Genomic DNA, 72,089 nt, shown 5'->3' with positions numbered 1-72,089 from the left:
TAATGGAGCAAGCGTTCCAATTCAGCATCTTGAGGGACCTACGATCCATACTGGATGACGAACGAGGTCAGCACTTCAATCTGCTGGGTCTTGGTTTTGCATCCACGCAGTGCAGCGGACATCTGTTTGAAAATATTGAGGAGTTCGGTTGAGGTGTAAAGATCATTACCATTTTCCTCAACTGCTGGTTCTTGGGTTGGTCTTGGCTCCTGGCTGAAGCCCGGTGGTGACGGTCTCGGCTCCTGACTGGAACCCGGCCGCGGTTGATTCATCTCAGCTCTCTTCCTGGGATCCAACGGCAACGGTGCCAAGTTCGGGACCTGGCGTCGCGGTTGAAGAGGTGGAAAGTTTTGCTCCACCAGGGCTGGAGGAGTTCTACGACGCTGAGGCTGATTCTTCGTCGATGCTTGCTGCCGAATTTTCACGAACTCAGCTCTCTTGGGGCACTTTCGGTCGGTTGACGAGTGCTCACCGTTGCAGTTGAGGCACTTCACCAGCGAATCTTGGATGCACTGGGATGTGATGTGCGCATCGGTACCACATTTGGCGCAACGACGCTTTAGGTGGCAGTTCTTACCTCCGTGTCCGAAACCCAGGCAGTTGAAGCATTGTGTGACGTCACGGTGCACTGGTCGGTATCGCTCCCACGACACGATAATGTTGAAAACCGCTCGGATTGCCTTCAGCTCAGGAAGCGTCGTCGATCCCTTAGCCAAATGCAGCAGGTAGAGCTGGTCACGGTACTTGATGTCTTTGTTGCGTCGGCTCATTTTGTGCACGGCCAACACATCCAGTTTCAAAACTTTTAGCTCGGCAGCTAATTCCTCCACTGGCATGTCGTACAGACCTCTGACGACGATTTTGTACGGCTTATCCATGGCGACATCATGGGTAAAGTACTCCGCCTCGTTTTCGGTCAAGTAATCCTTGACCAGTTGATAGTGCTGCCTGGATTGCACCAGCACTTTAAATCCGTCCTGACACAGACGAATGTTGCCTTGGACTTTCCCAGACTTGATGAGTTCAACCAGCCCCGCTCGAAAGTCGATCGTTGCTGCTGATTGCCGCACATAAAAAGGAGGCAGTTTCTCCTTTCGCTGTTTCACTTCATTCTCCTTTGCTTTCGCTACCTGGTCCTCGTCAGGCAGTCCAGCAAACTTGTTGTTCTTCAATAGCTGCTCCTCGTGCGACGAAGAGTTCTCCTCCTCCTCATCCATCGGTACAGTACCGTCGCTCTTTTTCGTCTTTTTGCTGTTCGATGTCACTTCCAAAAGCACCTTCCTCTTGGAAATCCCCGGTTTTTGGCCATCAGTTGAGGCCTCAACCTTCCTTTTGGAAATTCCCACTTTTTTGCCTGCTTGAGCCGCAGGTAGGGCGATATTGCCGGCGTTTTGCGCCGGGACGCGACGAGTCATGTTGAATCAGACAACCTTCTCCAACGAATGCTCGGATAACAATGAGATGTGTTTTCATCTAATTTTCATTGAACTTTCAATATGATTTTTCGACAATATTTCAAGCATTTATTGATATTGCAAGTGTTCATTTACAAGCTTTTGCCATAATCTTCTTATTCTATAGATAGATGAGTCCAAAAACCTTAAAAAGTATTTTTGATTGAATTTTCTGCAAAAAGCATTGTCGGGGCAAAAATACACCGCTCCTATTTAAAAACTAGTGTCAGCTAGTGGAAACTGCTTCAACACGGTGCATTTTGCCCGTTGTTGTGATGCATTTTGCCCCATTGTTGTAGTGCATATTGCTCCAATGATGGGCATATTGCCCCGCATCGTTGTTTGAGATGGATCAAAAACTTTTTTAGAAATTTGTTATTTTTGTACAATTTTGAGGTTTTTAAAGACTTTTTTTCACATGGATTACGAAAATTTAAGAGTTGTTTTATAACATCGTACAAAATTTTATCTCACAGTAATGCTGATATGGATGAGAAATCACAGTTTTCCCTTAGGGCCTCAGGGGGTGCTTATTACCCTAGGATGTAACAAAAATGAATTTTTGGCGGGCATTCATTGGTTTGGTCCGGTGGGCATACTAAGCCCAAATCCAAAATATGAGTTTGATTGGACGTAACAGAAGCTGGCGCTCCGCCCTTCAATTTTAAATGGGATTTAACCCGTAAAAAAGTTTTTTTTTTCAAAAATGTCACTTTTTGAGGCATTTTGGCCACTGAAGCGTTTATTTTCAACATCATTGGTGTGTAGGCCAGATCCTTGCGCATCTTTTGGTAAATATAACATTGAAATTTGGAGCCCCCGGAGCTCGGTACAGACCTACAAAGTTTGGCATTTTTTAGAAAAATCGGCCTCGGCAAAATCAAATGGCGTCTAGGGCAGGAGGCCAGGTCTGATTTTTCTAAAGCAGAGGTGGGCTGGAACTAATGTTGGGGTAAGTAAAAAACAGTAAACATTTTTTTCATAAAATTTATTTTAATAGGTTAATTTGTAAACAAACGTAATAGGTAAACAAATACATAAACAAGTGTTGCAAATAAGATTCAAATAACTTGATTTTAAGAAAGAAATACAAATATTACTTTCAAAGATGTGTTTATTTGATTAACCTTTATTTTGTTTAGGACAAAATTGTATTGTAATTGTTTTTGTCGATTAAAATTGAATTCCCTGACATCAATAAATAAAAAAAAATCTAAATTTCGTCGTTGCAAGTTTTTATTCAAGTTTAAAAAATCAACGAGACAAGATAAAATTTATTAAACCGAAATTTGGATTCAAAACTTCTCTACGAAAAAACAGTGTTTGCGTTGTTGTGCACCTTTATTCAAATATTTTACAAAACATTTCAAAATTATTTTAAAGACATGAAATTTCATAAAAAAAAGGTGTTTACAAATATATATCTGATTCGTCATTCTTAAAATTTCTTAGAATTATTGAAGATTATGAAAAAATGCTATTTGATTTCTTGACTTCTTTAGATTGTTTTTTATTTTTTTAATATTTGCAGCGATTTTTATTTTCGATTAATTTGCATTGTTTAAGCTTTTTCCCAGCAAAACTTTATCATTGAAAAGTTGCTCTGGAGAAAATGATCATAAATCAAAATGCTAAAAAAAAAACAATTGAATTAGAAATAAAAACAGCCAAAACTTTAAGAAAATAGAATTCAGTGTCATTTGCAGTCTTTTTGCATATTTTTCAAGTTTAATAATTAATTCTGATAACATCAATATTTAAATGGTAAGAATTAAATTCAAACATAAAGAATGTTTAGATGTGAAATAAAATCATTTCAAAAAATATAAAGGTATAATCCTAACAAAAGTTGAATTGGCAACATTGTATGTCAAAAGCAAAATAAACAAATAAATGTTTTGTTATAATATCTGAAAAATTGACCTCAAGATATTTTTTATATTTAGACACTCAATTTATTTATTGAATATTTTATGAAGGGCTGGTCATAGAAACTATTTTGAAAAGCCGTCGCGGGCCGGATGAAATGGCTTCACGGGCCGGACGTTGGGCAGGCCTGGTCTAGGGCGTCGTAAGGCGCGACGCATATCTTTTTTGCCGGGGACGATTTTTCGAGAAAATGCCAAACTTTGAAGGTCTGTACCGAGCTCCAGGGTGCTCCAAATTTCAATGTTATATATATCAAAAGATGCGCAAGGATCTGGCCTACACGCCAATGATTTTGAAAATAAACGCTTCAGTGGCCAAAATGCCTCAAAAAGTGAAATTTTTGAAAAAATCTTTTTTACGGGTTAAATCCCATTTAAAATTGAAGGGCGGAGCGCCAGCTCCTGTTACGTTCAATCAAGCTCATATTTAGGATTTGGGCTTAGTATGCCCACCGGAACAAACCCTTGAATGTCCGCCAAAAAGTCCTTTTTGTTACACTCTAATATTACCCCCTCTCCCCTATATAACCTACACTACGAGAATCATAACGTATCTTGACGACGTATTAGTGTGGTTCAAATGTTATGTCCTCGTAGGGCTAAATATACGAGTGAACTGACCATAAATTCCTGATAAGAACTTGATTGGTTTAAATTTCGTGTTTCTTAGTAAGCTTAGTTACACTCCTATGAAAATGGACGTAACCAAAAAAAACGAAACACCCTAATCCGCATGCATCATAGGTTCTACTGAAAGCTTAGTACCGAAGCTAGCAATTTTTCTGTCATCCTCGAAAACAAGATTTCGTGTATTTTTTCTGTCGGCTGCCAGCAAGAAATCCCATTTGTGAAACAGGATATCGAAGGCACCGATAGAGAAAAGTGGTTCTTCACATGAGTTGCTTCTACGCCTCGTTGCACATTTTTCAGTGTGGGCCGGGTAGTTTTGACGAGATTCACTTTCTTGCTAGCCACCCGTAAGTTCATTACGCACGTGCAGCCTTTTGAGACACGCAAATTTGTGATCAAATCGTTTCTCAACAGCATTGGAATTTTGGCACGCTTCACTAAATTATTTTCCTTTTAGTTGGGTTCAAGTTAGTTTTTTAAGTTAAAAACAAACGCATCAAACAGGACAACCATGGGTGGTCTCTCATGCTCATGCTCATGCTTAAAAACAAACGCATCAAACAGTAACATTTGTGGTGCGAAAAACCTCAAACTACAAGGAAATAATCCTTTGCAAGAACTTATTTTTTTAAGGATATTCTTTTCAGAACAACTTTTAACAACACAGCTGAGCATACTTTTATCGATTTAATTCGTTAATGCTTCTCCCGACGAGTGCCGTCTGGGAATAGTTAGCAAAGTCATAATGATGGCGGCCTTGAGATAATGAAGTTTCCGTGGCGGCAGGTCGAAATAATGGACCGTTCCTGCCAGTGGTGAACCACAACGCGCACAGGTGCAATGCCGGCCATTGTCGGCATACTTTTGCGCTGCTAACGATGCCATTTTTGTGGCAAAACTTTTAATTCAATCTGACCAAAGATATGGCAAAAACATTTCGAAATAAACTCTATCTTAGCATCTCGGGGCCATGAAGTAGGTTCTCTTTGAGGAGCTGGTGTTTTGAAGCAATTCAAACAGTACTCAGCTTTTCAGAACATTTTTGTTTTACACAAGTAAAAGCTCGATCCCAAATTTACGCAACATTTTTTTTTCTTTTTCGTTTTTGTGGAAGGTAAAAGCCTACAAACAAACAACAAGATTTTAACCGAACAGTTTTAATATATTACAAAGTTTATGATTTTAAGGTTCCTCGTATTGAATTCAATTTAACGAATCGAAACGAAAATGAATCAGCTTGTGCTGGTTGTTCCCTTTTTGAAGCCACTGATAGAATTTTTGGTCGAAATCAAATGTGTTTCAAAATTTATATAATTTTGTGATACAATCATTGACGTCCATAACTTTGAAAGGAATGGGATAATCGTTACCAAAAGGAATCAGCATGTGTAGGGCACTATTCTAAACTACTTGTAGAAGGAATTTTGTTAAAATATTGATAGCGACGCAAAATTTGTATCTTTGTACTCAAAAATCATGGCAATGATGAAAGTGAAGACTTAAACGCAATTTGCAATTATGTACTTACAATTTGTTGATTCCAGAGAAGCCATTCAACTTGCCAAATCCACTGATTGTCGGCGACAATCACACAATAGTTCGTGCATATCTACCTGGCATGGATTAGTCCATACAAAACATTCCTTCTGTTTGTTCCACCGTCTGCGATTTTACAAAGCGTTCGTTTTTTTTATACTTTGGGCACATTTGTGATACGTAGTACATTTTTTACTTTCAAAACACACGTGTGACACGTACTTTTCAGATTTTTATTTACATTGTTTACTTATCTTTAACTGGTGTAATAAAATTAGTCGAAATTGATAGCGTTTGTTAAGCGATAGTATACGAACCGGTTGCTTCAAAAAGTTTAACTGTATCACTCATAGTTCTAAGAATAGTTACCAAGAAACTTTAAACTGATTTTCTCTAGAAGTACTAAATAGGGGATGGTGTCGCTATTTTTAGAGCACATTTTCCCCTTTTTCTCCATGAACCGGCTCCGTGGCTTAATGGTTACGCCTTCTGCCTCACAAGCAGAAGGTTCAGGGATCAAATCCCGGTCGGTACCTTTGAAATTTGGAATCAGGAATTTGAACTTTGAATATGAACAAAAACGAAAATTAATCAGGTGGGATTCGAACTCACGCCTTTGGATTGGTGGTCTGGGACGCTAAGCAGTCGGCCATCAGAAGGTTTACACTCTAGCAGTGAAATGATCCGTAGTGTTGAAACATGTTATCTTCTCATATTAAATACGCGCTGATCCCTGATTTGCCTGACGGGATTGGAAGTCTAAATATAGATCGAGTTTCCCTCAGATGCTTGCTTCTATGTTTAGGCGGGGCCGAACAATGCCCAGCGACCTCGGAATTGGACCGCAAGGAGCTTCTGTCATTCTGAAACGGGTCGTTGGAAGCAGCGCGAGGGCTATCACCACCTAATACCCGGGACTGAGATAAGTTGTATCAGCATTCGGCATATACAAAGTCTGATACAAATTATACTTTCCCATAATATCGCTACCGGTTAGCGGGTATTGGATTGGACCACACACACACACACACATTTTCCCCTTTTTCTCCATCGAAACCAACTACTTTATCGACTTCATTTTTCTGGGCGAGATAGGACGCCGTCTATTTTTAGACTAGGACTCAGCACCTTTCCTCTCTTGCACTAAACAAACCAGATGGCAGCACGATGTAACGCCACGTCCCTATGGACGTTTTCACAAGATAGCAAACAAGCGTTGAACATACGTGAGGATTTTTTTTTCTCAAGATTAGACCTAATCTCTACTCATACTTGTTCTAGTTATGGAACCTTAAAAAAATCAAAATTCGTTTAAATACACTAAAAATAATCCATTTGTTTTTAAAGTAACTTCACTCAATCGACCAAAGTTGTGGGGAAGAAATACCTCACTTTCAAGTTTCTTCAGTGTTGCTAGAGCTAATAACACAAGAAATCGACATTCTCAACAAAGAACGTCAGTCAACAAGTCCAATTAATCCTGGCATGGGTCATCGAGTTCTCTTTGCCCAACTGCGCCTGCTACCAAATGTTAAATCAGAGAGGCAAAAAATCAAATCTCTCCACCAAACACAAAATTAGACCCAACTCAAAGGAAAGAATCGATCTCGATATCCGCAGGATCCTGGGTGTAGAGACCGTGCGCGTAGCTTTCCTTTCCTTTCACTTTTCTAACTTTGTTTGCCCTTTTTTCCAACTCTCAGTTCAGTACGCTTTCGCGTTTCCCATAACGCTTGAACAATTCTTAAATGATTTGTTGATTCCAGTTTTCCGCTTTGTGGCTAACTTTCAGTGGGTACTCCGCCAGATGCTTTTCTCGTACATTTTTGCTCCTTCCCCGCATGAGGAATGATGGAATCTAGGTCGAGTACTGGAAGCTACTCTTCTAATACGGTGTGGAAGTGCGCATGAAGCGTTCGATTTTATTGTTTTTCCTTTTTCCTGTCGTCCGGAAGTACCCAACAAAACAGCTAATGAAGTGTTAAGCAGTTGCGGTTACAGCACATTACTTAAGGACGTTCTTAGTGCCACTTGAACGTACCACAAAACTTTAATTAAGAGGATTCTCAGTAGAAAATTATTAGGAATCATCACACGCCCATCTGGATATTTCTCATAGTATCACTTTCCCCTTATCAGCAACAGTCTCAAATATCTTCAACAGATTTCTCTTCACTTCTATACATCAAAGGCCAACACCAACTGTCCAGTGAAAGTTTCGTTCGGTAAACTTTACCCTTTTATGGTTCAAACTACAAACCATTCCTCGACCACGAGTAAACTAAAGTTTGGTGACAAGATTAAATCAATATCCCGGGTTTCCGGGTGAGCTAATTTCCCAAGACCAAACTGATGGTGATAATGCTATGTGATGAATGTTTACCCAGGCTGTTTAAATTAAAATCAAACTTCAAATACCAATCTCTGTGGTTCTGCGAGAATGTGAGCGTTCTTTTATTACGTAACGCAGTTAGAGGGGGTGTCGGAGTCTGTTACGAAATGTTACGGAAATTGGGGGAGGGGAGATTGATGAAAAACTCTGTTACGTAACGAAAATGTTTCATATAAGCACTCATACAAAATTGCAAAAAGACTCGATGTTACGCGTTACAGGGGGGGTAGCTCATCTGTTACGATTTGTTACGATAGGGGGGATAGGGGTAAAAAAACCCAAAAATTACGTTACGTGTTACGTAATAAAAGAACGCTCCCAATTTTGAAGACTTCTGCCTGTTCTAGCTAGATGCACACTAATGATCCTTCCCAACATTTATGCGAGAAAAGTACACACTGAGTTATTGAAGGTTACTGTCGAAAGGAGATTTTCTTCCTCTGAGGACACCGTGAGTGATTTTACTTGTTCGCGTCCAACCATCCCCTTTTGGCCCTTCATACGGCAGTAATTTGAAGATGCTCCCTTTAAGTCTGAGCCACTGTAATTCTAGGTCATCCTTGTGGCTCTGTTGGTTATCACATCAAATTAAATCAAATCTATTCATCGATATGTGGAATGACAATCATGTTTTTCTCCTGTTTTGACATCGATAACATTACAAAAAAACATGTAACAGATTTACGAACATGAAATCTCGTAGTTTTCGATTACACCAGCGATTCTCAACCTTCTTCTAGGCCGGTACCCCCTGCCATGTAAATCAAATAGGCCCGGTACCCCCATTGAGAATCGCTGGATTACACGATTGCAAATTTTATACAACGAATCTTGACCTTATGTTTTTTCCAACGTAAAGTCGTAAACATATCAGATCAGCCTTATACATTCAAACTTTATGACCGATTTTCTATGCTGCTTGTAGATTTGCCAATACCAAATTATGGGATGCATCAGCTTTCCATGAACTTCTACGTACAGTGTGAGTGTGAAAGTGCGTAAAAGTGTACTAGTGTTCCTGTGTGTAAATTTTCAACCACCAGCTGTTTGTTGAACTGTGTGACGGCAATAACATCACTTTCACGCCTGTCAGTGACAAACGATAACACAATTTCACCATGTCCCAACAGTTTAATTAAACCGTATACCTCGGATTATAATCCGGTGGAAGCCGCGAAAAGCACACACACACACACACACACAATTTCACTCACGACTTTGGTGATGTTACATTGCGGCTTGCGTGCTTATTGGAGTGTAACAGAGCAGTGGTTGGGAACGACGCAGCTCTCTAATTATCGCTATATTGTCTGACAAAAGGAACATTGTTCAAAGCATCAGTGGCTTCCTACAGGATATGGAAAATTGATTCGATGTCTTAATAAAGGCTAATTGAGTTGGTTAAGATTTGGAGGCAACGTTGCCAGATTATTTTATGGGAAATCTGTATTTTCTTAAAAATAAATCTGTATTTTATCTGTATCATGCCAAATTCGAAGCTATAGAAGATTTTTTTTAGACTTTTCACAACAGATTTAAGAGCGAGTCCACGAGCAAAGCATACCCATCTCGCATCAACCTCACCAATCTGCCTGAAATTTTCAGGGGTTGTTTGTACATATAAAAATAGCATCTGGCCAAAATATGAGCACTCTAGGTCAACGGGAAGTGGGGCAAATCGGGACACAAAGTTTAAAGGTTCAAAAACGTCAAAAATCTTAAAAAGGCTATAACTTTGACAAAATTCAATTCAATTTCAAAATTCAAAATGCATCTGAAAGGGCTTAAAAAATGCAACAAAATGCAGGATAGAGCATCCCGATTGTTCAAATCTAAAGGGAGTTATTGGCATTTTAGTGAAAAAATAGCATAATTTCCAAACTCAAATAAAAAAGTGTTCCATCCAGATATCAACTCGGTTCGACCTGCAGCTTGTAGGGGACATCTGGGACTACCAACTGAGACTGAGAACGCTTTGGGTAAGGCAGTTTAACATATTAAATAGACACTTTTACTTTTAGTGAAGTTTTTGGTTGTAAATTTTTGCTCGGGGGACCTCTTAGGTCCCATTTTCTGGTGATAATTTTATCATATTCCTGTTCCTGAGACAATTTCACAATAGAAACATACATAAAAATGTATATTTTGATCCATTTTAACCCTTTAAAAAATAAAAGTTAAAAAAAATATGAAGCTGCATTTTTCTGGTGTCATCTAGTATCCTTGGAAACGAGCTTGATTTTCAGTAAATGTGAATCGAAGACTTTTTTATAACTTTTATTTTTTAAAGGGTTAAAATGGATCAAAATATACATTTTTATGTATGTTTCTATTATGAAATTGTCTCAGGAACAGGAATATGATAAAATTATCACCAGAAAATGGGACCTAAGAGGTCCCCCGAGCAAAAATTTACAACCAAAAACTTCACTAAAAGTAAAAGTGTCTATTTAATATGTTAAACTGCCTTACCCAAAGCGTTCTCAGTCTCAGATGGTAGTCCCAGATGTCCCCTACAAGCTGCAGGTCGAACCGAGTTGATATCTGGATGGAACACTTTTTTATTTGAGTTTGGAAATTATGCTATTTTTCCACTAAAATGCCAATAACTCCCTTTAGATTTGAACAATCGGGATGCTCTATCCTGCATTTTGTTGCATTTTTTAAGCCCTTTCAGATGCATTTTGAATTTTGAAATTTAATTGAATTTTGTCAAAGTTATAGCTTTTTTAAGATTTTTTACGTTTTTGAACCTTTAAACTTTGTGTCCCGATTTGCCCTACTTCCCGTTGACCTAGAGTGCTCATATTTTGGCCAGATGCTATTTTTATATGTACAAACAACCTCTGAAAATGTCAGGCAGATTGGTGAGGTCCAAACGACGTCCCATACAAAGGGGTATGCCCTGTTCGTGGACTCGCTCTTAAGCTTTTTAATCATTTTAAAGCATAATTCAATTACTAAATTGTTGAAATTTTCGAATTAAAGCATTTTTAAAAAATCTGTATATACAGATTTTTGTGATTTCTGGGATCAAAAAATCTGTATAATACAGATTTATCTGTATATCTGGCATGGCTGTTTGGAGGTACCGTCAACCTGGGCGAATTGGAACTGTAGTCTGAATTGTGACAGCTGTTTTAGAGCACTTAAAAGTATAAAATTTGGAAATCATTCTAAAATATTTATACTTTTTTTTTAATTCATAACTTATTTTTATTAGGTTCTCATAGGTGCTGCGACCAGGTTAGAACCGAGGAATATCAAAACGTTGTGCTTAATACTACTTATGTTTGAAACAGCTATCACACAATATGTCCGATTCGACCCAAATGACAGTAGAATGAAACCAGATTAAGCCTTGGTTGATGATTAAGTCATAATTTAAAAAATAATATGGTTCAGGTAAATTAGGAAAACAAAATAAAAGGCGTGCAAAATAAACAACAAACAGGTGAAGAAGGGAAGCGTGACTGGGCAAGGTTTTTGTGATTTCTTTTCTCCCCCAAACCCTGGGGCCAAGTTGAGAAACAATCTTCTGTGCCAATGAACACACCAGCTACAAAATTGAGTGGGGAACAACTTCAGCCCACCCAACTCATTATGCAAGAAATCTTAACTTTCATCGGAAAAAAGGCAAACCAATTTGCAGAAAAAATCAAACTTTCTCTCTAGCCTACAACACCAAGAGAGATGGTGGAAACAAAATATTGTTCATTTACATTTAACTTCAAATAATCAACAAGGTGATTGATCCTGAAACGTTGGTGAAAGTTGGTTATCAATTAGTATTTCCAAAACAATATTTAAAAATATTCAACCAAGCTCAATTGAAACGACACGTCACAAATGGAAGACAAAAACATTCAAATCGTGAAAACCCAGCTTCATTAACCATCCAAACCACCAGAGGCTAAAAGTAGCCAAAGCCAATTTGACCCTTTGTAATATCATTAACCCTTGTTTCCAATTAGGACCCAAAAGGCAGTTGGTTGAAGTGCTAAAACGACGTAGGGCTGAAGCACCATAATGCAACTTCCAACAGGATAAAAAAAATGCTCGAGGATATCGCAATTTGCCGCAGTGAAAAGGGTTCGTTCGTTCTGATTATCAGTTGAGCAAGGTGATATTTAATTTGTAAAGCTAGAAAAAGTGTCATCGGAATTTGTGCGATTTCTCGATTCATTTGTGGTTGTAACAGACGATTTTTGGATAATGTTGAGGCATCACAAACAAAAGCGCTTTAAGGTGAAGCCGTTGAACATTTTCAAAGAAAATCGATCGTCACTCTAAAATGCTCTGTATTTCATTCAATTGAACGAATTTCTGCACCCAAATGAATCAGCATGTGCCGGTTGTTCCCTACTTGAAGCCACTGAAGGATTTTTTGCTCTTGACCAATGTTGATTTTCCTAACTTCTCAGGAAGATTAAATTACCAAAAAGTTTCAACACGTGCAGGGTACTATTGAAAACAATCTATAGAAAGAATTTGGTGAAAATATTGTCAAAAAATCAAACCATCCACATTAACGACCCCCGGGTCTTTTGTGGTCTCTATTGCAAGTTTCTGCTCGAACCTAGGAGTCCGAAGGCTTGAATGGGGAGAGCACCCAAACCTCTTTTTACTCCAAGGAACCTTCCACCCCAGTGTTTGGACTGACGACCTTTGGATTGCGAGTCCAACCGCCGCCAGCGATTCCACCGGAGTAGGCTTGGTTTGGTGTGTTGTTTGTTCTTATGGCATGGAGACGACTCCTACACCTCGAATGACTTAACGGCCTAACAACCAAGGCCGGGACCGACATTTTACTTCCTCATCCGATGGAAGGTTGGAGCAGATGGGAATCGAACCCAGAATCATCCGCTTACAAAGCGGACAGCGTAACCATTCGGCCACGCACTGCTCCCGAAAATATTGTATTCGAAGCAAAATTTATACGGGTATAAGAAGCACTCGCGAATAGAGTATAAGATTATCATGTTTACAGAATAAATCAAAATTTTATTGAGAAATTTAAAAAAAAAACACACTAAAAACTCTACTCTTCTTTTTTTTGAAGATTTTTTTTCCACGTTTAGGAGGTAATTTTGAGCAACCTCAAACCCTTAGCTTCTAACTATTTGCATTATTTTGTATGATTTAAGAGAGCTTCTTTCAAATGCTTTTTAAAGATCAAAAATTATTAAAACTACCTATGACATCTTAAGCCATTGCAAATCATTTTAAAAATGTCATAAAATCATAGTTTTTTATTATTATTATTGATTGAAAACCCCGTTTGACTTCAAGCACAGGTAAGAGCATAAACTTTAAACATATTCGCATCAGCCTTATTTGGTAGGATGAATGAGCAGATCTTGAATGTTTGACCAGCACACCCAACAACTGAAAAGTAATCCTGCTAAGTTATTCAGGAAATCAAGCAATTATGTGATTTGCACAAAATTAGGTTACATTTCCTATCAACAGCCAACGAAGCCTAATTGTCCTAATGGGAAAAACCATACATCGTAATCATTATCGACACACGCACGAACGCCAATGCCCACCAACCAAATAGTGCCGGAAATGCAAGCTGCGGTTGAATGAAAATTAGTCCAATTAAAGATACACTCGTATATATTTTTTACGCAATTTCGTCTGTTTAATTCGATTACAGGATGTGGTTAGAGCACATTGTTCGAAACCGGAATTTGCCAAGCCGAAATAATCATCCACGTTGTACCTTTTTTGCGTGGGAAAATGGACGGCTCAAGTGCGTTACAAATTTGTCCAATAGAACCAAAAACGGCATACAGAGAGGGTGCCACCCTTCCTTTTGGAGGCATCGTCGGATCGGTACGGAACAACAACTGTAATAAAGAGAAACTGTTATGGGTATCATAAATCGTGACAGTAAACGTGCCAAGTTTTGGAGCCAGAGCTTCCACGTCATTTGTGGGTGACGTTGATTGGATTTGGTTTCGTTTGTGCCAGACTGGTGAAACCATTCTGGAATGCCACCACACCACAATATAGCAGGTTAGGAATATGTTCTCATTGGGGAAGCTCTGATTTTTTTTCTCTAGCTACCCTTTTGGCATTTCTGTTCAATACTATTTGTTTTCAAGATATTTGGATTTAATTGTTCATTTAAACTTCTAGTTTCAGGGATAAAACAAATAGAACATATTGTTTGGTTACCATAATCACATATTCGTTGAAGTTTTTGAAAAATTGTCCATACAAAAAAATCTTTTTTTGTATGGAGCGTGGACAATCGCCATACCCTCCCCCCCCCTAAAGTGTCAACGTCGTTTATGGATGGTCCCTGAACGCCATTTCCCCGAACGCATTAAACTCAACCCCCGGTGGTTGGTCACTTCTCGTTTGACACTTTTTTAGTTTGTACCCCGTTGGTTGGTCAAAGTCAAACTAAAAAGTGACGAACTGTCACTTTTTACACGGCGCTCACGCACACTATCAAAACAAACATTTGGTAGTATGTGTGAACTCCATGTAAAAGGGGTGTCAAACTAAAAAGTGACCCCGAACGTTTGACAACAAATGGTGTCAAACCATCGGGGTTTGAGTGTATATTGAATGTTTCACCCTTTTGAAATGATAGTCTTGATTTAAAAATTTGAAAATATTGTTTTTTTTTTGTTTTATTATAAAGACTTTACACCATTGTGTTCATCTCTTCAAGGTGGATAGTGAAAGAGTAAAGATTACAGAGTTTAAAATCACTTGTCTGGCTATATTTCAATAAATGTTACTATGCCTTTTTCCTAACGATTTCTGTCTATGTTTCAAATATTTAGCGGAATATTTAGAGAGTGAATTATCAAGTTCTTCAAGTTTATCTTCGTCCTCTTCTTCCAGGGATTTAGAAGATATCTCACAACACTTTGTCTTATAATATTTTGCTTTTATAACATCTTCGTCTTCTTCATCTGTTTCTTCTGCAGCCATCTCTCTTCGTTTTGTTGTTAATTCGTCATCCGTGTCCAAATAAGCGCTTCCGGGTTTTGCGAGTGTGCTTAGAAAGCACGGTCTCGAATCCATCGTTGTCTTCTTCGTCAACATCACTTGTTTGCATTGCATATACACTCATCCCTCATATTCGGAACAGTTTACAGATCGGCCAATGTTCAACAAATCATATAAAATCGATAATTGAACATAATGAATTGCTTTTACCTTCATGAGAAAGCTTTTCTTGCGATCTTTCGATTGATGTATAGACCGGCTGTACATTTTTACGTTTTATATCAAGTTTTCAAAGAAAAACATTGAACCTTGAAATCCACAAATTCGGAACACTTTTTTCTTACGATGTAAACAAACTTTTTATTCTCTCCAGGAGTACGTATTTTTTACAAAATAATGACTTCGCACTCCGAAACCAATAAAACTCATGCTTAGTAATGTTTTATAAATGGTCTGATAACTTTTTTGTGAAAATATCAGTTAAATACAGGTGTTCCATAATTGTGGGAGGCACAATAACATCCCACGATCATGGAACAGGCAATTTGGAGGCAGTGTTTTGCTGATCTGGATAAAATAGTCTTGAAATGAAGTTTTTTGTTCAAAAAGTACTACTTTTACTAGTGAAATAGCAAGAAAATGTCCAAATAAAGGCCTTAAAAATAGCAGGGTCGGCAGAAAAGTTGCATTTTGCATTCTATTGACAAATTACCACAAAAGTGTTCCGAATTTGTGGGTGTTCCGAATATGTGGGATGACTGTATGTCAGGTTCAAAGTTGTTGCTATTACTGCTGCTGCTGCTTGGCTCAGGTTCAATCGGTGGTGTACTGCTTTTTTGGATCACCTTTTTACTCGAATCCGCACATTTTTTGTTCTTTGCTTTGAGTTTGCAAAGCGATTTTTTGCCTATAATCGATATGATTTTTTGAAAAAAGTGCTTTTTGCGAAAATCGACGAAATTGCCATTTTTCGAACCACCCTACAACGTAGGTCACCCTAATGGGCATACACAAAAATACGGGTTTAATTATTTCGGCCAAGGATCCCCCAGAAAAATTTTGAGCCCGATCGGTGAACTTTTTTTCGAATCATGCTGTTTTCGTGGGGAATTGCTGTATAATATTCCTATCCTTCCAAATACAATAAATATTGTTACAGACTATTTTTATATATTCTCAAAGCAAATACTTTTAATCAACAAAAACTTGAAATAAAATTTGTACCAGCCTTATGTAGGGTAACAGAATCTTACTCCAACGTGCCTATAATGTTGCCATATCAGCACTTTGACATACAATTACAGCTCATTGAAAGCGTTTTCGCATTCGCATTCGCATTCGCATTCGCATGGAGATGGTGATCTTAGCGGGTTGCAGACTGGATTTCGTCATGTATGTGTGATAATTGTCCAGCCCAGGTTGCTTAGAAATTGATTAGAGGGAATTAAAACCAATTCTACCAGAACAGGACAGGTAGCACCATGAAAGCCATCCATTGCCGGCCGCTCCCATCTCCACCATTCACCGGGAGAGGAATAAGGATTAGGAGCACGGGAAGTGTTGATGCTGAACTTACTTAGAAAAAGGTAGCGTAACCGCAGGCTCTTTTTCCCAAATTTATTGTGGAACTTGATCAAACTGACCATTTGATCAAATTTAATCGAATTTAAACAACAAGGATGCGTAAATGTCGCGTGGAGTTGGTAGTTGTGATGGGTAAAGGTCTGGGATTCGCCCTAAGCAAGCGATACGACCATTGGCATAAATGAAGTTAACTGTTAGATTTTTATTCTCAAGGCAAGCAATCGGATGCTGCTGTTGAGACAATTCCCGTTTAGATTAACCCTTTCAAGCCTGATGGGTCATATATGACCCAAAAATGAAAATTTTCAAAATTAGCCTATAATTTTCGTATGGTCTTAAGAATCATTTTCCCATCACTAGATTAAAAAATATTTTTTTGAAAATTCAGGCTCGAAAGGGTTAAGTGAGGTTTATTATTTTAACAGGATTGAAAATTTATTCTCAAAGCAAGCAGTCGGATGCTGCTGCTGAGAAAGTGTTATTATTATTTCAGTGTATTTTATATTTTAATCCCGACGCGAATATTTGTTTGAGATCTAATCTTAGACAGCCGGCTGTGGAAAGATAAGATCCATGTGCCTAAATTTCAATCATCATTTATTCCAATACAATTCATTTTTACGTTGACGGAAGCGGCTCTGCTGTGAGCAAAATTAATAAAAAAGGGACCATCCATAAACCACGTGGACACTTTAGGGGAAAGGGGGTAGGAGGGTTTCTGGCGAATGTCCACACTCCATACAGAAAAAGTTTTATTTATTATTGAAAATTTACCACGAGGGGGGGGGGGGGAAGGCGGTGATGAGGGGTTTGAGATTTAAAAAAAAAGTGTTCACGTGGTTCATGGATTGTCCCAAACCGAAAACTAACGTGTGTTAACTGCTGGAAAATGTGCATTAGCAAAACGACAACGACCACAGCATTTTTTGAATGAATCATCCAGCACTTTACTCTCTTAACCAAGCCACCCTTCCACCTCAAGCCCACCAGAGCAGCTGAAAAGAGAACAAAAAAGAACGCTCTCACCCGATGCATCAGCGACGTCCTCGAGTCCAACTGTAGACGAAAGCTTTCAAACTCTCACAGAGAGCCGCCGGGCCGGCCCCGCTCAGCAGCTCTTCACACCAACAAATTGCACAGCCTCTCCTCATTTTTGCTTGCCAGAGCAAATGCTCTTTTTCTGCAGCACACACACACTATCCGTTTCGTCGATTTTTCTTCATCTCTGTAAATGTCATCTCACGGCCAACCTTTCGCAAGCTACTCGAACTAATACTCTCACCAAACATAAATCTCTCAAACTGTGCTTCTCTTCGTCGATTTTTCTTTCTTCTGCTTGCCTCCTGTCAAATATGGCTGAACAATTTGTACCAAAACAACACAATTTAAATCGCGACAAAACTGATCCTAACACCTATTATCACTGATATTCTACATTTCCCGTGTGACTCTCTTCACTAACAAACGAATAAAACCACTTTTGCCGCGAATACGCCAATTTTCCGCCGAAAATACGCGAAGATACCGGGAGCATCACACAAACGCGTCATGCTCTTTTCCCTAGGGGGAAGAGCGCCTCATATTGTTTGGTTACCATAATCGCATATTCGTTGAAGTTTTTGAAAAATTGTCCATACAAAAAAATCTTTTTTTGTATGGAGCGTGGACAATCGCCATACCCTCCCCCCCCCTAAAGTGTCAACGTCGTTTATGGATGGTCCCTGAACGCCATTTCCCCGAACGCATTAAACTCAACCCCCGGTGGTTGGTCACTTCTCGTTTGACACTTTTTTAGTTTGTACCCCGTTGGTTGGTCAAAGTCAAACTAAAAAGTGACGAACTGTCACTTTTTACACGGCGCTCACGCACACTATCAAAACAAACATTTGGTAGTATGTGTGAACTCCATGTAAAAGGGGTGTCAAACTAAAAAGTGACCCCGAACGTTTGACAACAAATGGTGTCAAACCATCGGGGTTTGAGTGTATATTGAATGTTTCACCCTTTTGAAATGATAGTCTTGATTTAAAAATTTGAAAATATTGTTTTTTTTTTGTTTTATTATAAAGACTTTACACCATTGTGTTCATCTCTTCAAGGTGGATAGTGAAAGAGTAAAGATTACAGAGTTTAAAATCACTTGTCTGGCTATATTTCAATAAATGTTACTATGCCTTTTTCCTAACGATTTCTGTCTATGTTTCAAATATTTAGCGGAATATTTAGAGAGTGAATTATCAAGTTCTTCAAGTTTATCTTCGTCCTCTTCTTCCAGGGATTTAGAAGATATCTCACAACACTTTGTCTTATAATATTTTGCTTTTATAACATCTTCGTCTTCTTCATCTGTTTCTTCTGCAGCCATCTCTCTTCGTTTTGTTGTTAATTCGTCATCCGTGTCCAAATAAGCGCTTCCGGGTTTTGCGAGTGTGCTTAGAAAGCACGGTCTCGAATCCATCGTTGTCTTCTTCGTCAACATCACTTGTTTGCATTGCATATACACTCATCCCTCATATTCGGAACAGTTTACAGATCGGCCAATGTTCAACAAATCATATAAAATCGATAATTGAACATAATGAATTGCTTTTACCTTCATGAGAAAGCTTTTCTTGCGATCTTTCGATTGATGTATAGACCGGCTGTACATTTTTACGTTTTATATCAAGTTTTCAAAGAAAAACATTGACCCTTGAAATCCACAAATTCGGAACACTTTTTTCTTACGATGTAAACAAACTTTTTATTCTCTCCAGGAGTACGTATTTTTTACAAAATAATGACTTCGCACTCCGAAACCAATAAAACTCATGCTTAGTAATGTTTTATAAATGGTCTGATAACTTTTTTGTGAAAATATCAGTTAAATACAGGTGTTCCATAATTGTGGGAGGCACAATAACATCCCACGATCATGGAACAGGCAATTTGGAGGCAGTGTTTTGCTGATCTGGATAAAATAGTCTTGAAATGAAGTTTTTTGTTCAAAAAGTACTACTTTTACTAGTGAAATAGCAAGAAAATGTCCAAATAAAGGCCTTAAAAATAGCAGGGTCGGCAGAAAAGTTGCATTTTGCATTCTATTGACAAATTACCACAAAAGTGTTCCGAATTTGTGGGTGTTCCGAATATGTGGGATGACTGTATGTCAGGTTCAAAGTTGTTGCTATTACTGCTGCTGCTGCTTGGCTCAGGTTCAATCGGTGGTGTACTGCTTTTTTGGATCACCTTTTTACTCGAATCCGCACATTTTTTGTTCTTTGCTTTGAGTTTGCAAAGCGATTTTTTGCCTATAATCGATATGATTTTTTGAAAAAAGTGCTTTTTGCGAAAATCGACGAAATTGCCATTTTTCGAACCACCCTACAACGTAGGTCACCCTAATGGGCATACACAAAAATACGGGTTTAATTATTTCGGCCAAGGATCCCCCAGAAAAATTTTGAGCCCGATCGGTGAACTTTTTTTCGAATCATGCTGTTTTCGTGGGGAATTGCTGTATAATATTCCTATCCTTCCAAATACAATAAATATTGTTACAGACTATTTTTATATATTCTCAAAGCAAATACTTTTAATCAACAAAAACTTGAAATAAAATTTGTACCAGCCTTATGTAGGGTAACAGAATCTTACTCCAACGTGCCTATAATGTTGCCATATCAGCACTTTGACATACAATTACAGCTCATTGAAAGCGTTTTCGCATTCGCATTCGCATGGAGATGGTGATCTTAGCGGGTTGCAGACTGGATTTCGTCATGTATGTGTGATAATTGTCCAGCCCAGGTTGCTTAGAAATTGATTAGAGGGAATTAAAACCAATTCTACCAGAACAGGACAGGTAGCACCATGAAAGCCATCCATTGCCGGCCGCTCCCATCTCCACCATTCACCGGGAGAGGAATAAGGATTAGGAGCACGGGAAGTGTTGATGCTGAACTTACTTAGAAAAAGGTAGCGTAACCGCAGGCTCTTTTTCCCAAATTTATTGTGGAACTTGATCAAACTGACCGTTTGATCAAATTTAATCGAATTTAAACAACAAGGATGCGTAAATGTCGCGTGGAGTTGGTAGTTGTGATGGGTAAAGGTCTGGGATTCGCCCTAAGCAAGCGATACGACCATTGGCATAAATGAAGTTAACTGTTAGATTTTTATTCTCAAGGCAAGCAATCGGATGCTGCTGTTGAGACAATTCCCGTTTAGATTAACCCTTTCAAGCCTGATGGGTCATATATGACCCAAAAATGAAAATTTTCAAAATTAGCCTATAATTTTCGTATGGTCTTAAGAATCATTTTCCCATCACTAGATTAAAAAATATTTTTTTGAAAATTCAGGCTCGAAAGGGTTAAGTGAGGTTTATTATTTTAACAGGATTGAAAATTTATTCTCAAAGCAAGCAGTCGGATGCTGCTGCTGAGAAAGTGTTATTATTATTTCAGTGTATTTTATATTTTAATCCCGACGCGAATATTTGTTTGAGATCTAATCTTAGACAGCCGGCTGTGGAAAGATAAGATCCATGTGCCTAAATTTCAATCATCATTTATTCCAATACAATTCATTTTTACGTTGACGGAAGCGGCTCTGCTGTGAGCAAAATTAATAAAAAAGGGACCATCCATAAACCACGTGGACACTTTAGGGGAAAGGGGAAGGAGGGTTTCTGGCGAATGTCCACACTCCATACAGACAAAGTTTTATGTATTATTGAAAATTTACCACGAGGGGGGGGGGGGCGGGGGCGGGGGAAGGCGGTGATGAGGGGTTTGAGATTTAAAAAAAAAGTGTCCACGTCGTTCATGGATTGTCCCAAACCGAAAACTAACGTGTGTTAACTGCTGGAAAATGTGCATTAGCAAAACGACAACGACCACAGCATTTTTTGAATGAATCATCCAGCACTTTCCTCTCTTAACCAAGCCACCCTTCCCCCTCAAGCCCACCAGAGCAGCTGAAAAGAGAACAAAAAAGAACGCTCTCACCCGATGCATCAGCGACATCCTCGAGTCCAACTGTAGACGAAAGCTTTCAAACTCTCACAGAAAGCCGCCGGGCCGGCCCCGCTCAGCAGCTCTTCACACCAACAAATTGCACAGCCTCTCCTCATTTTTGCTTGCCAGAGCAAATGCTCTTTTTCTGCAGTACACACACACTATCCGTTTCGTCGATTTTTCTTCATCTCTGTAAATGTCATCTCACGGCCAACCTTTCGCAAGCTACTCGAACTAATACTCTCACCAAACATAAATCTCTCAAACTGTGCTTCTCTTCGTCGATTTTTCTTTCTTCTGCTTGCCTCCTGTCAAATATGGCTGAACAATTTGTACCAAAACAACACAATTTAAATCGCGACAAAACTGATCCTAACACCTATTATCACTGATATTCTACATTTCCCGTGTGACTCTCTTCACTAACAAACGAATAAAACCACTTTTGCCGCGAATACGCCAATTTTCCGCCGAAAATACGCGAAGATACCGGGAGCATCACACAAACGCGTCATGCTCTTTTCCCTAGGGGGAAGAGCGCCTCACAGCTCATTGAAAGCGTTTTCAACTGAAATCTAGTGATAAATAACTCAATAAGAATCGAGCAAGCAAGTTTCTACCAAAAGTTTAGCAAAATAAGTTGTTAAAAAGTGTATATCAACAAATTGGATGGAGTTAGGAGCGAGTGCTTAGCCTGCCAAACATATGAGAAATTCCCCTATTTGTCCGTGATTGCGCACATAAGAACGTCTGTTGATCCTGTCGCACTTTCTTACCCGGTAAATACAAATTACAACACTCAGATTACAAAGAACATAACTGTTTAATACAAAAGACTTTATTCGCGTGAACTGGGCTGTATTTTACAGAAACTGAACTGAACTGTTCTGTTCTGATCTGTTCTGAGGTCAGTCAGGGAATGGGACTGTTCTGAGGTGGTTTTCCTACAAGAAAATGTACGGTCAGGACAAGTTCACTGACCTCTTCGTCCTGTTTGTGTTCTGTTATTTACAAATATGTGTATTTACATGTAACGTGGGGTGGGAAAACTAGACAACATAAACTGTGGTAAAAACTACACGAAAACAGTACAGTACAGAAGTTTCTGACTAGAAGCATCATCTTGTGTGTAAACAGTCCGATTTTTGAGTTCTTGATCAAAATTCGAAACATAGACAAATTTCCATGCAAATTTCTCAAAAACAACATCTAATTATGCGGTTGAATACAAATGTTAATTGAACAAAAAAAAATCTAATAATTTAAAACATTTAATCAACAGCATACCCAAAAAGCTGTTCGGTAAAATTGAGAAAGAAAATAACTGTTAGTCATGGAAAAAGGCTTTAGCGAAAATGATGATTAGGGGATATGAAAATTCGGGAAAATTAAAATTCAAATAAATGGCAATTGGCGTAAGTGTCATTTCCGGGAAATGGCATTCGGGGAAGTGACCAATCAGGGGAAATGATTTTCGGCGAAATGGAATTCGGGGAAATGAGCTAGACCCGTTAATCACATCACATTAAATCTCATCACCAAAAAAAAACACATCCGGAAACCCAAAATATCTCCGGTGGTCAAACACCATTTTTCTAAAACGTATCATATCATGAAAATAACATTAATTTCCCATCGAATGCAACAGGGTCAATTTTTCGCAAAGATGGTTTTATCCCTTATCCCCGAATCCCACTTTCCCGAATCCCATATCCCCGAAAATAATTTCCCCTAAAATTCCACATCCCCGAAAATCATTTCCCCGAAAGTGCCACTTCCCCGAAAATCATTTTCCCGAAAATTCCACATCCCCGAAAATCATTTTCCCGAAAATTCCATATCCCCGAATGTCATTTACCTGAATGGCCATTTTACCGAACTGTCGTTTTCCCGAATTTACATATACCCGAATGGTTACTTCACCGAAAATCAATTTTCCCGAATGATAACCTTGATATAAACTATATTGTTATTTAGGGATTTTTTTTTTAAAGTATGACGTTAATATTAAATTCTCCTACGTGTTTTTTTAGATTAAAAAAAAAAACAAATAACCGTAGAAGGCCATCCATAAAACACGCGGACGCTTCAAGAGTGCGGGTTATTGAGATCATCCACGTTCTATAAAATAAAGATTTTTTTTGTAGCGGCAATTTTCAGCAAAGGACAATTTTCCAAAACGGTATCTACGTGGTAAGGATTAAATAGCAACGGCTTTATGCGACGACTCGATGCGCAGGATTCAGTTTGTTCTAGATTTTGTTTAACTGAACTGATTTGTCTTAATCAACTGATTTGTCTTACACGGAGAGGGGATCGATCGCCAAACCAGCGACCGAATTTTGCTGGGTTGGTTTTGCTGATATCAGCGAAATTTTTCTCTAAACCAGCGAAATTTTTCGCTGAAAAAGGTGGCTGCGCGAAATCAAATCCAGCAACTTGGTTTCGCTGGTTTGTTATTTCCGAAACGGTTTCTTTTCCAGCGAAAGTTTTCGCTGGTTTGATACACATCCTTCCAACAGCCGTCATAAATGACTTTCTTTTAATTCTGCTTCCGTTACTGCGAAATCTTTTCTGACGATTGTTCCATCCGTAAACCTCCGTCAACCGGAACGGAACTTTAAGATTTTTAGGTAGGTAACCGGTCACGCGCTGGAAAAAAACAACATTTGTTCAAAACTGTGTCTTTGAGATTGAGCGGGATACACTGAAGGTTAATTGAAAAAAAACAAAAATAATAAAAAATGGAATTTCATTTCATTTTGCCACACCACAAACATTAATGGCCTATTTACAATCACTTAGCTTAGAAAATTTCACTTAGCTTAGGAATTTGAATCAATGGAAATGAATCTGAGTTTCTACAATGGAAAAGTAATCAAATTAGAAACTGACGTTTGGTTTGGAAAATTTCAAAATCTACGGTAAGTTGACGTTTCCATATCAAAGGTAAACAAACAACTGCATAGCAACGTATATCAGCCCAGCAAGTTTTCTAAGTTGATTGTGGATGACGAACGTAAGTTGCAGACTTTCCTAAGTAACTACTTTACTTAGATGTTCTAAGCTAAGTGATTGTAGATAGGCCATAAATTCCCACCGAATCTGCCATCACTGGTCGCCACTGTCATCTTGCTGTCATCCGTCGTCTCGCCGCTCGCGGGCCGCGTAAACGTCAAACGTCGTCGTCGTCGTCGGAATTTCGTAGCATTGCTCCATCTCATCGCTAATTGTTTTTCTTTTTGGTGCGCGCACCCGCGATTCCCTGTTTGTTTTTCCGTTTTTAATCCGTGGCCACGCCACCAAAGGTGAGTTTAGCCGGGGTCCGGTGGCAGTTTCCTCGCGGGGCTATTGTTTTAATGTGGAATTTCTCTTCTAGCTGCCGTGTGGTGTTGTGGGTTGGCGTTCGAAGTGCCAAAAGGTTGTGCGTTGCGGAGGTGGACGGAGTGGCCATTTGGCGGCGGTTTGTAAACAAAGCGGTTGGGCGCAATTTGTCCGCGCTGGTAGGGATTCGGGCCCGCTGCAGTTGTCACAATGACGGATTCCTTCTTCGGGTTCGACACGCATCTTCCGCTGGAGGATGACGGAGGCGGGGGAATTGGGGGCGGTCCGGACGATTCGGAGGAGGAGTACGATGCGCTGAACGATGAGACGTTTGGGCAGGCACGGGAGGGGGACTGGGAGGAGCTGCACGAGGATCCGGTCCGGTCTGGTTGGATCAGCGGGAGGGTGGGGATGGCGATTCGGGGTCGGATTCGGACTTGGATATGAACTTTTCCAGCGTTCGGATTGACAACTTGGAGCTGGACGATGATAACGAGTCGGAGGCGAGGTTGCAGCTGGATCCGAGCCTGTGGACGATGCCGAGCAAGCCGGAGACGCCGCGGCCGCAGTTGCCACATCCGGCGATGCAGCAGCACCATCCGCAGAGTTCGTTGATGGCGGCGATGCAGCACCAGCAGCACCATCAGAGGATAGGCGGGGGACCAGGTAAGGGTGAGGAGATTTTGTGAGAAGGGAGTTTGTTATCATTTGGCTTGTTTTAGGTGGCCCCTTTGTCGGTCTTCCCCCCCAACTTCCCGCTGCTGAATCCGGCTCAGATGCGCATCTGTTCGGTGGAGGAGATCGAGCAGAACATGATCAAGCAGCAGGCGCAGCACTCGATGCCGCCGGAGGTTCCCCAGCAGCTGCCGCCGTTTCATCTTCCGGGCATGGGACTGCCTCGTCCGCCGCCCGGATTTCCCGGCATGATGAATCACCAGCCGCCGTTGACGTTTCCGGTGAACTTTCCGCCGCCGTTGAACATGGTTCCCCCGTTGGTTCAGGAGATTCAGCAAAACCATCCGATGCTGAACCAGCACCGTCACCCCAGCAACAGGGTCAGAATCGCTACCAGCAGCAGCACAATAATCGGCAGAATTACCACCAGAACCAGCAGCAGATGCAGCACCGTGCCAAGCTGAACCGGTCGGGCGAGTACGACGAGTACGCGAACCTGATGAGCGAACGGGACAAGCAGTGGCTGCTGGCCTTTGTACTTAACGCCCAATACCCACCTGATGCCAAACCCATGTGGACGTTCATCCATAAGCATGCGTATGGCCTGGTTTTTGACAACGATACAAAATACGCCTGCGTTGTAAGCCTCCTTGCATATTTATCTAAACCTCCCGCTAAGTAATTTCTATCGTATTGTATTTATTGTGAAGATTGTGAATTATTTATTTATTTTTAATGTGTAAATTGATGCTTTGAATGAATATATTGTCCTATAATTTGATCTATTGATTGAGTTTTTATTTAATAAGTAAAGAAAGTTAAGCAATAACTCTACTTAAAGTTCTCAAGGTTCAATATATGTAATAAGATTTTTTTGTAGTTTAAATCATTTTTTAAACGTAGACGGAATAAATGCTCCTAATGAGTTCAATTTCTTTGATTTATTTAAATCACCATTGAATGATTGATCAAATTCTCCGCCTGGTTCGGCCAGAATCCTGTTAGAAGGGTAGAACATTTCTTCTAGAATGCTGTTAGAATATACAGCTCTGTAAAAACTCTGCAAGAATCCTACAAGAACTTCGTTACTGGGTAACTGCACACCAAATATTTGCACATTGAAAATGATACCTTCTATCCCCCGCTCGCCAAACCGGTTTGTGTCTCGACTGAGTGCTTTCGACCACTTTATACCCCGTTCGCACGGGCGAGTTATAACCGGTTATAAGACCAAAAGTGGTTATAACTCTTAAAACCGGCTATAACTCTGGTTTTGCCCATACAACGAGCTGTCAGGTTAAAACTGGTTATAAGAGTTATAACCAAGTTAAAACTGCTCGAAAATGGAACTCGACTCCATGAAAACTCATAGTAACCTATAGTAACCATCGGAAACATTTGCAAACATTTGCATACATGCAACATTGACAGGAACAAACAAACGGACGTCCCAATTCCACGGAGCGGACGGAGCACCGTGACAAAAAATAACCGAGGTCTGGAACAAAAGGAGAACAGCTAATCACCGATGTTCGGCTTTGGCAAACGAAGCCGGAAGGAATTCAGGATTTTTATTAAATTTTAGTTGAAATAATACCAACTGAACATTTTTAATTTGCAGCATTCCCCCCCTGACCGGATAGGCCTTTGCCGACTGCAAATGTCTAGAACCTGAGCCGATAGACAGTTGGAGGTTTGCTGACGACAGCGAGGGTTTTGGGGGTCCAAATGACTCCATGCAGGGTCGGCTCCGGAACCGACCTCCAGCCTTCTCGTTCTGCTACTCACTGGTCTGGTGGTGGACGTTTACCTAGCCGGTGTCCCAGGGTCGTTGTGATTGCTGCTGCTGTCTTCGCTTACCCAGTGTGCCTGCCACATCGCCCTCAAGAATGTTGACCGACTCTCGAGCTTCCACGTTCCCTATGTTTCGTGGACCTTCCCGGTTTCCGGAGCAGGGTTATAGTTGTAGGACAGGTCTTCGGTGTGGCTCGTGATTCTCGTACGGAGGATGCACAACTCTACAATGGCGGCTAGTCGCTGCTAGTTGACACGGTGGCCAGTGACCGTTTCTGGCCACGGGTGAGCCACCGGTGATGCTGGAGTATTCGAATCGCGGGGTTTTGGAGATTCTGGATGACACCCAGGCTCGTTGAGCCTCAGTTTACCGGACAAATGGCTGACCAAACCCGGGCTTCAACCTGCGAGCTGCTGATCCGGCTAACCCTGGAAAACCCCGCTCATCTTCGTCATCAGTTTCTCCACCTTCAAACAACGGCCGTTTGCTGGTTTTTGTTCGTTCGTTTCCACCGGCCTGCCTGTTTTCCAACGTCGGCTTTTGTAACAGATGGCAAATCTCCGCAGACCAAAATGGCGGCATCGTGAGGGCGGTTCCCATACAGGAACAGTGTCGCGGCGATCCTCATGCGTGACAGATTGCGATCGGCGCTACGGAATACCGCGGGTTTCGTTTACGGCGGACAAATGTGTCTTTGCCGGCCTATGCGCGAAGCGTATGAACACCAAAGGGTTCTGTGGGTACAATGGGGCGAAAATAGCGATGGCGGAGGCAGTTTGGACGGATCTCCAGATCGTCGGACGGCTTTCCTCCATGAAGAAGCGATCCTCAGCGATCCACAACCTTCCCTTATGGACTCTGGACAACTACGCTAGTAATTCGTTCTGCCCGCCAGTCTTCTAAAGTGCTCCTTCTCGTAGCGCGACGCGATACAAACGATCTCGGTAATCTTCCGATGGATTGGTTACAGGTGGTATCAAATATGGACAAAAAACGACCACTGAGGAAACTACGAGTAAGTTGGGCAAATGATCACCAACACAACTTTGAATTTGATCTTAAAGAAATTCAATCCGTTTCAGGTAGGCGATCTGATCGTAATAAATATCCCACGTCAGATGATGATAAACTGAAGGCCGCTGTTCTGTCCTTAGTGGCAATATGATTAAAATTAATTTTACAATAACATTTATTTATTATGTTCATTTCATAAGTACTTTATTTGTTTATTTGTTTATTTGTTTAACACCAACAGGCACCACATGCCCAAATGGTGTGCTTAAAACTAAGTACATGTACACAAATTATCGCCTAAAAAACAATAAAAACTTATTTTTGATGACGTCACGGGACAGATTAAAATCGAACAAAGAAGCTACAAAATTGAATGCTCTGTGTAGTCCCGTCAACGCGCTATGCATAGCATAGTTCGTCCGGCGAACAGGAACACGCAAGAACGGAGTGTTACGAAGCGTTCGAAGCGGGGCCATAATGTCTAGTCCTCGAAGAATAGCTGGGCACTGCAATCTAGAAGTCAGAGCGTCGGAGATTACGAGTGCACGGCTGACATTTCTACGCACTGCTAAGGTGTCAAGGTTGATCAGTTTACAGCGGCTTTCGTAACTAGGCAGATGAAATGGATCCCGCCAGGGGAGTCGACGGAGCGCGAACCGGATAAATCTTCGCTGCACACTCTCAATCCGCACCGCACTGTTTTCGTAGTAGGGACTCCATACGGCAGAACAATACTCCAGCGTTGAACGGACCAAAGCGCAGTACAGAGCCTTCAAACAGTAGACATCTGTAAAACCTTTTGCTGCACGGAAGATGAAGCCGAGCTGTCGCGAGGCTTTGGAAATCATGAATGATATGTGCTGCTTGTATGTGAGTTCCGTGTCAAGAAGCACGCCGAGGTCCTTGACACAGTTCTCCCGGGGAATTAATGTGCCGCAGATCTGGTAGTCAAACTTGATTGGGTTGCGTTTCTTGGAGAAGGTGATGACAGAGCACTTGGTGGGGTTGACGACCATTCGATTTGTTTCACACCAGTCCGCGAAGATGTTCAGATCCTGTTGGAGGGCTTGAGCGTCGGCTGCATTATTCACTTGACAGTAGATCTTCATGTCGTCTGCGTAGGACAGACGCGGTCCAGAGAGGGAGTGGTTGCAGTCGTTGTAGTATAGAAGGAAGACGAGTGGTCCGAGATGACTTCCCTGTGCGATACCCGAAAAGGCCATCAAGGCAGCCGACAAGCAGTCTCCAATCTTGACGTTGATTTTCCGGTCGGCCAGATAGGACTGGAACCAACTGAGGAGAGTCCCGCCGATTCCCATCCTTTCCAGTTTTGCGATCGCAATAGCGTGATTCAGCTTGTCGAACGCTGCCGACAGGTCGGTGTACACCGCGTCGGTTTGCGATCTGGCGGTGAAGCTGTCGGTCACGAACGTCGTAAACGTGAGTAGATTCGTCGTTGTTGACCGCGATGGCATAAACCCGTGCTGGTCCTCGCTGATCAGGTTTTTGCAGAAGAAGAAAACTGGAGCCATGACCGCTAGCTCGAAAAGTTTCGAAACGGCGCACAGTGCTGATATTCCACGATAGTTGTCCACGTTCCGTTTATCACCTTTCTTGTGTACCGGAAACATGAAGGCGTGCTTCCAGAGCTTCGGAAACGATCCAATAGAGAGGGATAGATTGAAGAGGAGATAGAGAGGCTCCAGGAGCCCGTCGATGCATTTTTTCAGGACAATCGATGGAACTCCGTCCGGGCCTGTCGTGTTGGATATCTTGAGCTTGGCTACGGCTTCCAGAATCTTGGAGCGATCGATTCTAATGCTGTTCAGACCCAGACCGTTTGTTGGGACGTTGCTGGCGGCGGCGGTGACTTGTTCTGGTTGCAGGTCCTCTAGCGTAAACACGCTCGAAAATTTCGCGGCGAACAGCTGGCAGATCTCCTCCGTATTCGATGCTGTTTCGTCACGAGCTTGTCGAACATTAGATGGATTTTGTTTGTAGTTGGGTAGCTTAACAGGTGGAGATCGGGATCGGGAATCAGGCCGAGTCAAGCCACTGCAACATCTTTAAGTCTTCACATCAGAACCTGGAAGCGGCTCACGTGCCGTTTGATTATTCCACTTTTTTACGGTTATGCGGAGATGATTAAGTCAAAAGATTTACGGATTTACTGAAAACAAAAACGCTTATTATGGATTTACCAGATCCTTTAGCATATTATGCTTCCCGTATGACCACGAACAAAGTAGAGCAGGCGCCATTCAAAAATTACGTAGTATTTCAGAAGAACGGGGGAGAAAAAATGGAGGGGGGGGGCAAACTCGTACGTGACGATTCATACAAAATGAGTATGTAGGGGGAAAATGCTTAGGAGAGGGGTATAGAATCCTAAAAAAATGCTACATAATTTGTGGACGACACTTAACGCATTGATCTCGGCCAGCCTAAGCACGCTAGCAACCATGAAGGACGGAACGAAACGGCAGTCGTGTTCTTGGCACTCAGGAGGTGCGCTTTCAACCTGTGTTTCATGTGATTGAGCCTGATGAGCCAGCGTGGGACCTGCTGATGAAGAATCAGTTGAGTAGGAGTCCGCACCCAAGAGCTAATCGCTGATTTGCGTTTGCGGTCAGTTCGGATTGTGCGTTTGACCGGGACATTATATGCCAACCAGGCAACGCCCTGTGGAAAGATCAACAGATCCAAGTGACGTAGAGCGAGGTCCAACTAAATCTTTTCATTCCCTGTTCTACCTTTGCTGCTTTTTAGTTTTGGCTCGCTCGCATGAATGGCCTCAATCTTGTAGTCTTGCCTCGAATGTTCCTCCAGCAGGGATTCAATACTAACTCATGGATGGCTGATTGGCGATTTCGTCACCACAGTTCCAACTATTCGGCAGGACGGATTTGAGAGTGAGAGCGGTCCGGGCCGTCTGGATGAGGTTGGGGCTTGGTGTGCACTGCGAAATCGGTGTTATGCAAAAATTCGCCTGAAATTACAGGTGCAAGCCTTCCCGTTGGGCACCTAGGCAGTAACAGGCCTCGGAATTTCTAGCAAGAATCCTGGTCACCAGAACTGTCTATTGTATATGAGTACGTACAGGTTATTGTAGGGTCCGACCCTCCGAGTGTGCTGCTCTTTGGCACAAGTTGTGGGAGAGTAGTTGTGTGAGAGAGGGAAAGGACGCGATAGAGTTAGTTTGATGCGGACAGTGTATAGGAGCGGATGCAGCGACGAGCAGCCGCACGACGCGAGTGGTTCCGGGTGGACCGGATGTGTGTTCCAGGGCGGCCAGCGTACGGGCTTCGGTCAGAGGGCGGACTCCACAGTTATCACCCTCACAGATTTTGAAGCGGTCGGGCTGTGGTCGTGTTTGTCATGGGAATGGTTCGATTGTCGTGCGATTGTCCTCCCTAGTTCTTACAATCCAAAGATTGGCTGCAACCGCTAGAATATTAGACCTACGGATGAAATAGAAATCGGTTCAGCGTGCTCTTATGCGTCAGCGAGTATCAACTCACGCCACCACCATCCTGCCTATCAGTGTTCAATTAATTAGATTCTTGCCCGGCGATACGCTCGCGCTGTAATTCGATACTGACGCCCCCGCCAATGCTGTATCCGTCTCCCCATCGAAATATCCCGATCTTCAAAGCCTCAATCCTTCTCAGAACTTTCCGGAATTCACACACTCCACGGCTTCAACTCCCTTCTCCGACAGAAACCCGGCAATACCGCAGAATTTGCCATGGCATTAACCGCCTCCCTTTCTCATGCCTTTCCTTCTACGAGTGGATGGAACTGTGATGACGGAAGCGCTGACCAGCTTTCCTAGGGTTTGTGTGGAGTTTCCGGCAGCTTCCGAGGTGGAGCATTGCAGGATCGAGGCCATGCATGCATGCGAGTCAGGATTGGGGAGCAGCGGAGGATGCGCCTGTTCAGTAAATTTGGTTTTTCGAGTGTCGTCGGTTCGGTGGTGTCACACTTCGAAGACCTTGAGTCAGCAGGACCACTCCAGCCTTTCAAAAATCATCATCGGCACCTGCGGAGGAACTTTGGCAAAATAATTGATTTCGTAAAATTTGAATAAAAAAGCTTACTTTCCTGCTTACTCCTGGGAATAAATTTGCCTATTTGTCCAGCCTGGCCGAATATTCCGGACAGCATGGTTCTCGTTTTATTTTGAGCGGTGATAGCCAAGATCCGCGACTCAAAAAAAAGACGAAAATACTTGACAACTCAGAATAAACACATCACAGCCTGCTGTGATCTGTCAAAACAGTTAAAACCGTTAAAACCTCTCGCGCCCGTGCGAACGGTTTGGTTTTAACTTGGTTATAACTTATAACCATTTCGTTAAAACCGGCTATAACTCGCCCGTGCGAACGGGGTATTAGAACAGTTTCAAAGGTTTCAAACTACCCGCTGAGAAAATCTGTGCACTTTGTTTGATAAATTTTTACAACTTTCACAATTGATGCAAAATCTATGCAAAAATATTTTAACACCATTAGAGAAACGTTGTTTTTTTTAAGTAACGCAAAAAAAAATGGAAAAATTGTAAAAAATGTTGAATGAAGCGTGCGACCCCCCTCCCGTTACGTAATAAAATAACGCTCCCTAGGCGTGTTGAAGTTTCTGCTCGATTCAAAAATCAACTCAATTTTGGGTGGGCATCATTCGAGCAGTTGATCTCTCTGTAATGGTACCCAATTTTGATTAGAAGCTGCGTGTTGTCGATCTGTCACAGAAAGCGTTTTCACAATTGTCAATTAAGCTAGGAAATTCTAATCGAACTATAATTTTTTGCTAATTTTTTTCTCAAACAAAATCCGATATTATGTGCCAATGTGTCGGAAGGAAACCCAACACGCAAGGTAAAAGATTTTACATCGTTTCTATAGAATATACAAATGCAACGATTTTTTTACAGCCCAAGCGCAGGTCGAGCTGGAGGTTCAACGAGATCATCGACAAAGGCTTCGAGATAAAATTCCAGCGCAGACACTGCCCACACCCAAAGTGATTCACGGGGGTCAATCATTCAGTGTGACCGTCGCGGGATTAGTAGGCCATGCTGCCATGAATCAACGTTAGTCAAAACCCCGCCATTCATTGCAGCAGAAAGTGGTAAAGTTTTAATCTACTAGGAAAATTTAATTAAGACTGGTAATATGAAACTGTGCACAAATCAACACATTCACAAAATTCAGCTTATAACATGCAAGACGGTTTTAAACAACCACTTTGCCACATGCTTTTACACGATTCCCAATTAATCTCTGGTTCTCAAAATTTAATCCTCTGGTTTATTTTGGCATAGGCTTCTGCCGCCAAAACAAAAAAACAAACGTCGGTGATAAAAAACGCTGATCCAGTGCAAAAAAAACACTGGTCCAGTGGAAACATTCGCTGAACCAGCGGATTTTTCGCCGAAACCAGAAGAATAATCTCCTGGTTGATTTTGGCACGAGCTGCTGCCGCCGAAAAAAAAAACCCGGACGTCAGCGATAGAAAACGCTGATCCAGCGTAAAAGAACACCAGTTCAGTGAAAAAATCCGCTGGACCAGCGAATTGTTTCCCAAAACCAGCACAATAATCTACTGGTCGATTTTGGTACGAGCTGCTGCCGCCGGAAAAAAAAACCCGGACGTCAGCGATAGAAAACGCTGATCCAGCGTAAAAGAACACTGGTCCAGTGAAGAAATCCGCTGGACCAGCGAATTGTTTCCCAAAACTAGTACAATAATCTCCTGGTTGATTTTGGTGCCCTGCCGCTTTTTCCAAACCAGCGAGAAAATTTTCTGATTCTAGCAAAACTGATCCCCCAAACAGCGACATTTTTCACCAAACCAGTGTTTTTTTTTCACTGGTTTGGTAGAATTTCATCGGTTTCCAAACCAGCGAAAAAAATTAGCGATTCTAGGTAATTTTTGTGCAGGCTGAGAAATTAGCGACATTTTTCGCTAGTTTTAGCGAACTTTATCGCGATTTGGCGATGGATCCCCTTTCCGTGTAATCATTTTTTTTTTCAAATCTAAATAGTTGATTATTGAATTACAAAATGCATTTTTTGAATATTTCATCACCGCCATTTTAGATTTAAAATTACTTGATCACTTTAAAGTAGTTTAGGGGCTATACTTAAGCTCGACAGCCAAAAAAAAAAGACGACTTATTTTTTTTGTATTATTTGATTATCCGAAGTGAACTTTTGACAAGGCCTTCGGATAATCGAGTCTGGACTGTATTTTGATTTTCAACTAAAAGCATTTTTTGCGAAATGATCAATGTATCAAATCGACGTTGTTGTGTTGTCTTGTCGTTTGTCGCTTTTTGACGTTCCGAGAAAAACGCGTTTTAATGTTTGGCCTTGAATAAACGAAAAAAAGAGCCAAACACGTTTTGTTTGGTTGACCATTCTGTGCATTGTCCCGAAGTTTGGTTGATTTTAGTTGCCAAGGTCCCGAGTAACAATTACAATTTTTTGCGGTAGTCGGGCCTGAACGTGTGTCAAACACGTTCTGACCTTAAATCCCTTTGGCCAGTTGTCGCACTTACATCAATTTGAATATTCAAAATTCAAGTGAAGCTCGGAATTTTTTGAACGTTCCACTGTGGACATGATACTTTATTGATCGCTACTTCCCCGAATCCGGTCAGGCGGGTATGGCCGTTGCCCAGAACCGCGCGCGCACCTGTGCGAATGGAGCAGAAATTGTGCTAATTCTATTTGTAGGAAGAAAGTTACAATCGTTTGAAATCTGACGCAGTAATCCAGTTTGGATAGGCACCTTAGTTCTTTCCAGTGCGACGTAGTCCAACGTCAATAGTATTGCTCCAGCAAAAAATAGACGAAAAACTCTTTTTATGGGGATTTATATTTTTGAGAGCCTATCGTTACAAATTAAAAATAAAACTAAATAATCAAATACATTTAAGGTATTTGACAACAACAGGTTAAATTTTTGAATAAATCGATGAATTACCACTTTATGCCACACATAACCAAGAGGAGAGCCTGTTCCGTCAAATAAAAACTTTCGTTTGTCAGCGATATAAGCAGCTTTGGGACCGATTTAAATCGGATCGTTCCCCAGCAGCAACCAATTGCGTCCAACTTTGAAATTGGAAAAGTTTCACAGCGTATCATTGTCGCTTTTTATACCGAAAATGAGCGCTCAGCGCTCAACAGAAGGAAATATGTGCTTTAGAACTTTGAACTATTTTGATCCGAAAAGTCTAATGTTTCTGTTGGATTTTAGAATTTTAGAAAACAGAATTGTAAGCATGTTTTCAAAATTAACTATTTTAAAGGAAATATTTATCACATTGTTTCGTAAAAATATTAGGATCTATCACGAAAATCATTACATGCGATTGAAAATTATTATCTCGAGCCGCTCATTTGTCCCTAGCGGAAGCCAAGTTGTATCTCAAAGTTGTCCTAATTAAAAGGCACTCTCGATTCTTTTTTGTTTCAGCTCCGTCACAACAGAGTGCCATTCGAGCAAAGGAGATGCTCCGCTTTTTCGGTTAGCACTTCATTATCGCAGCGAGATTATCTTGAGCCAAACAATGGAGCCTTAATTAAATTTTGTTATGCAAATTAAATAACATTCGCGTATCCGCAGGGATGAGTACATCCATCTGGTAAAGTTCAAAATATTTACGACGTGACCCGAAGCGATGCCCTTACGCTTGAATTTTACCACTCAAACGGTTAGCAAAGATTGATTGCCATAAGATTGAAATAAATTGTTGGAGCAGAAAGGCTAAATGAATTTGTACTGATTTGATGTTTAAGGGCAATAGCTCACCCCAAAAACGGTTGTGGATGCTGGCAAACATTTTGGCAGTGCTCAAATTAAATTATCGTGAATATTAAACTGTTTACAAAGTTGCTGATAAATTTAATTTCGGTCCTTCCAATACAGCATTATGCTTTCCCTTGCAAAAGAGAACCTTAGCCCAGCATTTCCTATGCAATACAGAGTGAACATTCAAAGTCAAACCATCCACATTAACGACCCCGGGTCTTTTGTGGTCTCTATTGCAAGTTTCTGCTCGAACCTAGGAGTCCGAAGGCTTGAATGGGGAGAGCACCCAAACCTCTTTCTACTCCAAGGAACCTTCCACCCCAGTGTTTGAACTAACGACCTTTGGATTGTGAGTCCAACCGCCGCCAGCGATTCCACCGGAGTAGGCTTGGTTTGGTGTGTTGTTTGTACTTATGGCATGGATACGACTCCTACACCTGGAATGACTTAACGGCCTAACAACCAAGGCCGGGACCGACATTTTACTTCCTCATCCGATGGAAGGTTGGAGCAGATGGGAATCGAACCCAGAAACATCCGCTTACAAAGCGGACAGCGTAACAATTCGGCCACGCACTGCAGAGTAAACATTATAGAGGCCAAAAGTTCCTCCTGGCTGGTCTGAAGGGTTCAACCTTGGTCTGCACATTACAACGGTAGATAACTGGGATCTGGTACGTTTCGCCGAATGTCGTTTCGCCGACGGTCATTTCGCCGAATGTCGTTTCGCCGAATGGTACGTTTCGCCGAAAGTCATTTCGCCGAATGGACGTTTCGCCGAATTGAATAAAAATTAAAATTTTTGTATAATTTATGCTATTTGTTCGCTGCAGTGCCATCTTGTAATTCACTCATGCAAACTTGAGAAGGAGTGGCAAGATAATAATATAATAATTTAAAAAGTAAAGAACGTCTCATGTTTCAAAGAATGCAAAAACTCACAGAAATAATACAAATAATTTGCTTAAAAAATTATGAATGCAGAAAAACTATCAGAATTTTTTCTAAATGCTATCCTAAAAATCAAAAATCACTGCTCATGTTTGAAAGATTGCAATAATAATATGCTTAAAAAACTAAATATACATAAATTCACCGAAATAATTGAAAAATATGCCAAAAATATAGAATGCAAAAACTAACAGCAATTTTGCAAAATGTTGTGCTGAAAAAGAACTGCTCATGTTTGAAAGAATGCAAAAACTCCCAAAAATTATACAAATCAATTGCTTGAAAAACAAAGAATGCAAAAACAAACAGAAATATTCTAAATAATAAGTAGCCAATTTAAAGAAATGCTCATGTTTGAAAAAATGCTAAAACTCACAGAAATAATTAAAAAAAAATATGCTTAAATACAAAGAATGAAAAAACGAACAAAAAAAATCCTAAATGTTATGCAAAAAATCAAAAGAACTGCTCATGTTTGGAAGAATGCAAAAACTCATAAAAATTATACAAATAATTTGCTTAAAAAACAAAGAATGCAAAAACAAACAGAAATAATCAAAATTATAAGCAGAAAATATAATAACTGTTCATGTTTGAAAGAATGCAAAAACTCTCAGAAATAATTTTAAAAATATGCTCAGTAAACAAAGAATGCAAAAACTACCGGCATTTTTAAAAAATGTTATGTTGAAAATCAAAAGAACTCATCATGTTGGAAAGAATACAAAAACTTACAAAAAATATACAAATAATATGCTTAAAAAACAAAGAATGCAAAAACTAAGAGAAATTTATTAAAATTATAAGCAGAAAATTAAAAGGACTGCTCATGGTTAACAGAACGCAAATGCTCAAAGAAATAATTCAAATGATATTATAAAACAAGAATGCAAAAACTCACAGAAATGATTTAAAATTGTTTGCTGTAATTAAATAACTGCTTATATTTGAAAGAATGCAAAAACTCGCACAATTATTTTCAACTAGATTATTTTTTAAGCGATTGTTTATGCATCTTATAATGCATAAACTTACAAAAATAACATACTAAGAAACAATTTTTTTTTTTTAAAGATTTCCAAATCACCTTTTAGGGACATTATACTTTTTCAAAATATTTTAATACAATTTGTGTCCATTTTATATATTTATTTTACGATTATTTGTCAATTCGGCGAAACGTCCCATTCGGCGAAACGTCCCATGCGGCGAAACGACATTCGGCGAAATGACCTTCGGCGAAATGACCGTCGGCGAAACGACATTCGGCGAAATGTCCCGCACCCAGATAACTGCTCGTGTGCCTTTTCGAACAATTTTGTTTGTTTCCAACTTTGAAAAGTCTGCCAACTTTTGCAAACCAACAGCAGAAGCAGCCAGGAGCAAATCGTCAGGCAGAGAGTCACCAACGGTTGGTTTAGCATGCTAAACACTTCACAGCGAAACGCTTTGGCCGGGTGTCGTGGTATGCTTATGAATAATGTACGCCGCAAAGTTTGCCTTTTCGACACGTTTCCCTCGGGTTATTTACAAAATGTTGCGCCCCGTGAATTATGTTATGTGGTTCACGGGATTTTTTACGGAGGCATTGGTCTGATTTGTTCTCAAATTTGATGATTAAAAAACCGACGATTTCTGCTTTTAATTGTAAGTTACTATCACCACGTGCTATTAGTATGACAAATATGTTTTTTTTATTCAAAGATTAATTAGTAGAGGTAGTTAAAAATACGTTTTTCTGTTTCAGCAGTTCATTCTAGTTTCAGTTTAAAAACCCCTTTTTACGTTTTGCCTTCCTCCTTGAGGTAAGGCTATAATCCGGCTCTAAAAATGAACTTTGTATAAAAACGTCGTAGACCCACCTTCGTGTATACATATCGACTCAGAATCGAAAACTGAACAAATGTATGTGTGTATGTGTGTATATGTGTATGTATGTGACCAACAAACTAGCTCATGTTTCTAGGCACTGGCTGAACCGATTTGACCCGAACCTGTTGCATTCGACTTGCTTTAGGCTCCCATATATCGAGTTTTATACAGATTGAAGTTTCGATAAGTAGTATATCCGGATCTCTTTTAAGGCCACTTAAGTGATATTTATGTACTTTTTTATTCCGGGTCTAACAAATAGATGAAATTTGTGTACAGCCATTGTTGGTAATGAGTGAGGAAGGCTCCAACCACATAGGTGGATTAAGTTAGTTTTTAATCAATCGATTGTTGCATTTGCTCTGGCTGATCTTTCCACAAAATGCAAAAAATAAAACCACCATAAAATTGAAACTGTATGTTTTGCATTAATTACTGAGGTAAGGCTAAAACCCTGCTATGAGTGAAATGAGTGAAATGAGCTTTTAAGAAAATGATCGTAGACCAACCAGATTTTTTCCTCAGTTGCGAGTCACTGTCTGAACCAATTTAAGCCACGAGTAATAAATTTTGAAAATGTTGGCACACCAAGTTTTTACCACTTTAGAGATAAGTGTGAACTATGTAAGCAGTATCTCAGTAATATCGATGAAAATGATGTCTGGATCAAGCATTCGGCTCTATACTCGCATCTATCAAGTCGGAGGATTCCATTTTTGTTATGTAAAAAAGTTCCTTGAAAAATTGCTGTGCCCACTAGTTTTGAATAGCTTTATAATTTTTTTATTTTTTTTTTCAAACAACCATACAAAACCCTAATAATAACCCATATAAACTATTAAGGAGATATTATGCCACATCATCTTATCTTTTGTTTTTCCAATACAAATGCTCAGAAAGGTGCTCAGAATTTGAAAAAAAATCTAAACCATGCAAAACATCTGGAATTTTTGGTAAATTGGATAATTTTTATGTATTGAGAGTCAAAACCTGAACAAAAATCTTCGGACATTTTCATACAAAATGCATCTTTCTCCTAATTTAATAGTTAAGGTGTTGTTGTCACAATAACAAAAGAAAAAATTATTAGGCATGTTTTAAAGCATTAATATTTAAATTTGATGCCTCAAGAAGGGAAATAATCACACTCCAAGGGCAGTCATTCCTGTACAACTCATGATGGAGATTATTGGCTCAAGATACACAATCTTTATTCAGAGCTACCGTCAGTGGGGGTGACTATGGGTCAAAAAATGATACACCTCACGTAATTTCTTAATAACAAAAACAATTTAAATAATATCGAAAATCATTCAACGTAGATTGTTCTTAGATAGTTAACTAACAAAATATGATGGATTTTGATGAACACTACCTTAAATGCCAATAGTTTGAAAATTGACCCAATCTCACCTCTTAGAGGGGGTGACATTGGGTCAAATGAAACTAAAATGATGCTCAAATACAACGATATGGTAAAAACAAGTAATCCAACAGTGTTTCTTGTTCGAGGGAATCGTATTGACACGCTACAATGTTTGAAGTGGAGATTTTCAAACATTTGGGTACACAGCAAAAAATCCGATGGTAAAATCGCATGCAAAAGCATGCACATCACCTTCGTCAAAATAAACACTTAATATTACACACTGCATGTACAATTTTTTCAAACACAAAAAAAAGTTGCAACCGACGGGATTCAAACCCAGCACCAATAGTAAGGACTGGCGCCTTAGCCCACTCGGCCATCAGACCGATGAAAAATTGTAAGGATAAACGCATATATGAGCTTGACATTTCGGTCAAGTAGGTTTGCCATACTGATGGGCTACATATTTTAGGGTGTAAAATCGCATAAAATTGCATAAAATAATGCAATATTTATTTTACACCCAGGCCTTTTACACGCAGCTGGATTACTACTTTTTTAGCTGTGTAGTTTTCGATCAATTCTAAGAAAAATGATTTTTCGAGAAGTCTTTTTTTGGTCAAAAACGTACCCCAAATTCAGACATCTGCCAAAATAACAGGATTTGTTCTAGGAACGAGATTTTTTCAGCAAAGTCATCTTAAGATGTCCCCTACACAACCCTTTTAACAAAATTCAGTTTCAGTGAAAGTAACCTGAGAAATGGTAAAATCCGTAAAAATCACTTTGACCCAATCTCACCCCCAGACCCAATGTCACCTCTATTGACGGTATATCAGTTTTTTCTGCAATATTTTTTTCTCGATTTCACCTTGATTGAGCAGCTCGCACGGTGTTCCAGATTCCAGATATGATGACGGTTAATGCTTCCTTGTCGATGAAAACAGAATAATAAAAAGATCGAATCGTTTTCTTAAGATATAATCGGATTGTTATTGCATTCAGGGGGAGCGGCCGTGGCTGACTGCACAGAAAAAAAAAATCCGGTAAATTTACATAATTTATGATGTACCAAAAGTGCACGTCATAAATGATGCTAAATTACATCAATTTCATTGTAAATTTACATGCCATCCGATTTAAAAGTGCCATGGCAAAAATATTTCAAATCATGTAAATTTCCGATAAAATCAACGTAAATTTACCGAAGCGAAAATTTTTTTTTGCTCCGCTGAATTTTGAATCCAATGTAAAATTCAAACGTTTTTGTAAACGGTTGCTTTGAATATTGCATTAGAAACCAGATTCAGCGGAGCAAAATAATATTATTAGATATCGGAACAAATTGTGGCTGAAAACTCAACGAAAATCATTGAAAAGTCTTATCAGATTAAGTTAATAAAATTGATACAAGAGATCAATACTATCTGACAACAGTAGAAGGTGATTTTTGCAATACGGAAAGTACTTACCTATTCTGCGCAAACTGACGATCGGGCTGGTTCTTTGGCAGACACACTGCACCAATCCGGGACGTACAGATTGATTCAGTATGGTGTAGATCAGCTTGGCATCCGAAACGGGATCAGTTTACTGGATAGTAATGTTCAAAAAAAAAAACAAAAATCCCTGATGTCATTTCCGCTACGCTTCCAGTTGAAGTAAGGATTGATGCGACTTCCTTTGGGCAGGGTATCTAAAACAATATTAAAATTATTTGTTTGAAATGTTTTCCGTTGATGGGTTAAATTACCTGCAATATATCCAGCGATTATCCATAGATATAAAATGTAAGATGTTCCGCACCGGTTCGTACGAGTTTTTCATTCCGTTTTGGCATTTTTCTTCTTGGAATGAATCTGTCACCGCAATCGATCCTTGGCGACTAACGAAGCCAAAGGTGGCCAAGTCAGCCACAGTCGTTTATCCAGGAAGATCTGCTCTGGAACCATGTACTAAGGCAAATAGCTAACCGGATGCGCGAAGCCGGTGTTTGTTTGTTCGCGTAAAAAATCCTCGAAATGAGCAATTTAATCTTGTGATACTCTTCACCGACCATCGCCCAAACCGTAAAGTTTTCGTCGCTCACGATGCTCTAGATTACCGGCTTGCCTGATCCCGACGGGTCGTTTCGAGCTCGGATCGCGATGCTTGCCGCGCTGCAATCCGGGTCCAAGAACGCCGATCTGTAGTTCCGGATGGAGGCGGCGCTCCCGAAGAAAAATCTTTTTTTTTTGTCGCAGCACATCAACAGACGAATGTTTTGGACTGTTTTGTATTTGGAGGAATGACGTTTGTAGCCCTGCGACTGAGGAGACAGAAAGCTGGTGAATTACTGAACTAGATAAGTTAACAGGTTTTAGTCCCGGCTAAAAAATACAAACGAAGCCCAAGGTTAATAGATCAGATAAGGTGAGGGAGATTTCCAGAGAAGTGTACCGTCATCAGGGATGACATTGGGACTGGGAGGAGAGATCGGGTCATACAAAATTCTGCATTTTTGTATGACCAATCTCACCCCAGACCCAATGTCACTGATGACGATAAGCAATATATAATGACAAATTATAACCATTTTCGGGAAAAAAACATCATGAAGAAAACGCCCTCAACATGGTTAAAAAATTATTTCAAATCGTTTTTCTATCCACGGTTTTTTGTTAATTGTTGTTTCATTAGTTACGGTAGGCTGTTAGTATAAACTGTATTCTATTTCAAACTGCTTGTGGAGATTCTAGCAGTGCAGAAGTTTTTTTTTCTAAAATTTCAATATTAAAAGCTAACATAACTCACCGTTTCATATCACATAAAAAAACAATGAAATCGTTTGAATAATTATAACTTTTCCGAATTGATTGCATTTAAGCAGAAGAGAAACAAAATTGAAAACAAGTTTCTTTTGTCTGTTATGGACCCATGTTTTCCATAATTAGATTGTGGAGTCCATAGGAAAACTAATATTTGTATATAAAATTTAAACAATGTCGACAACAAGTAAAAAATCGGAGAGAAAGCTAAAAACCTACTATTTATTTTGTTTATTATATTTTTTTTTCTTGTCATGATTTCCTGTTAGTTACACTTTTTACCAGGGCAAGGTCACAGCAGAGCATGCGAAACCACAACAAAAAATATCGATTGAACACATGTTTTAAAATTATGGGAAGAGGGTTAAATTTCTCTAATACACAACAAATTTAGTAAAAAATATCTTCACTTCTGTGAAGATAAAAATTTTATTTAAAATGTTTGCTAGCAACCTTCATTAAAAAATTTACACAAAATAGAACCACAAGTGCCAAAAAATAACGTTGTTCAATCTTTTTAAAAAGCCTCTGACAAAGAGTCCCCTACACCTGCATACTTTTTTCCACGAACAAATAATTCTGGAGTTTTTTTTTTATTTCAAAAGGTCTAATGAACAAAATTTACCTTTTTTGCGTTTTGAGTGTTTTTGAATACCCCTGATTCAAGGCGGTTTCAAAAACAATAAAAAACCAAAAATACAAAATTTTGTTTATTAAAAAACTTTAAATTTTGCCTCAGGAGTGCACATTACCCCACATTGCATTAGCAGCGTTATCTGGGCGAATGGGGACTTGTAAACAATCAGTACATCCTGCTCAAGTAAGTGCAGTTAAGCATTAGTAACGAGCAGAAAAGACTGCTCATTTACAAATCCACATTGGCCCATTTACATAGTTTTCATTTTTTTCATTTTCTCCAATTTTTCGTTACCTTCTTTATAAATCTCCTTCATCCACCAACACGACAACATTTTCAGTCACAGGGGTCCTCACCTGCAGGTTGAACTCGTTGGCTGTCAAAGCTGTCAACAAGTTTGGAAAACTTTGCTGCTATTCACTTTTCAAAAAATTGCACCTCAATTTTACCTTTTTCAACGATGTGCTGCGAGCAAACAGTGTTCTGCTCGAACTTACAAAACCCGGAATGGTTCTGCTCCAAGATCCCGCTGATTTCAAATATTCCGACGCCTCCACGCTTACTCGCACCAGCCGAGGTTGCAGTGGGCAGTCAAGGACCAGCCATCTCATCAGGAAGAAAATGCAGAGTCGGAAATCACATCTGGAAGTGCCTTCTGGTTGCCGTACCGCCGGAAAACTTCGAAGAGCTTGCAAAACTTGTCTGTCTGTGCCCTGTCGGCGAGGAAGGGTTAGATCCGGTTAACAACGAGCTTCTCACCTCAGTCGAGGACATTGTCCAACTTGAAGCCGCTGCGGATCAGGAAGAGCTTGAAATTCCTCTTGGCCGTTGGCGTAAGAGTGCCGTCGAAGCTGGCAAGCATCAACACTCAGGAAGGCCAGCAGATCATACTGGACTAGCAGATACTGGTGGCGTTGGGCGCCGCTGGCCAGGCACGTCCCGGTTCCTCACTAAAAACGGACTACAAGTATGATGTTTGGTTAAGTTTTTTAGGTTTCATTTTATGTTGTTTTTGTACTCACATTTTACGGCTATCTGAACATCGGCCGAAACTAGCAAGTTCCAATTTGAACCCAGGTTTGTTTAGCCAAAATCGACGTAAATTTTGTAGCGAAATCCCAAGGTTATCATAAAAACACTTCCACTTCAATGCGCACCAAACATCAATCTGATTTGCTTTTGTCTTCAGCTTGAGCTGTCATTTCGCAAAACAAACTTTTTATTGAAATATAAATGCTTTTCAAGTTTACATTTAGTAGATTTTACATTAAAAATACAATTACATGCCTTTCAACTTTTCAAATTTACGATTTGATGAAAACAATTTGTTTGTTTAAATAAGATTTATGCATTACGTTGAATCTCAGTTTACATGAAGGTACTTTAAATGCGATACAACGTTTTACATTGCATTTCAAATTTAAATTGAGCATGTTTACGTGTAAAACATGATTTCAGTGTCGGGTAAAATTACATTTTTTTTTCTGTGTGGTTACGGTGTTCGCTTTGTAAGCGAATGGTTCTGAGTTCGATGCCAGAGCGAGTTGTGGCGCTATAACCACGGCAAATAGTGTCCAGGGCATTCGTGGAAATACAATGTCCCATCCCAGAGAGTCCCGGAGTACCAAACCTTTTTAGTATGGGAGCACCAATACAACCAAATCTCGGAGCGTATGGTGGTGTGTCCCCACGCTTCTTCCTCCCCTGTCGATTCAGAATTATGTTGTTGTTTGAACACTCAATGCTCAAACTCAACCCAATTACGAGTCATCTCTGCGATACGGCTTTACACAGTAGGCCTGGCCGCTTTAACGCTTGTGATGTTTCAATGCATTTCAATGCAATGGCGCACTACAAATGTTAATAAATGACAAGAAGAGTGCTAGGCGTCATCAAACCTAAGGCACTCTCCAGGATACCTTCGAAAGATTGGCTGCGCTAGGGTCTGATGAGATTAGATTAGATTAGATATACCCCAAAGTCACATATAGTGGACACCCTTTTAGGTATGCACATTTTAAACGATTGAACTCTAACCCCAGCCAACCGTTCCTGCCATTTGTCGTTGAACTGTAAAATGTCATTAAACCAAAACTTAGATATCGCTTCCCATGTAATCCACTCTTGAGTAATTGAATTTAATGGTATTTTCTCAGCCCAAGTGCCGACGGCGTCTGGCGCAATGTTCGGGTTTGCGATTCAGAGTTCTTAGTTAGTGCTTAAGTAAATCCGCTGCTCGAACTGGGCACCAAACTGCATTTCCGGAGGGAAAAGCAAATAATTCCGTCATAAGTAATTCGAACAAAATTAAATTTCATACCACAACCAAGTACGTGTGTGTGTAAGTGTGTGTCGGCGAGGACAAACTTTTACTTATAACGAGAGATTTCCTCCGCAAGTTCCGGAAGGAACTATCCAATTAACGAATGTTGGGTAATTGCCAGGACAAACTTGGCTCACTTTATTGCACCGCCGCCGCTTATTGCTTGAGATGTGATCTGGGAAAGTTTTGTTTGAATTCACCGTAATGTACCATCTGCGACAAGTGGTTTAGCAGGAAAAGTAGCAGGTTCTTGCGTATATCAATTCGGTAAGCTTTATTTGATGCTTCAAATTAAATTCTGATGAATGTACTTTTCAAACAAAAAACTTTGTAGCAAGCTTAGTAGGAATCATTGACTTGAGCTCAGGCTAATGTTTTCCATATATCTGTCGGAAAGCATCCAGCCATAGAATTTGTACATACATACGAAAAACGAAACTATTGGCACACTACACCCCCCGGGGCATGGCCTTCCTCTAACGTGGGATTTCTGCTCCAGCGCCTCTGACGAGACAGGAGAAACCGGGACCGACGTTTTACTTCACCATCCGATAGAAGCTCAGTGGATAAGGCGGGAATCGAACCCGCGTCTCATAGCATCATCGGGATCGGCAGCCGAAGCCGCTACCCCTGCGCCACGAGACCCACACATACATACATTGTCCAAATTTGTCGAGCTTGGAATTTGGGAGACTAACTTTTTATCACTCTTAACCTCAACATTTACAATCCGGGTGCACATCGCTCGACAACGAACCCGTACACACATCCTTCCCGACTATTTCCGACAAAGTTACACAGTCGTGCATGCACTCCGGAAATGTGGGTCGAAAAAGTGAACACGGGTGAGCGAATGACAGTGAAATAGCTGCAAGAGAAAGCACTGGACAATGATAATTGTGGTACAATAAAGTGTCCTTTTGGGTCGTAAAGCAAAAAAAGAAGAAGAGTTCCGAGCAGTGCACATGTTCTTCATGGTGTCAAGTGTACGAGAAGGTACTTGACTTGGCAACTTTTGCGTAAGGGACACGATCTTGGTTAGATTTATTTCTACATGATAGCTCCAATGTTTTCCAGGCCAAGGAGCGGGTTTTTTTCTGAAGTGAGAATGAATGCTTTAATTGCTGACCCAATAAAGTTGGCCGGTGCCATAAGCTTTCTGGCCTTCACACGGCAGGACAGGAATTATGTGGGCTGAAGCTGAAGCTGTCATGACAAAAACGAAAAACGGGCAGTCGCACTGACGTAATGTGAGGCAATCAAAGGATTTTTGGGCGTTTTGTGACGTGTTGACATGATAGTTTAAAGCTATATAAATCAAATTTTATTTGTAAATTGTAACATTTTGTTACCAAGCACGAACTTTTCGTCAATTATTTTTATATTTCTAAATAACACAAAAATGGTACCGGGAAAGTTCGTCCTAGAATACACTTTTCTGTCCATGTAAAAGTGCAGGACTGCTTTTGATCTTGGGCCGCTCATCTGCATGATTTTCGCTTTGAAGCAACAAAAAATAGAAACTTGGTATGTTGGCATGAGGTTTTTATCAGAAGCAACGCGTAGGCAGACGGGGAAAAAAGTCCGACATTTCATTCAGGGGTCGGATGCCAGAAAGACCTAACTGCGGCGCCGGCAATGGAAAATAAAAACACAAACCTTCTTTAAATATTTCGCTCGCTACAATGCCCAAAAGATGTTAATAAACAGTCGTCGGGCAGCATGGCAATGGCAACAGATGTGATCCCAGCTTCACAGGAAAACGAGAGAAAAATTATGTTGAGTGCCAGCCAGCACGTTGGAATAATTCAACAGGGGACGGTTTATTATTCACAGAGCAAAGTGCGATTTTGTACACTTCATTATGGTCTTTCGCTGAAGAGTCACAGGTTAAACTGAAGGCATGGATTAAAATACATTTTCTCATGCAAGGCAACACGTTATGTTTTACAAAAAAAATACATATCAAGAGAATCCTTGCTAATATTTCTTTCTATGGAATACCAAGTCCGAAAACGATACCCTCAAGCATAATAATGGCCAATAAAAAGAATATATCCTCTGCCGTACTTCAAAGTAACTGGTACTCTCTAGCCTAAGCTCAACTCAAGACAACACCTCATTATATTAACTGTTGCTGTGATACATTATGCTGAACGTCGTTGCTCCGCTCGGTGTGTGTGAATTAGCATCGTCAAATGGGAGTGATTTGCTCCGACGACGAGCGGTACACCCATTAAACCTAATGGAGCTGATTCCGTATCTACTCAATCTTCCTGTGCGATTCTCGGCTCCCAACAGCACACCGTAATGATGATGATGGCTTCTACTTATTGTCACTTGTCGAGATTGTGTACCTTATGTCTTACGATGCGTGGCATAATTTGTGATTATTACTTCTACTTTATTTTCAAAGGAAAGCACAGCACAGGGTATGAGGAGCTGATAATGTCATACTAAGAGCTTCCTCTCGTAACTCAAGCGCAAGCTGATGAAGTAGAAGCAGTGAACTGCAACTTGCCAACATTTGTTGGTTAAATCGAAACTGAGCAAAACATATTTCAGTGGAATAGCTCAACGTAGTTCTCTCAAATCAGACTTACGGATGATTCATTGGCTATCATTTGGACACTATCATATGTCATCAAGACACACGAACGTGTTACCACTCAATAACGCCTTATACTTACACGAACAGTAATCAGATGGAGAACACAAAATGGCAAAGTTCGTTCGTCCAACGTGGGCGCTCCGGTACCATGCACTCTATAGTTTCTACGCCATACGACTTTCCAGGGTACAGGTTGCAGAAGTGTTACCACCATAAGAAATTGCGATCGTGCAATGACTGTTGCTGAGATGAAGCGGACGTTTCGGCAATGGATCAATTCCCTATATAAAAATGAACCAGTGCTGTTTCTTGATAAAGTCAAGGACCGCTTCGGAGCAATGCGAAATGACCATATGCCTAGCAGCAATTTCGCGGATACTACACGGAGAAGGATTTGTGATACCATGACGAGATGTTTTCGATACTGGTATTTAGCGCATAAAAGGCTATGGCCATATTGGTCAAAAAATCATCTACCGAGGATAATTTAATTGGCAAGCACCCCCGGGTCTTTTGTGATCTCTGTTGCAAGTTTCTGCTCATTTCTTGGCGTCCGAAGGTTATGTGTGGTGAGTCACCCAAAACCTTTTTTGCGCAAATAGATCGACGTTTTACTTCCCCATCCGATAGAAGGCCAGGAGGATAAGGCGGGAATCGAACCCGCGCCCCATAGCAACTTAGGGATCGGCAGCCGAAGCCGCTAACCACCGCGCCACGAGGCCCTGCAAGCACGAATATCAAATATGAGCTTTATTGGACGTAACAGGAGCTGGCGCTTTTCATTCAAATTTTAAATGGGATTTAACCCGGTAAAAAAGATTTTTTCAAAAACTGTCGTTTTCCCGAATTTACATAAACCCGAATGTTTACTTCACCGAAAAATCAATTTTTCTGAATGATAACCTAGATATAAACTTAATTGTTATTTAGGGATTTTTTTAAATAAAAGTATGACCTTAATATTAAATTCTCTTACGTGTTTTAAAATTAAAAAAAAACGTTACTTAATCCACCATAAGGTGGTTGGTGCCTTCCTTGCATTCATGATGTATTTTAGGTTGTATTTACAAATTAATTTAGGAGTTTATTTTTTTTCATTTATTTTTTTTATAATATATTGATTTTACTTGAACAGCAATTTTCAATTCTTTTTTTACCAACTCTCCAAAATAAAGGAGAAAAGTCTCATGAGTTATATATTTCAGTAAAAAGTTCGTGTAAATCATTGTCGAGACAAAATGATGAAGCAACATAATTTATACAGAATTTTTCCAGAAGAGGCGCAGATACTGCTTAAGCAATGCGGCAACCGGGCGATACGCATGCAAGGGGGTGTGGCTGCCAATCAATCCCCCGCGTGGTCGGACCAAAATCCCTACGCATGCTGCCCGACTCTCGAAATCAAATCAAATTATTCGCTCTACAGCATTGCCTTGGCGTTCTCGATTGCGAGATTCCTACTCGAAACTAGGTGTTCGAAGGCTTGATTGTTGAGGCAATTGCAAACCTCTTTTGACGTAGACTTACGTCTTTGTCGAAGGTACTGGGGTGTCATTCCAAAAAACCCGGGCCGAAGGCCCTGGATTACTGCGTCATCCGTCAAACGCTTATATCTTCCTTCCCTCTAATCGAATCGACACGATTTATGTGCCATTCGATTCGAAAATTATTCAGCAATTTGCTATAAAACTTTCATTGTTGGCAAAATAGTTTAACTATTGAAACAATTGAATGTATTAAAATGTTTTCAAAATGCAGAGATTTTGCAAGCAAAATGAGCGCTTCCCACTCACGGACGGGAATGTCAAGTACCTATTTTGAGGGAAAAATCATCCGAGCAAAGCGACCGAGTGTCGGTCGCGAAAAAGGAGGGGAAGTAGCGGGCCGAAATCATACATAAGAACGTGCGCCAGAGCCCATTCCATCATTCACGTCTCAGACGTCGGACCGGTAGCAGCAGCAGCAGCAGCAGGAAAGCTCAGCCCAGAGCAGCAGGAGAGAGACCAGAGCAGCAGCAGGAAAGCTCAGCCCAGAGCAGCAGGAGAGAGGGACCAGAACTGGAAAAGAAGTGCGCATCGCCTTCTCGTCGTCACCGTCAGCCAGTTGCCTCTCGATGGCCGGACCGTTTGGATCTTTCGTGGTTGTTGTGGTTCGGAGGTGCCCACCCGGGACGAGGCATCAACAAATGAGGCGCGCGCCTGCTGCCTTCCGCCGAAAAACCTCTTGGGTCAAGCCTTGGTTGTGAAACAATCAGGACATCCAACTAGCTCGTCGCATTCGCGGCGAGCGCTTCTGAAAGATTTACGTCTCATCAAATTCTAGTGTTGAAAGAGTTGCCCTCGTCCCACCCGGGACGAGGCAGCGAGCTAATTTGAATTTAAATTTCAGGAACAAATTTTGGTCTTCGGGGGCGACGGATTGCACAGCTTTCTGAGGCTGCTCTCGCCCCCAACCCCTATGCCCCCTCTCCCCCTCCCCCCATTCGGCTCGCTAAAATTCCTTCGTCTCTTTCTTTCCTCTCTTTGCCGTTCGAATGGGTGTTCCTTCCAATATATATAGCTAATTCTTCAAATTAATATATGGAAAACCCACATGTCCACATATCTAAATTTTAAGTAAGTCTACGCCATTCCGGTTATGTCTGTGACATAACTACTTTGACTTTTTACACCTAAGCTTCCATCCACCCCGGGATTCGAACTGACGACCTTTGGATTGTTAGTCCAACTGCCTTCCAGCGACTCCACCGAGGCAGGACCCAGGGAGACGACTCCTACACCTGGACTGAGCTAACGACCTAACCTTTTTAGGTTAGTCCGGGGCCAACATTTACTTCCCGTCCGACGGAAGGCGTGATCAGACAAATCTCGTCTCGAAAAATGCCACCGGGACCGTCTGGGATCGAACCCAAGCCCGACTCTCGCGCGTAAGCAAAAAGATCCGGCCTTTGAGGTTATGCAAAAATCACCCTTTTTTGTAGCTACAAAAAAACTTTTTCTTGGCATAACTTTAAAAGTACTTCACTAAACAGAATAAAATTTAATAGGGTCTTAGGGGACCTCAAAACGAACAGAATAAGGCGGATCCGGCCAAAATCGGTTCAGCCAGTTCTGAGATAATCGTGTGGAAAAAAATCATGTCTACACACATCCCCACAGACATTTGTTCAGAATTTGATTCTGAGTCGATAGGTATACGTGAAGGTATATCTAGGAGTCGTATTTAAGAAGTTCATTTTTCGAGTGATTTTATAGCCTTGCCTCAGTGAGGTGAGGAAGGCAAAAAAACAAATAACCGTAGAAGGCCATTCATAAACCACGCGGACACTTCAAGAGTGCGGGGTATTGAGATTATCCACGTTCCATAAAAAACAAGTTTTTTTTTTGTAGCGGCAATTTTCAGCAAAGGACAATTTTCCAAAACGGTATCTACGTGGTAAGGATTGAACAGCAACGATAGCTTTGTGCGACGACTCGATGCGCAGGATTCAGTTTGTGGTAGATTTTGTTTAACTGAACTGATTCGTCTTTATCAATTTTGGCTGGATGAGGGCTTTGAACATTTTTTTTAATTTTTATTACGTCCAATCAAATCTAAATAGTTGATTATTGTATTACAAAATGCATTTTTTTAATATTTCATCACCGCCATTTTAGATTTAAAATAACTAAATCACTTTAAAGTAGTTTAGGGGCTATACTTAAGCTCGACAGCAAAACAAAATAGACGACTAAAAAAATATTTATTATTCAATTATCCGAAGTAAACTTTTGACAAGGCCTTCGGATAATCGAGTCTGGACTGTAATTTGATTTTAAACTAAATGCATTTTTGCGAAATGATCAATGTATCAAATTGACGTTGTTGTGTTATCTTGTCGTTTGTCGCTTTTTGACGTTCCGAAAAAACGCGTTTCAATGTCTGGCCTTGAATAAACGAAAAATAGAGCCAAACACGTTTTGTTTGGTTGACCATTCTGTGCATTGTCCCGAAGTTTGATTGATTTTAGTTGCCAAGGTCCCGAGTAATAATTACAAATTTTTGCAGTAGTCGGGCCTGAACGTGTGTCAAACACGTTCTGAACTGAAATCCCTTTGGCCAGTTGTCGCACTTACATCAATTTGAATATTCAAAATGCAAGTGAAGCTCGGAATTTTTGAACGTTCAATTGTGGATATGATACTTTATTGATCGCTACTTCCCCGAACCCGGTCAAGCGGGTATGGCCGTTGCCCAGAACCGCGCGCGCTGGGAAGTCGCTACTTCCCCGAACCCGGTCAGGCGCGGTTCTGGGCAACGGCCATACCCGCTTGACTGGGTTCGGGGAAGTGGCGTTCGGGGAAATGGCCGTTCGGGGATATGGTCATTCGGGAAAATGATTTTCAGGGATGTGGAAAATTAGGGGAAGTGGCCATTCGGGAAAATTGTTTTTAGGGGAAGTCGTCATTCGGGGATGTGGCCGTTCGGGGAAATGGATTGTTCGGGGAAATGATTTTCGGGTAAATGACATTTCGGGAAAGTGTCTTTTCGGAGATGTGGCATTCGGGGAAATGTCTCTTCGGGAATGTGGGTTTCGGGGAAATGTCATAGATTCCAGAAATGAACTCAAATCACTCAAAGTTCATTTTGTGAGTGACTTTAACATTTTGGCCTGGTTTGACAGCTACATTGTCCCCAGTTTTCTGTGGGAGAGAAAAGGAGGCGAATACTCTATGAAAATCATACCTGTCAAAATTCCTAGCCTCAAAATTTTGTCGCGAGTTGCTTTTCTCCTCTATTAGGGTGGTAGCCGGGACCATGGTGTAGGGGTAAGCGTGGTTGCCTCTCATCCAGTCGGCCTGGTTTCGATTCCAGAAGGTTCCGGTGGCAAATTTTAAGACGAGATTTGTCTGATCACGCCTTCCATCGGACAGGGAAGTAAATGTTGGCCCCGGTCTAATCTAGAGGTTAGGCCATTAGCTCAATCCAGGTGTAGGACTCGTCTCCCTGGGTCCTGTCTCGGTGGAGTCGCTGGTAGGCAGTTGGACTAACAATCCAAAGGTCGTCAGTTCGAATCCCGGGGTGGATGGAAGCTAAGGTGTAAAAAGAGGTTTGCAGTTGCCTCAACAATCAAGCCTTCGGACACCTAGTTTCGAGTAGGAATCTCGCAATCGAGAACGCCAAGGCAATGGGGGGTTGGCGATAGTCCACGCTCCATACAAAACAGATTTAATTTGTATGGAAATTGTCCACGATTTATAAAACCACATGCAACAAAAGAGCAGAAAAACGACTCATAAACGTAACGTCAAATCTGTTTGGTACGCACTATCTGACATTGCTCACAGAATCATATCGATAAACTTTTCGTATGCTCCTAGCACATCGATGCCTCTGTGCTATCGTATGCTAACTAGCTAGGAAAAACAGCAAGCTTCGTACTAGAGAGCACAGAGGCATTTACTTGTTCTGATACGAAATAAAGTGACTTTCCCTAAAAAAAAAATCTGGCTATTTGACTTGCAGATACATGCAAACTGTGTGTCGAGCATATGCCAGTATATGTTTCAATGATTCGGAACTTTTTCTGATTATGGAAGAACATAATGTACATGGTTTAATCATGACTTCAAAATGATCTGGAAGCAGAAAAAAGTCAGCAACGTTTGATTTGAGCTTTTTACCTCAAGTAGACGGTATCGTCTTTATCCAATCAAGCTTAAAGATCATTTCCTTTAAAATGAGAGTTCCAAATTTCATTCAACCAAATTTCCACCCTTTACTCCTTTCCTATGCCATCGCATAGCCCTAGTCCAATCGAACAGAATCCGAAAAGATTATGGGTGGATTTATTATTCAGATACATTTATATTTATTGGCTTGAGAAGGTTCGAAAGTGGAATAGATTCACCTGAATCCAATCTCGTGCCAAAGATATATCTGCCACAACACATATCGATTGTGTGGAGTAAGCTGTAGAGTATTGGAAGCGATTCAAGGAGCGTTGCAATGCACAATATTGAATCCCCACAATTACTTTTCTGATTTTCAATCTGCATCGTACATCGTGCATTCACCGTTGTAGGCGTGTGTGCCCGAGAAATAACTTACATTTTGTGGCATATATTAATTTCTGTCAAATTGTCTCCTCTTAGCCCAAACTCTATTGGTATTTTTTATGAAAAAAGCTGAAAGTGTTTTTTTATTCAAAATGTTGAAATGTTGAAGGACGCTTTGCTCAAAAACAAAATTGAAATTAAATTTCCCTTGAACGAATGCAATTTCCAGAGCAAGCCGAAAGTGCCCTTTTGACTCCGGCCTACCAAAAGAAAACTAAACGCTGCCATCTTTCCGTTTTGCAACGCGAGATAGTTGATCGGGGTATCTCCGTTTTTTGCTTCCCTCCTCCATGCCATGAAAAAGCAGCAGCAGCAGTTAGAACGTGCCGAGAAATTTAAAACTTGCCCGAGCCCTTGAGAAGTTTTTAATTACAATAACTTTTAGTTAGGCAAATGGGGTATTATTGCACTAGCTTTCCGCTTCCTGTGTGTGGTGTGCAACTTTTAACTTTTGGCTGAAAGCGTGAAAAGCTGTGTCAAAGGAATGAAAGCTAATAAAGGCAGTTAAAAACAGGAAAAGCTACTTAAATTTAAGAGGGCCACTACTGGAATTCAGGCTTTAATTTAGGTGGAAAAGACCTAAAACCACAAACAATTTATCAACCATTAAAACAGAAAACTCGAAATTGACAAAGCTCAATTATTTTTCGAAACATTTCCATCAGTGTGAGTGAGGCGTGTGCTGACAAAATGGTCAGAACGAACAGCACAAACTCAAAGTCGTAAATCATCAGTAAAGACAAGGAGATAAATTGCCGGTCACACTTCATCCCATTTTATGTGGGGAAAATTTGGTTCAGCTGGTGCACTTCAGGCCGAAATAAGTGTGCACTAGATTGACCCAAGAGGAAAGTATTGTGTTTTTGAGGACAGAGAAAACGCCTATACATGACCACCAGCCGGGGCCGGTTTTGTTCTCTGTGATGAAGTCTGTGCTGGAGAGGCACTATATTTTAGAGTCAAACGAATGGTTGTTTGTGTGACCGTGTATGAGTGCGCGCATGTGTGTGTGTGTGTGTATGTGTGTGTGCTTAGACCAACGCAAATCATCCAATTTCACAGTCACGTACACTCGGTTTATCTCCCACTCCCACTCTATATGGCATGGCCTAGATAATCGATCAGCAAAAATTGGCTGAAACGTTTCATTTTTTTTTTTGCTGCTTGAGTTATCAAAATCGCAATCATTCGGCAAAACAAACAACATACCTAGCTTTTTTTATTTACGACTTCAATGGAACGACTTTTATCGTTTTGCAATTTAACAAGCAAACCAAAAAAGTCCACTTCAGAGTCAGGTTTAATTCAAACAGTAGAATAGAACCAGTAAAACAAGCTGAATTGTGCTCTGTTTCTTAATCAATCATCATAATTTGCAACCATGTTGAGCCAAATGGCATACTAGAATGACATGTCGAAACATATTGATAAGACACATCCATAAGGGCACGCATGCTTTTCGTAAGAATTAAAATGGTATGATAAAATTAATTAAGATTTTCTACCACCTGTAAAACTAAATAATTTGATTTCAAACTATCTAATTACCTGAAGGGAGCAATTGAAATTTGGAAACAACGTTTTTTTTGTAATATTCAAAAACTTTACTATACAAAACGATCTCACTTCGAAGGATTGCGTCCCCGGTGGAAATAAAGTAGTGAAACAATGTCATTTACATCTCACGTCGAAACTTTTTCATATTTTATCTCGCTGGAGGGCACACCGTAGCTGCCCGTACTCTCGATCCTACCAACGGCAACAAGAAAACTACTCCGGCAACTCTTTTCAGAATATCCTGCCACAGGAAAAGTGGTACTCGTGCTTGTACGTGTGAGCCATTTGATGCCATTTGTGCAGATTCTGTTCCAAGTAATGTTTAAAACAGCCTGCAGCATGAGAGATACATGCTGTGAAATAAGATGTACAAGAGGATAGAAGATCAGGTCGAAACGCAAGAGGTCGACATTTTTGTTTTTAGCTGGCGTAATAATCAAAAAGGTAAAGTCTTTTTTAAGCTTACAATTTTTAGTTATGATGCATTTTACAACATTCTAAAAGAAATGTTTGAAAATTTGGAAAAAAAACTAACGCTGGATTCAATCCATCAACTCTACAAAATAAAACTCATAGTTTGTAACTATACATTTTTTTTTTTCAATATCTAAGGCCGTTGCAAATATTTTTCAAAGTTTATGTCGCCACCCCCCCCTCCCACCCCCCCTTTCAAAATTGGTCTAAAAAATCAGAGGGCAAATTTTTTTTTTTCCAAAAATAGGTCTAATCAACTGCGATTGGCCACGCTCCATACAAAACAGATTTCTTTTTATGAAAATTTTCCACGATGAGGGGGGGTGGGGGGGGTACAGATTTCCTCCCTTTAGAAAGATTTATGGATCAATTTCAAATATTGTAAGTGTATTGTCGTCCGGCTATCGACCTTATGATACACACCCCTAGATGAGAACGCATCTGTGCCGTTCTCGTAACATAGAGAATAATTTTTAGCCTGCACGAGTGTTTCTACATTTTATACTTCGTCGAACTACGTATCAAGGTGCCAAAGGGTAATTGGCAATTTATCATTATCCAAAGAAACAGAACCACTTGATCTTGTATCACATAATTACTGTAACTAGTTTATTCAATTTATTCACGCATTGAAGCCCATCAGATCTGTAAAGGATTTATCTTTTTGTGGCCATCAGATTGATTATCTTTTGCAAGTTGAATTTAATTTCGCCAAGCCAAACTGCTGCCATAAAAAACAACACCAAGTGAAAAATAAATTATCATGAATATGTTTTGTGAATGATTTACTTGATGAACTTTTCTGTTTGCATTTTTTTTTTTTTACTTTCCACTACCCAAATTGCTCCTCTGTGGCAGACTCATTCAGCTGGATTTTTTTCTATTGCACACCCACGTTACGGCCCCTTTGATTTTTTCGCGAGACAGAGCGGAGCACAGAAAATGGAAGATAAAAGCAAATGCCTGCCTCATAAATTGCACTCTTTTTCAATGAATGCGGCAGACAGGTTAGGGTGGATTAAAAATTATGTTCATAAATTGATTCCATTCCGAGCGGGTAGGTGCAAAGTCTCTGGCTATAGATAGACCTTCGACGGCACCTCTCTCACTAGGCACATATGTGGGGTGAAAAAAACACAGGACTTTTTGTCGTCCTTGTGTCACACAAGCGGAATGCATGTGGCACGGTTGAGTGAACTATTTAGCATTATGCACAGGCAATATCAGTGTTTATTTTCCACCCGAGCAATCTTTAGGCATCGTCTCTAATGGAAGCGGCTTTTAGGTGAAAAAGTTTACCCCCCATCATATCCTGTCCCGTGGGGAGTGTCAGTATATGTCATATAGTGCAATGCTTTCATGTGCTTTAACATCAGCGGAAATTTCGGTTATTAATTTTCTACAAATCAGCTTTTTGCCTTTCTTACAAAAGAAAGGTTTAAGGTTTGCTTTTGGAAAAATGCTTTTTTCAGAAATCTAAAAAAAAATCGTGCACGGCGAGGATTCGTCCCAGGAAAAAATCCTATTACTAAATTGAAGGTTTAGATGCGCTCTTTCGATTGAATTTTGGCCCGAAACCCGGAACTCAAAGTCTGATTTTTGAGAGCTCTTTTTCTGAAATACATGGCCGATGTCTGTATCCGCTCTTAAAAATTTGTGTCTTCCATCACTGGAAAACCGCTCGTAAAACCCACCATTTTTAAAAGTCAGATCTGTAGCCGTGGGGTCGGAGACGAACATTTTATTTTTCGATTCACAATTTTCGACCAGTAAATGTGGTCAAAGCCATTTTTAGAGGTATTTTTTGGACTATTTCACAGATAACACTATCAAATTTTAAGAATTCAGTTTCAAACAAAAAGCCATTCGAAAACATGCGCCATAAACTGTTTGGGCCCAAAATTTGAAGCTTTTCCAAAATGTATTTCCAGAGATATAGCGATTTGAGTGATTTTCGTCTTATTTTTACCCTATTTTTTCCTATTAAATTTTTGGATTTATACAAAATCATATACTGAACATCAAAGTCAAAGTCCCGGCTCTTTCTCGCTCGAAAGCTCGACAAGTCGTCAAGTCGAAGCTTCAACGCCAGCGCTTTTACGCTATCGCGTTTTACGCTGCGCGTGAAAGTGTTCTTTCTGGCTTCTCATAATTGATCGACAAAGTGCAATAGCGATACATATTTTTTTAAGTTAATCATAGACTAACATTATAGACTGAGTACCCTTTATTTTTTTTCTAATAATGTCAATCCAGTATGTTTTTCTCAACTAAATTTAAATGTCTTGCGACAAATAATGTACTTCTGAAATTAAAAAAAATGGCATTTGAGGTTTAGCTTTAGGTAAAATTCTCACTGGATGGTATCATTACGTTTTTGAAAAATTAATTGCACCAATATATTTCTCGGAGTTTCATCATTTTGTAAGAAAGGCTCTATTTCACCTCTGGTGATATTAAATCGGGTTTTTATGTTTTAATATTTTAGACATGTTTTAGCAATTATTGGATGATATATAACAAAACAATTAGTTTTTTAAGTGTTCTTAATTATAATCTCCTAGTCAAAAATCAAATTATTCGATCTACAGCAGCGATTCTCAACGGGGGTACCGAGCCTACTTGATTTACATGGTAGGGGGTACCAGCCTAGAAGAAGGTTGAGAATCGCTGATCTACAGCATTGCCTTGGCGTTCTCGATTGCGAGATTCCTACTCGAAACTAGGTGTTCGAAGGTTTGATTGTTGAGGCAATTGCAAACCTCTTTTTACATCTTAGCTTCCATCCACCCCGGGATTCGAACTGACGACCTTTGGATTGTTAGTCCAACTGCCTACCAGCGACTCCACCGAGGCAGGACCCTACACCTGGATTGAGCTAACGAGCTAACCTCTAGGTAAGACCGGGGCCAACATTGACTTCCCCGTCCGACGGAAGGCGTGATCACACAAATCCCGTCTCGAAAAAAACTCCTAGTACGATACTTAAAAAAATCATCTTGACATAAATTAATATTCTGAATGTTTGATACTTTTTTGAAATATTAGTGGTTGAAGGTTTTCTAAAACATAGTTCAATGTGTAGTATATTTTGCGCAATTGCTGTGTATTGTTTTTATTTCGATAGGGCTATTTTTTCAACTGGAAGCCCTCAGTAAATGAACTAATTCTTTGGTATAATCCAACCAACCAATCGCAACTGACTTATATACCCTAATAATGAAGTCGTTAAGTACACCAATGGGAAGCACAGCCTAATGCCCCTTCACAAGCCACAAAAATGGCAATAAAGCTAGGAATGTCACGCATAAAAATGATTTCGTTAGAAAAGCTGAAGGTTTATAGATCACAAGAAAAGAAAGGAATGTCTCAGCTTATGGATTCATTTTCTGCCTCTTCCGGATAGCAGCAAAATGCCTCCGAAATATAAACAACTAAGGGAAGGGTAGACATTCAGGGGGAAGGAAACGAAGAGCAAATATCAACGCAGCAAGTGGATGAGTCGGGGAAGGAATGAAGAATCCAGTACGATAATAAAGTGAGAAATAAGGCATACGAATTGTTTTGTATTCATTTTTTATGCCACATCAGATGCTGAAAAAATGTTCAACGACGACGAAATCGCAACTAAGAAGAAAAAAATCTTTGAGAGGATTTCAGAAGATCCGACTGTAAGTCGTCTGTAGCAGTTCTGTAGGTACCATTAGAAAGAAATTCGCACTTTTCTTCAGTAAGCTTTACACAAAAACATCTTTTGATCTGTACTTATTTGCCACTTTACCGATTGTTTCACCTCACTTCGTAATCCATCATATCTGATGTAAGAAAAAATATACAAAAAAACGTTTGGCATATGAATCTTTCATTTACAAGGTTAAAAAAAAGGTTTACAAAACGTGGTATTTCAGCTAAAAGGTCTATGAGTGATTTTCTTTTCATTATTTAATGATATTTTATGTGGGTAATTCTCTACCAACTCACACGAAATCGGGAAAAGTTGCCCCGACCCCTCTTCGATTTGCGTGAAACTTTGTCCTAAGGGGTAACTTTTGTCCCTGATCACGAATCCGAGGTCCGTTTTTTGATATCTCGTGACGGAGGGGCGGTACGACCCCTTCCATTTTTGAAAATGCGAAAAAAGAGGTGTTTTTCAATAATTTGCAGCCTGAAACGGTGATGAGATAGAAATTTGGTGTCAAAGGGACTTTTATGTAAAATTAGACGCCCGATTTGATGGCGTACTCAGAATTCCGAAAAAACGTATTTTTCATCGAAAAAAACACTAAAAAGGTTTTAAAAATTCTCCAATTTTCCGTTACTCCACTGTAAAAATTTTTGGAACATGTCATTTTATGGGAAATTTAATGTACTTTTCGAATCTACATTGACCCAGAAGGGTATTTTTTTCATTTAGAACAAAAATTTTCATTTTAAAACTTCGTGTTTTTTCTAACATTGTAGGATTATTTTTTAGAGTGTAACAATGTTCTACAAAGTTGTAGAGCAGACAATTACAAAAATTTTGATATATAGACATAAGGGGTTTGCTTTTAAACATCACGAGTTATCGCGATTTTACGAAAAAAAAGTTTTGAAAAAGTAACTTTTTGCGTTTCTCTTTGTTTCGTCGTCCGTGTCTGTCGCGGGTGACCATGAACGGCCATAATCGATAACGACCAACTTTTTCAAAAAAATTTTTCGTAAAATCGCGATAACTCGTGATGTTTATAAGCAAACATAAGGGGTCAAAATTTTTGTAATTGTCTGCTCTACAACTTTGTAGAACATTGTTACACTCTAAAAAATAACCCTGCAAAGTTAGAAAAAACAAGAAATTTTAAAATGAAAATTTTTGTTCTAAATGAAAAAATGACCCTTCTGGGTCAATGTAGATTCGAAAAGTGCATTGAATTTCCCATAAAATGACATGTTCCAAATTTTTTTACAGTCGAGTAACGGAAAATGGGAGAATTTTTAAAACTTTTTTAGTGTTTTTTTCGATGAAAAATACGTTTTTTTCGGAATTCTGAGTACGCCATCAAATCGGGCGTCTAATTTTACATAGAGGTCCCTTCGACACCAAATTTCTATCTCATCACCGTTTCAGGTTGCAAATTATTGAAAAACACCTCTTTTTTCGCATGTTCAAAAATGGAAGGGGTCGTACCGCCCCTCCGTCACGAGATATCAAAAAACGGACCTCGGATTCGTGATCAGGGACAAAAGTTACTCCTTAGGACAAAGTTTCACGCAAATCGAAGAGGGTCGGGGCAACTGCTGTGTGAGTTGGCGGAGAATTACCCATGTAATATTACAAGCAGAATTATAAAGTTATTCAGTACACGAACCCTTCTTTACCATAGAAATATAATTGATAACTGAACGGAAAGCCACAAATATATCAAAAATAATAAATTGCAAATAGATACTAACATCACTCACAAAACCATAAAGTGGACAATCTCTCCAAACTACAGATTAGAGAGTCGAAGGCAATTGTATAATTTACCTTTTCCGTCGGGATAAAACCTTTTCCAGGACAACGATTCTGTAAAAGAGAAGAAAAGAAAAAAAACATTTTCTGCCATCCCAATTTCGATATGCCTGAACAAATCATCATCATATTGGTTTGCAGTCGTGCAAGGATAAAAAAAGAATCTAATTTTGAAAGATAGAATCCCGAAAATAGCACTCGAAAAAATTTAGTTCTAAATTGATCCGAAGATTTGGCTTGGTAGTGTAATGTTGCTATGTGGCGTACATGCATGCATAAACATTTATGCTCACATTTACATAGCTTTTCCAATTGACTGAGAATTCCATTGAACATTTAATTTTGGCATATCAGCATTTTAACGTTCAATTTCAGCTTTTTAGACGTATTCAAGTGACATTGAGTAATATGAAGTACAATGAGCAAGTTTCAATAAAATGTTTGCAAAATACTAAGTTTAAATAGTGAGAAACAGTATATTTGTTGATATTAGGACCGAGACCTCAACCTGCGGGCATTCAGGGATTTGTTCCGGTGAGCATACTGAGCACAAATCCCAAATATAAGCTTGATTTGACGTAACAGGAGCTGTCGCTTTGCATTTTAATTTTGAATGGAATTTAACCCGTAAAAAAAGATTTGTTTTCGATAATGACAATTTTTGAGGCACTTTAGCCAGTATGCCCACCGGAACAAACCCCTGAATGCCCGCCAAAAAGTCATTTTGGTTAAATCCTAATATGTAACCACATATATTCTGTTTATTTTGAGGTTCTTAATTAAACTTACTGATGGTTAGATAGTATAAAAAAGTTTGTTCAATTCTTAGAATGTTACCGGGAGCTATTATCGAGGTAAAGAAAATCCACTTGTGGGCAGAAAGGGACACCTTTTTACTGCCTTATAAAAACAATCAAAATTTATTAAATTTGAAAAAAATGGATTATTTCACTCATGGTAGCTTCACAAATCACGTTTAATGCAAAAAAGCAAAGCAATCCACTGTAACGACACCCGAGTCTTTTGTGGTCTCTGTTGCAAGTTTCTGCTCATTTCTAGGCGTCTAAAGGTTATGTGTGGTGATTCACTCAAACCCTCTTTTACGCAAATGGACCGACGTTTTACTTCCCCATCCGATAGAAGGCGTGATCAGGCAAATCTCGTCTTGGAAAAAGTCACCGGGTCCGTCTGGGATTGAACCCAGGCCATACTGGGGTGAGAGGCTACCACGCTAACCACTGCGCCAACGGACCCGGCACCACGTTTAATGCAACATTATTGGTTTTTTAGTTGTTTTGATGCTTATTTGTAAAAATAATGTCTTATTTCAATATATTAACACTATTTCCGAGCATTTCGTTGTATTAGACGAAATGGTTTGTTTTCTAAGGTGGCCCATTTCAATATTTTGAAGAAATCTTATGCAAAATGTTTCTTATTCACTCAATCTATTGATTTTCTATAAGTTACAGCAATTTCACATACACCCTGTACTTTTGTGTTCAAAATGTAACATGTTCAGTTTGTAAAAAAATTAAAAACTTCAAATATTCTTATTTAAACCAACATTGAGCATGTTTACAAAAACTGGTAATTTTTGTTTACAAAACTTTTGAAAAATGGTTCAAACGGCAGTGAATCATGTACAACTATACTAAAGGAAACCATGTACGAAAAACCAAACAAGTTTATAAGGCTTGAGGCTGATTCCAGTGACTGTAAAAATGCAGGGATCAAATCTCCGTGAACGCACTTTTTTGAACAATTGATTGTAAAAATAGTATGACGATACATTTAATGTCAAGTGCGTAAGGGTTTTGTAGTTGATAAGTTTATCAAACAATTAATGTATAAACGATATTTTTTTGAATAAATTTTAAGAGGCAGTATTTGTAGATTCTGCTCGGTTTGTTCTAGAGGTCGTATCGAGGTGCTCCGATTTGGATGAAACTTTCAGGGTTTGTTTGTCTATACATGAGATGAACTCATGCCAAATATGAGCCCTCTACGACAAAGGGAAGTGGGGTAAAACGGGCATTGAAGTTTTAGGTCCAAAACACATGAAAAATCTTGAAATTGCTCGCATGTCCGTAAAACTTCACCAATTCCAACTCTCTTAGATGCATTCGAATGGTCTTTTGAAGCCCTTCAAAATGTGCTATAGACATCCAGGATTGGTTTAACTTTTTCTCATAGCTTTTGCAAATTACTGTTAAAAATGGATTTTTTTAAAACCTTAATATCTTTTTGCAACAGCCTCCAACACCCATACTCCCATAGGTCAAAAGATAGGTAATTTCATGGACTATAAGCCTACGGTATTAACTTTTTGGCCAATCGCAGTTTTTCTCATAGTTTTACGATTTTTCTAGAACAAACATTTTACAACGTTAGTTTTTCCTCTGTAGGCCAAGAAGACGGCACTTTTTGGTCTCAATTTTGTCATATTCGGAATCCTCAGAAAATTTTACATTAGATTGAGGTGTTGGAATTTTGAATTTGATTGGAAAAAATGCCATTTAGAATTAATTAAAATATTATTTAGAATTTTGTCGGATTAGGGGTAAAACAAGTTTTCGCCTACTTGATACAGCATTTGACGTATTGATCATAGGGTAAATAAGATCTATTTCTTTTTTCAAAAATGTTTTATTTAATTATTTTTCAAATCAAAATTACAACTCCAATACTTCTAACTTACGTGAAATTGACCGAGGATTCCGAATATGACAAAATTGAGACCAAAAAGTGCCGTCTTCTTGGCCTACAGAGGAAAAACTAACGTTGTAAAATGTTTGTTCTAGAAAAATCGTAAAACTATGAGAAAAACTGCGATTGGCCAAAAAGTTAATACCGTAGGCTTATAGTCCATGAAATTACCTATCTTTTGACCTATGGGAGTATGGGTGTTGGAGGCTGTTGCAAAAAGATATTAAGGTTTTAAAAAAATCCATTTTTAACAGTAATTTGCAAAAGCTATGAGAAAAACTTAAACCAATCCTGGATGTGTATAGCACATTTTGAAGGGCTTCGAAAGACCATTCGAATGCATCTAAGAGAGTTGGAATTGGTGAAGTTTTACGGACATGCGAGCAATTTTAAGATTTTTCATGTGTTTTGGACCTCAAACTTCAATGCCCGTTTTACCCCACTTCCCTTTGTCGTAGAGGGCTCATATTTGGCATGAGTTCATCTTATGTATAGACAAACAAACCCTGAAAGTTTCATCCAAATCGGAGCACCTCGATACGACCTGTTTCACATCGGTGAAAAACTCGCTCTTAAGTGCTTTATATACATATCAAAAACGAGAAAAAAAATCTCATTTTTTAAATTTTTTCTTTGTGTTCTACAATGAGTTTGAATCAATTTCGCACAACTTCTAGAACAAAGCTATTTTTTACCCACATGCTGACGATATACAGGGATTAAGTCTCCCCACTCTCCCCTACATGACGCTGTTTGCAAAGTTAGCGTTGAATTGAGAATTCACATTAAGCTCTGCTAAATGTAATAATTAATATTTGAATGAACCCTTAGAAGCTTGAAGAAATTGTTAATCGTTAACATAATGGAGACTTAACGTGTCCCTCTTCTTTGGTACCAACTAAAATCATAAAATCACCTTGTTTGTCACCAAACTTGCTCTTTTTCGTTCGATTCTACCCAGACACGCTTAGTTTTCATACTTCATTGTTGATGACATTAAACATTCATGGTGAGCTTCGTCGGTTCAATAAATTCAATGCCACGGTCGCATGGTGAAATTTTTCATTCGACACCGAGTTTGAATAGGAAGCAATCAGACATGAATGGTGCGAGCCATTGGAAAAGCAAAACTTTTTTTACACTCGCTACACTTGGTTGATGCATAGTTCAACAGGTACTGATGGTTTTGAAAAATCAATGGAATAACAAATAAAACATGACGAATGTGGCACAACATAGTAGTGATGTTTGCTGTTCTAACATATGTTCTGCTTCAATAACATTACGGAACAAAACAACTGCAACAATATTAATGAAACACTAGTGATGAATGCTGATTGAAAAATCAAATGAATGCAGTATAAACATTATTTTTATATTCAACTGTTACCTAGTTAAATTGATTAAGCTCCTCAGTTTTTACTTCAGGGATATATTTTGAACTAGTTTACAATTATGCAAATCTCATAAAATAAAATTTTCATTATTTCTCACAAAATCATTAATATCATCATCAAAAGACCACAGCCCCTGCCAATGGAATCTCCTGAAGTTCTTCCCTGTTACACGTTTAGCCGGTGGCTCAATTGATTTCACCAAAGCTAACAGTGTGGCTGTCCTAATTACGTGGCAAGGACTCCCACCGGCAAACCGCACTCAGTTTCTGGTGGCCTTTTATCTTGTTAGCAGGAGAACGACGTGATTCCTAATACCTACAGGTGTCAAGCTGTTTGGGGAAACCATTTCGGTCCAACATTTCATGGAATACAGCCCCCAATAAAATGAATGTTTAACCTTTGACGTAAAGTGACTCGAGGACTAATTGAAATGGAATTCAGGCGGATTTGATGGAGAGTTTATGAGTCTATTACAAAACGATACAGGTTATTGGAGAAAACTTTGCAAATGAATCATCAATTACTTTTCCTAATGCTTTTATAACTGAATCTTTATTGAAATGTTTTTTTTAAAGTAATACTTTTCATTTTTTTAATCAAATTAACAAGGTTATAGCCAATCTTTAAATCAGAATTTACCATCAAATTGTAATGTTACATTGATCAAATTAGTAAACAATTTTCTCCCCCCAGTTCGGTATCGTTTAAAATCAGATCGAAAACAGTTTCCCATAAAATTACGATCTTATCTTTGCACCGAAAGGGACACTCCAATTACAGCTGAACACAGATACACAAAATGTAAATGTAAGCAACATGCTCCACACTCCGTACGAACCAACATTCATCATGGAAGATGCTGTAGAAGAAATCTGGAATATGCCATTCCAGCAAGCAAAAGAGCCAAACAGTCAGCATCCAACTGGTTGAAGAACATGAAGCGAGTAGCAAAACCGCACCTGCAGGGCTTGTTTGACGATGAATTTATTCTGGTAAGCAAAAACGTTATCACTGGTAGTAAAAGCAAATCGTTATAATTTAAAATTATATTCTGATAGCAGCTGGTTCTTTTTAAACCAAAGATTAATCCTGATTTTTTTTTTCGAAATTCGTTGAAATCGAGAATCCAATGAATTTTGTATGGAATGCCCGGTGGCTTATTTTCTATACACTAAATAGGAACAATAATATGAGTATACTAAAACGTATTTTAATGGACACCCCTGACCAAATTGAGAACAAATTTATCTGTGGCATGCCAGTGGATGATTTTTGCCTGTTTTTTTTCACTCAGGTATAATTTAAGAGATCTTCTTGATTATTGATCAGGAAACGAGGAAGACGTGTACTATTCCTACCCGGATTATCTTTTTACAGCAAACGTGTCATAAGAACGTGTTTGTGTTTGTGTTTGTGTTTGTTCTATCCAAAATTAATCAAAAATTTCAACAACAAAAAATGCAGCAATAAGACTAGAACAACTGTCTCCATTCGCTTCATATGTCCCAATTTGACCCAGATAACGGTACAAAAATCAAATTTCATATTTAATCAAGCTACTTAAATGACTAAAGGTTTCGATTCTCATCGCTCCTTCATAGATTTATTCATACTTTTATTATTTTTTTCATTTGCCACTTTCCAACAAAAAGCAAAAAAAAACCTTAAACTACTCTCTCCAGTTTGGTTCCATTCAAAATATTCTACCAAGCACCAGCAATCTGCACACTGCACTGGATGGTTTCCCAGAGTTTTGCTGTATAAATCATCTGATCAGGTTGGCGAAATTCAATTCCAACTCTGAAAAACTTCCTCTGTTCTACCGCATGTGCTAATTAAACGGTCCATACGTACGTGCTCAGCAGGAGGTTTCAGAGAAGGGAAGGGGAACGATGTCGACATTGAACACAAACTCAACAGAACCGTTCGCTTGTCCTCCCAAGTGCTGTATCAGAGGAACGAAAACCGACTTTTCAACACCGTGATTAGGCTCTGAAGACGACAGAATGAACCAGAAGCTAATTTCCGCCCATTTTCTGAGGCTGCTCGCTCACATGGCGTGGAAGAAGGTGGGTGGCTTGATTTATGGATGTTTTTCTTATCATCTTCAGCATCGTCTCGTTCGAAGAATTTGGTAAAGTGAGTTGTGGTTCATGCATGGTTTAAACGTTCAAATTTGTAAATAACTTAATTTACTTTTGGGGGAAAGTAAAGTAAAGTTGTAGATTAAAGTAAACAAATTTTCTGAGCAAACCGATTTGGTTCGCACCGTCTTTGTCGTGTGGAGGGTTCTTAAATTTAAAAAGCTGATATTTATTTTAGAACCACATTAGCTTAGTAAAGCACCCAAAACCCCACAGCTCAGCAGGTAATCCCCATCAATTAATTGGAAAATCTTTTTTTTTTGTCTTCTACTAGGTGTACACCAAACGGAATTTGTTAGTGAATAAAACGCAGATGTTCCTCCATGATGGGTCCAGAAAGGTCTTTCCTAAATAAACAACACCAAAGCGTCGATGAACTTCGCTCCGAGGCTGGGGCCATCGTTGGGAGCCAAACATTGTCGACAGGTAAACGACTTGTTCCAAGGATATTTAAAATTCAAATTGTATAATCAAACGAGTACCAACATTCAACCGCTTTGAGAGAGGCAAACCTTCAATTAGCATAATTGGATGGTACGCTGGAAAGCGAATATAAATTATGGGTAGCTGCCATGAAAATTGAGAACGGATTTTCGTTTTTTACTGGAGCTCAATTAGAATACCACGTAACAGATGGTGAGCATTCTGGATTTATAAGTAAAACTTACAATTGTAGGGCAGAAGATGATACGTTTAGCATTAACAACTCAAACATTTCAACTATGAATACAAAGAGACGAGTTATTCCATTTAATTCCACTATCAAACCATCCACATTAACGGCCCCTGGGTGTTGTGGTCTCTATTGCAAGTTTCTGCTCGAACCTAGGAGTCCGAAGGCTTGAATGGGGAGAGCACCCAAACCTCTTCCTACTCCAAGGAACCTTCCACCCCAGTGTTTGAACTGGCGACCTTCGGATTGCGAGTCCAACCGTCGCCAGCGATTCGACCGGAGTAGGCTTGGTTTATTTACAAAGCGGACAGCGTAACCATTCGGCCACGCGCTGCTACTTAATTCCACTATACTGCCCATGATCGCATAAATGTCCCATATGCATTTTCAACGATTTCGAGTTAATGATGCAGTTTGGTTCAAAATTGTGTGCTCTTTCAAAAGAGCCTATAACATCCAGTACTTTGTTCTAGAAATCAGGAGGAAATCCAGTTTTTTCGCGAAAACTTAACCCGTAGCCTTATGTATGGGACAAACTTCAAATGCGTTTTTCTCAGCTTGCTGTTTTTGCATATGGGACATTTATGCGAACATGGGCAGTATACTAAATTTAATTAAAAGGAACAATTCGTCTCTTTGTATTCACCGTAATGCATTCTGCTAAAACACTCGACCAAACTACAATTTCAAATATATTTTTAAAACATAGCTCTTTAAGGCATTAATATCGTTTTTGCTTTCATGCATACCTCATGTCAAAGTTTTCACAGCTGAACAAAATATCATCTCAATTCACATGGTTCCGAGGGGAGGGAAAGCCCTCAATTGTGGACGATTGTTCACATGGTTGGGCTTGTTAAATTCTGAGGGATCCAGGGGTCCAGGTCGAATGACAAAAGTGTTTTGAAATGCATTTTACACTAGTTCAATTGTTTTGCAATCATTAGTTTTCAAAAAAATTAAGATTTGACAAAAATAAAAGTTTTAGCGAAAAAAAAAATTATTTCGGTACTGTATACCGAAAATTTTAAAAAATCAAAAGATTTTTGAATAAACCCAAACATGCCAAAAATGATTCATAACGCAGCGGAATGCATATTAAATTGATTTCAGCTGATTGCACTTTTCATTGAAATTTTGAAGTTTTTTGCCTTTCTTACTAAAGAAAGGTATAGGTTTTACTTTAAGCCAGGACGTCATTTCCATCTTCGTAAATATGTCGATTCAGCATGAATTTTAATCGGAAAAATCGTCAAAAAATCACACTGCATCGATTTTCGACGCTCTATCGATTCACCTTGACAGAACTCGTCTATCTCACACCCTCGAATTTTGAGAAAATAAATTCCGTGGAGGTCGAGTGATGTTCGTATGTGGTAAAATTTTGCAAAATTTTGTGTAGCGCCGTTCTCAGCTCCCATATATCCGATTTCGATTCTTCGAAATGCAGATGAAAGCTAGTGTGCTGAACCTGGGCGAGTTGCCGAGAAAATTTCGAAATATCCACCTGTTTTCGGATGCGGCAAGACTTTTCAACAAAATACACAGTTTTCAAATGAAAATATGGTCAATTTTTTTCATTTTCATATCTTTTATTTATCTCAAAAAATGCATTTTTCGAGCCCTACATCCTCCCAAATTTTCATCCAGATTCATAATATGGTTCTGGAGTTAGAGCCGTTTGATTGACCTACCATAAGAAAAAAAATCCCTAAAAAAAGGTAAAAGCCCACCTGGTGACCTTCGCCAACATTTTTCATTTCTGATATTATTCAAAATTTCTTGCTACATTCGTAGTACAGACCATGAGTGAGCATCTGAAACAAATTCGACATCGATCGGCAATCCCGATCAATTTTTAGAACGATTTACTTTTTGCCTTTCTTACTAAAGAAAGGTATAGGTTTTACTTTAAGCCAGGACGTCATTTCCATCTTCGTAAATATGTCGATTCAGCATGAATTTTAATCGGAAAAATCGTCAAAAAATCACACTGCATCGATTTTTGACGCTTCGTCGCCAAGTCGACAAGTTGTCAAGTTGAGCTACGAATACTGGCGCGAGAATGCTGGCGCATATATTTGCTGGCTCGACTTATACTCGTTTGTAGTAGCTTGTCTACCGATGTTTCCTTCAATATGTAAGATATCGTAGCTTTTCGGTTTCTTTTGCCCTGTCCGTTTTTGCGTAACTGTCCAATGTTTATGCAAAAACCTTTGTGATATAGGACATTCATCCGGCTACAATCATTTTGTTTCCCGTGCGCTCCTAAAATCGCCTAAATGTAGACTTCATTTTTTCGTGATTTCGTAAGTTTATTTAACAGGGTTCATTGGATTTCAATAGGAGCTTTCTAAGCTTTTCATCGTTTATATCGTTTTCATAGTGTTCAATGCTGGCGACTCCAATGGCTTTCTTCCTAAGGTTCTCGCGATTGAGTGTGTAGTTGTGCGGTTGTTGAAAATAGCTATCTCTGACTCTGTCACTTTCGTAGAAGCTGAATGGCTAGCTTCCATGCACCGTGCGGCACACGCGGTTCACTTGTACCTCGGTTTTGCTAGTCTTGGTGCGCTGGTACGATGAACCAAAACACCAACACAGTCACACAAAAGGGCTCGTACCGAAACTAGAAAACCAAAACCGCGGTGTGCGTTGTTGGGATGCTTGCTATGATCTCGTTTGTTATAAACGCTTGTTTGATTACAAACGTACAAACATATTGTTCGATTAAAAATATTCTTTTGGTGAAAATTGCGTTTTTTATTTCTTTTGGAAATCATGTCATTCATAATACTCATAATATCATCATAATACTTTGCTTTCATCATAAGACTTTCTTTTGTGC

At 39.6% G+C, this 72,089-nt stretch overlaps 1 protein-coding gene and 1 pseudogene across 1 annotated transcript; both read left to right on the top strand.

The window, feature by feature from the left end:
* Positions 1-24,297: 24,297 nt before the first annotated feature.
* LOC120418229 (uncharacterized) lies at positions 24,298-26,676 on the top strand (annotated as a pseudogene).
* Positions 26,677-44,104: 17,428 nt separating this feature from the next.
* LOC128093228 (uncharacterized) lies at positions 44,105-69,153 on the top strand. Its single transcript, XM_052709241.1, has 2 exons — positions 44,105-44,731; positions 68,846-69,153. Exons 1-2 carry the CDS (start codon positions 44,225-44,227, stop codon positions 68,924-68,926), a joined length of 588 nt encoding a protein of 195 aa, XP_052565201.1. The 5' UTR covers positions 44,105-44,224; the 3' UTR covers positions 68,927-69,153.
* The last annotated feature ends 2,936 nt before the right edge of the window (positions 69,154-72,089 follow it).

This window comes from Culex pipiens, chromosome 3 (assembly GCF_016801865.2).
Source record: "Culex pipiens pallens isolate TS chromosome 3, TS_CPP_V2, whole genome shotgun sequence".
NCBI classification, from domain to species: Eukaryota; Metazoa; Arthropoda; class Insecta; order Diptera; family Culicidae; genus Culex; species Culex pipiens.
This window is presented reverse-complemented; position numbering and strand designations above follow the sequence as displayed.

Coding starts and splice junctions, on each gene's coding strand:
- LOC128093228 (XM_052709241.1), top strand. CDS start 44,225: ATGTGCTGCGAGCAAACAGTGTTCTGCTCGAACTTACAAAACCCGGAA. Junction 44,732..68,845: donor TCACTAAAAACGGACTACAA/GTATGATGTTTG, acceptor GTCTTCTACTAG/GTGTACACCAAACGGAATTT.